The sequence below is a fragment of the Saccostrea echinata genome, unplaced genomic scaffold, assembly GCF_033153115.1.
Source record: "Saccostrea echinata isolate AGI-Se365-2 ecotype Australia unplaced genomic scaffold, CSIRO_AGI_Sech_v1 ptg000029l, whole genome shotgun sequence".
In the NCBI taxonomy this organism is placed as follows: domain Eukaryota; kingdom Metazoa; phylum Mollusca; class Bivalvia; order Ostreida; family Ostreidae; genus Saccostrea; species Saccostrea echinata.
Window position 1 is genome coordinate 13,683,878 of NW_026889778.1, and position 60,948 is coordinate 13,744,825.

At 33.5% G+C, this 60,948-nt stretch overlaps 4 protein-coding genes and 1 pseudogene across 4 annotated transcripts; 4 read left to right on the top strand and 1 right to left on the bottom strand.

Annotated features, from left to right (window-relative positions):
• Window positions 1-2,684: 2,684 nt before the first annotated feature.
• Window positions 2,685-4,458, top strand: LOC133195003 (uncharacterized). Its single transcript, XM_061330891.1, has one exon. It carries the CDS (start codon window positions 2,695-2,697, stop codon window positions 4,456-4,458), a length of 1,764 nt encoding a protein of 587 aa, XP_061186875.1. The 5' UTR covers window positions 2,685-2,694.
• A 14,988-nt stretch (window positions 4,459-19,446) lies between these two features.
• LOC133195004 (tripartite motif-containing protein 55-like) lies at window positions 19,447-20,064 on the top strand. The gene has a single exon (XM_061330892.1). The coding sequence runs from the start codon at window positions 19,447-19,449 to the stop codon at window positions 20,062-20,064; it is 618 nt and encodes a 205-aa protein (XP_061186876.1).
• A 95-nt stretch (window positions 20,065-20,159) lies between these two features.
• Window positions 20,160-21,107, top strand: LOC133195005 (uncharacterized). Its single transcript, XM_061330894.1, has one exon. The coding sequence runs from the start codon at window positions 20,160-20,162 to the stop codon at window positions 21,105-21,107; it is 948 nt and encodes a 315-aa protein (XP_061186878.1).
• A 10,456-nt stretch (window positions 21,108-31,563) lies between these two features.
• On the top strand, window positions 31,564-59,563 carry LOC133195625 (isatin hydrolase-like). Its single transcript, XM_061331516.1, has 3 exons — window positions 31,564-31,876; window positions 45,078-45,248; window positions 56,925-59,563. Exons 1-3 carry the CDS (start codon window positions 31,701-31,703, stop codon window positions 57,433-57,435), a joined length of 858 nt encoding a protein of 285 aa, XP_061187500.1. The 5' UTR covers window positions 31,564-31,700; the 3' UTR covers window positions 57,436-59,563.
• On the bottom strand, window positions 36,074-39,587 carry LOC133195626 (uncharacterized; annotated as a pseudogene).
• Window positions 59,564-60,948: the final 1,385 nt, after the last annotated feature.

Consider the following 60,948-nt stretch of genomic DNA (forward strand, 5'->3'; position numbering starts at 1 on the left):
GGAATACATGTACATGTATATACAAATTTTACCGATAAATTTATTAGAAAAACCTACTACATACATGAAATAGTCTTTCGATATATATAAATATATTCAAAACTTATAGTGTTCTCAATGATTTACCATTATTTCAATAACCATTCATACAAAAGCTTTTTTTCCCCATTTAACATCGGGCTCGATGCTATGTGATGTTCTAGAAGCTTCCGTCAATATTAAGATCGGTGAATGACGAAAATAATTTGCAAATTTCCCTCTTTAGTCGGTTATCACAACTTATTTCTTTTATATCATTTAAATCAAGTTTTGATTGAATAACTCAGTGATGACGTTTAATAAAATAAATAAATGATTGCTTGTTGTCAGTTTCATTAAAAATTGCCAGTATCTTAGATTCGCCAACCGGAAACGCCACCGTACTCACGTTTTTGCTATTTCATGGCTGTTTATAGAAAATAAAAGTAGACTTTTAATTTAATGTACGATACTGACTATGCGAGTGAAATCTAAGTATAGTTTACGGACATCATCTTGTATACAGTGTACTCTTAGAGGAGTAAGTAAGAACTCTGGTGCAGCCATTTCGGAGTTTATTTGCAAAATTTATTAATTTATAAGTATAGATACATTACATCCAAACGTCCGACATCTTTCTTTATATGTCATACTAAATTATGATCGCTAAAATGTTTAATTTCATACAAATCAGTCCTAAAATTGAGCACCGAATTGACTCGAAATTACCTAACTTCCCGCCAAAAAGTTGCGAAGACAGTAGAGAAAAGCATGTGGTTTTCGGTGTTCAGGAGTTCTTAAATAGATCTTTTTGAAAGTTGTCGAGAATCCGAACATCGGTAATTTATTGATTTTTTTCCAGAAATTTTTATTAGTCCGTTCGGACTAATTAGCCACAGATTTTGCTAGTCCGAATGAAAATGTATTAGTCTGAGACTAACGGACTAACGTTAATGTCGAAGCCTGCTGTGAATTTATTTTTACAAAATCTCTCCCTGGGTACCAACGTTTGTGACCTTTTGACGTTTACCTTAGAGTTTGACCTATGTTTGAAAAAGTTTAACCTTGGCCATATCTTTTGAATGGTTGGAGCAAGGGCTTCGTATTTCACATATGTATTCTGTGTGACAAATCCTTCCCATGGGTTTTAACATTTGTGACTTATTGACTTGGGAGTTTGATCTAAATTAGAAAAAAACTTTAACCTTGACATGATTTTTTATGCTAGAGATCTCATATGTGTACATGTATTACTTTTGACAAGACCTTCTCCTAGGTTTCAACATATATGACCTGTTGACCTTGAAAATCAATCTACTTTCCAAAACTTAACTTTAATTTCTGAATGTTTGTTGCAAGGGCTTTCATCTTTCATATAAACATTCCTTGTGACAAGACCTTTCTTTGCGTACAACATATTTTACTCTTGAACTTGACCTTGATTTTGACTTGCATTTGAGATACTTTAACTTTGGCCATGAGCCATAATACAGGGACATTAGTGTTTCACAACACATATTGTTCTCTACATCCTTAAAGGGAACGTCAGGTCTAGAATAAATTGTTGTTGCCATGTTGAGAGATGAATTAAGTTATCACGCTTGCTTTATTATTTCCCACAATCCTCACATGTATCAGGTACATTTGCACCAAGTGTAAACACTATCATGTCAGAATCATGTGGTGAAAATGTGCCAATTAAGAGTTTGTAATTTCATTGTGAATTTGGGTGTAATGAAGGAGCTATGCAAATAACTCATTTTGCTAAGATTATTTTTACATCCAAGGCACATGTGAATAGAGTTACATGAAAATGATTCTAGTGGTCCAGAATTGAGAGAAATGAAGGAATGAATAATGACATGCAGTAAAATCAATCATAACAAAAATTGCATAAAAAAAAGAAAATTATGGAATTTATCGATCTCGGGCGAAAAGTAGTTATTTACAATAACTAAAGATACACCATAATTTTCTTTTTTATGCAATTTTTGTTATGATATATCCCCCCCCCCCCCAAAAAAAAAGCACTGTTTTGAAAATCTGGAGGAATATGCACTCATTTAGTATACGTCATACGTTTCATAAATGTGGATCTTAGAGACAAACCATCAAGTTTTTTGTGCTGGATGTGGGGGGATCCAGTTTTTCAAGGGGGATATTAATTTGTATATAATTGATAAATTAAAGGAGGAATAAATCCATACACACTAAGATATTCAGGGAAAATCTCTTAAAATCTCTTAAAAGCTATTATCGAAAAACAGCACTGGTGCAGCCATTCAAACTAATATGAATCCATCCTGTTGTGGTGTAGAGATTCGAATTTTTATGACTTGTGGTTTCAAGCATAGGCGTACTAGGTTAAAGTCTTATGTTGAAAAAAATATATAACAATACAACAGTGTAAAAAATTACTAGTAATTAAAATAAAAGCAAACCTACAGTATGTAGTGTGGATCAAATTAACCTTGGATTCATGCTCCTGAGGTCAGGCCTAGGGTTAAGCCACTTTTTGGGGTCAAAGTTTTATATGCTAAAAGTGAGGAAAGACAAAAGTTATTTTTCAAAAGCAGAATGAGTAGTTAAATGATATAAATTTAGCATTTCTTTGTATCATTTTTAAATATTCCAAAAACCTTTAAAATTTGTAGAAAGTGTAGAAGTTTTGAAGTCATGGATCCCCGGTACAGTGGCCAGGATGTCATCCGATGTGATCTTTGTGAGACTGCAGTGGTACAAATGCACTGTGATTTCTGTCATGTCAACCTATGTGTAGCTTGTATAGGTAAACATGTTTCTGATGACTATGACAAACACAAAGTGGTTCCATTCAAACAACGAAAATCAACTTTGATCTATCCAAAGTGTGCAACGCACCAAACCAAAAGCTGTGATTTACATTGCAGAGAATGCAACATTCCTGTTTGTTCATTATATACGGTGTCCAATGAACACGAAAAGCATAAATTCTTAGTCCTCTCAGAAATCTATGGTGAGAAGAAAAAATCCGTAAGAAAAGATTTGACAGAATTAGAAAATAATCTTTCTCCAACATATAAAACAATAGTAATTGACATAGAAACTCAGATGGCGAGTTTAGACGGTGATTATGGAAAACTTACAGAAATAGTGACAAAACGTGGAGAAGAATGGCACAGAGAAATTGACAGAGTCACCCAGGAAAAGAAAATTGAAATTCATGAAATGAAAAACAAACACCTTGGAATTCTAATGCAACACTTGGATAAAATCAAACAGGTACAGTCTCTTATAGATAAAGCATTACTTTCTCTGAAGGTAATTGATGAATCCAATAACGTGACAATGGCTTTGGAATACACCTCCAGAACTGAAGAATTCAGCCAACTTCCTCACAAGGTTCAACTATCACTACCAACATTTAGTCCACAAAATATAAATAGAGAAGAGATTTACAAGTTATTTGGATCTATAACACCCATATTCACCAAAAAAGAAGATGGCTACAGACCGAAGAAACAAGTCGCTGTAGCTAAAATACTGCTGGAAGAACCAGAGCTCATTACTTCTATGAATACTGGGTATAAATCACTCCGCAGTGTAACCTGTTTAAGCGAAGAGGAAATTTGGAGTGAAGGGTCCGTTGATGCAATAAAATGTTTCAACATACAAGGTTCACTTAGAAAGATCTTGGGAACAAAATCAGGGAAACCTCCAAATGACATATCTGTGACAATTGATGGATATCTAGTAGACACTGACTGGAAGACAAGAGCAGTGATTAAAGTGAAGGATGGCCAGATAGAAAAAGTGCTCAAACTACAGGGCTGGGTACCTAATCAACTCTGTGTCACTTCTAATGGAGACCTCCTAGTTACTATGTACAATGAAGGGTTTGCACAGTCTAAAGTTGTTCGTTACTCAGGCTCAACAGAGAAACAAACAATCCAGTTTGATGATGAGGGTGAACCTCTGTATTCAAGGAATGGCTACATTAAATATATCAGTGAGAACAGAAACCTGGATATCTGTGTGGCTGACTATAAAGCTAGTGCTGTAGTTGTGGTTAGTCAGGCTGGTAAACTCAGGTTCAGATACATTGGTCAATGCTCTACTACTAAGAAACTACCATTCAATCCACGGGGAATCACAACCGATAGTCAGTGTCAAATACTGACTTCAGACAGGATTAACAATTGTATTCACATCCTAGACCAAAATGGGCAGTTCCTCCGTTATATAGATAATTGTGATTTTAAAGATCCATATGGTTTGTGTGTAGACAAAAATGATAATCTTTTTGTTGCTGAGTATTCTACTGGGGACGTCAAGATGATTGAGTACATTATACATATATCACATGGCTTCGAGGGTGACATACCAGAATGTTTGCCCCAAGGTGACAGGAAAGTCCAGGAGTGTTATGTCACCCGATGCCGAAGGCAGAGGGTGACATAACACTCCATGACTTTCCTGTCACCGAGGGGCAAACATTCTGGTATTGTCACCCGAGAAGTCATGTGGTATATGTTATATAACATTTTTAAATTAAAAAATAGTCTAGAATTATTTAAGTTTAGGCAAATAATCCAAAAATGCTTTCATGTCGTTAAGAATTGCGCTCCGTTGTTTACGTTTGCTTAGCAACCAACGTCATGAAATGTTGAACCCGAGCTACAAATGCGTAACATAAAGACACGTGAAAGTGATCGGGAGGGTGTTATAACTGTTTCCGGGGTGATATAACTGTTTTCGGTGTGTGACATAACTGTTTCCGGTGTGATTCGGCATTCTTCAGGGTTTATAGTGAAACATATTACATTTGTGATATAATAGGAAAACTTATTCAAAAATGTTATATAAAGCATTATTATATACCCAACTGTTTGTCACTCAGTTTTACTGTTGAATTTATGCAATTTATGACGGTGTGATCCGACGTTCCGGATCACCACACTGTGGTTTTCTGAATCCATATCACCCCTCTCTGAAAATGATGACGTAGTACACAGATAAATGACGTTTTTATTCTCGCGCTTCAAAAAGTTCCTTGAAAAAATGGTTTGTTTAATGTATAAAGGTTATGTAATTTATCCAGAAAGTTACCTTTTATTACATTTTGCTAGTTGTAAAGGGGTATCTAATAAATTTATCATTATAACAGTAACTTGATCCGAAGAGCCGTATCACGTCTCGTTGACAGGCGCGGATCATCAGATCAAACTCGACGCTTCGCGTGACACGTGATACGGCTCTTCGGATCAAGTTACTGTTATAATAATATATATCTATATAAAGAATAATACATACCCTTTTCCATATCACGCCCGAGACACCAATGTCAGCACAAGGGTCAGAAGTCTGAGGGTTGATATAGATATTTTTTTTTACTTTGTTTAGTTATAATGTACTTATTCAAGAAAAGTATATGACATTTGCAGAGTGAGTAATGTCCACAGTGCCTACAAGTACTCGCACCAATCGTATTTTTTTTGCACATGCAAGTTTCATAAATGCATGACATTGTGTATAGTTCTGTATGGTTTTCAACGTCATTCAATATATTTGAAATCAAGGCACACACATTATACATTTACTTCCATTATCTAAGCTTCATTCTTTAACATTCTTCTTCAATTGTCGATAGTAGTTAACCATTTGACTTATTATTTACCTAATGACTGCAAACATACAATGATCTTCAAAAACAGTGTACCTCATCATGGTCAATTAAGTTAATTTCTCTTACTTCTGTAGATTAGGCCATCTTGAAAATTTGTTTGCTTGCCCTCTCCCGACTCAGGATAAATATATTGGGTCGGTAGGTAGGGGAAATTTTTTTTATTCAAAAACACTTGCAAATATGATAATAAAATAGTTATTTATGAGATGAAAAAACTTAGAAATGAATAAAAAAAATGATTTCTGGAGGTTGAAAAAAAGTTTTGAGTTGTGGCATTTTTAGTCCGTCGGTCGGAAGAGGGCAAACAAATATTTTTTTAAAGATGGCTTTATTTTGTAAGTTTTTTTGTTCATTCATTTTTCATATTATACTATGTGTACAGGTAAATGATTGGTTTTAATGATATTTGTTTAATAAGCATCTACAATTTAATTGTGCTGGAAATCACTTACTAATTAGTTTAATTTACTTATGCTACTCATTTGGGAGGGGGGGGGGGGGTCGGATGCTGGATCTGACCTACATTTTCCAGACGAGTGACCAGGTTAAAGGTTTTTGAGCAGGTCCATTCCCAAGTAACTATAAGCCCTATCAGGAATAAACTTGCATGGATAATGCATCTAGGGATGGACACTACCAAACTTGCTTCGGATGCTGGAACTGACCTACATTTTCCAGATGAGTGACCAGGTTAACGATTTTGAGCAGGTCCATTCTCAAGTTACTATAAGCCCTACCTGGACCAGACTTGCATGGATGATGAATCTAGGGATGGACACTATCAGACTTGCTTCGGATTCTGGATCTGAACTACATTTTTCAGATGAGTGACAAGATTTAAGTTTTTTGAGCAAGTCCATTCCCAAGTAACTATAAGCCCTACCTGGACCAAACTTGCATGGATGTTGCATCTAGGGATGGACACTACCATACATGCTTTTGCAATGCATAAGCATTACATTTAGCGTTACTGAAAGCCTGGGATTAAAATTATATGGTGTCTAAGCATTGTAATCTTAAAATTTTAACACTGTAATGCACAATAATTATCTTATGCAGAGAGAAATTCTTTAAAGATTGTATTTTCCAAGCAGGGCAGAGATTGTTTCTCCAAAAATAATGAAGTATAATGTCACCATAAAAACTTTGCAATAATATATCATAATGCTTACGAGCTTTATAAATAAGTAAACAATCATGATAAACATGTCACGATTCTAAAAGATTAATTGGAACTTAATGAAACTTAATGATATTATATGATACTTGTGTATAATGATAAGTGTAAACGCATTACGAAATTGATATACAAATGCATACGAAAAATCAGAATTAATCTACTTTTATTTATTAATTTGTTGATTATAATATATGATTTCTTTATCATATATCGGTTTTTCTATTTACATCCTTATTGGAAAATATTGCTTTAGCTATGTATACATGAGAAATCTCTGAAAACAATTAAGGTCAGACGATACGTTCCTCAAATATGTGTTTTTGAAATATCTTTGTATTGTGTGGAAAATATTCAAAATTTTAATTACCTTCTGATTTCTAAACTGGTTTCTAATTGTCTTTAAAAAATTGAAACACTTAAAAATGTGTTATTGGCTAATTAAATTTTTTCAAAGGGATTTTATAGGAAACAACGTCCTCCTGTATCTTGCACAAATGCCTGGTAAGGTACCTCAATATTTTGCGAGTAAACATATTAAAGTAGCAATACTTCAAAGACGAAATCTTAGAAAAAATTATATATTATTGAGGAACGTATCGTCTGTCCTTAACAAGCAGCATTTACACACTGTCATCTTATTCTTCTCTTTCTAATCTTTACTCGAGAATCCACATTTCCTTCCTCGGATTGCAGTGTCTAGTATATATATATAATAAAGGGTAAGAGACTCGATTTGCATTGAATTTGTTTTTAATACTTTATCACCCAGACATTATCTCGCAAAAAAAAAAAAAAAAAAAAAAAAAAAAAAAAAAAATCGAGAATACATTTAAGAAATAAATAACAAGTTTAAAAACTTCTCTGGGAAATGAAGTGGGTCGGTCACGTGATCAAATCCTTTGAAGGCCGAAGGCCTTCTCAGAAGATTTGATCACGTATCGACCCACTTCATTTCCCAAAGAAATTTTTAAGCTTGTTATTTATTACTTATATTTGAGACGGACAATCGAATATAAATATTGCAGTAACTGTTCGTCGTAGATTTTGACAAATTACGCAAGGTGTAAATCGGCTTGAAAAGCGGTTACGCTTCAAATTCATCTGGCAAAGGATTTTGTTTTGAAGGGAATATTCTGTGAAAGGCTACTTGTGATCAATTATAGTGAGCATACTGGTGTCTGGGAACTATTGAATTCATGAGAACCCATATTCGATGTTAAAAAAACACAAGAAACACGTCCGATGTTTAAATGTTGGAGTAATTTCGGTCGGAAAGGAATGGATGGAAACGGACCAGTTAACTTGAAATCAAGTATAAAATTGGATCAGAAATATAATATCTACGATTTCAGTTAGGCATATTTATTATGATGTTGACACGGAAATACTGGCGACAGCTTGCATTGTTAAGACAACGATCTCGATGATGAAGGTGTGTCTACCGAACTTCCGAAGTGCAGTGTTTGTCAGCTGTTTGTTGCGTGATTGCATTACATTGATATTTTCCAACAGATTTTCAAATTTATTGTGAGTAAAGTTTAATGAAAAAAAATTATAGCATTCAGAGGTCTACAAGAAAAATAAGGGTAAACGTTGAGACTATGCAGCTCAGACATGAAACTTATAACACGTAGTTTTCTATTCTTTATGTAAAATCGATCAAGAACTGTGTTAAATACTCGTTTACATTGTTAATAAAATGATTATTATTTTACTTGCGTATTTTGTACATTTTATACATGAAAAACATGCAATATTGCTAAGTAGAGTATGTCTTTTTATGTGGATATTACTGCGCTGTGTGATTACGTAATGACCTATGACCTTTGAAAAACTTCATACAGGTATGAAGATATTTGCTCTCTGTATGTTTATATAAGAAAGAGATACCACAAATGTATATATTTGATTTTGACTTTTTGCATAAATCAAGAACAAACATTCTTATTTAAAATAAAGTGGAAGTTCCAATAGTTAATTTCTTGTTTTAGACTTTCTAGAAATAATGCCATTTCCACATCATATAATATCACGTTCACATTCAAATTCAATATTTCTATTCAAAGAGAGCAGAAAATAGACATATAGACAAACGGACAAGAGGATTCCCAAGGTATGTAGTGGTACTGCAAATCTTGATTTCTTTCAAGTGAATTTTTAAGCCTTATAATTGCTGCAATGAGATTATGTTACGAACTCGACACATAAATTTTCATATCAGTTTCAAAACAACCTTGCACCAATTTTGGTGAATTGTTTAGCAGTGTACGTATATAATGTTCCTTAAGGTCAAGATCTAGTAATTGAGTTTAGACTGTTTTTTTTTATGCGATCCATTATGACGTCATACTCAATTTAAACTTACTTTTTCCCGTATTTTACGGCTGTAATAGAATTTGTAGAAAATGCAGCATTTTCATGGAATTCAATTTGAAATCATGTCAAAAGTAACCCCGATACCTACATTCAATTTAATATCATTTTAAAGTAAAGGTCAAGAAGATAAGAAAAATCATTTTCTGAGAGACTGTGGGCAATACTGATACATTTCCTTTTTCCAAGATGAAAAAAAAACTCCGAAATTTATACCAGACTTTCTTCATTTTATATTGAAAATGACTGCTTAAAAAATGTTTTTTCGTTGAGTTTACCTAAAAATTATTCCCCGATACATCTTATTTTAGTAAGCTGTATTTGTAAAGGAGTAATAAAAGAACTCGTTTCTAAAATTTGAGAAATCTGTAGGCACCTTTCATTTACTAGATCTTGACCTTAAACAGGTTTGTGAGTTATTCAAAGATTTAATGATACTCGATCACGCACAGTATAAGAAGTATCAAGAAATTTAAAAAAATGTGTTTAGTCAGTTTCTGTTAAATATCTCATAAAGATTACTCGGTCTTTAAATAAATGAATAGATATGAACAGTTGTAGAATGTTATTGAAACTTGCGTTTTATCAATTTCCAGTCGATGATAAGAGTTCGGTAAACAAACTGAGTTATTTAGTAATAAGCTAGTGGATCAGAACAGCAGAAGGCATGCTACGGCAGTTTTTTTAATCACCATATGACGATCCAGTCGCTACATTAAGACTGTTTTTGTGACACAGAAAACATGTCATTATGAACTGACATTTTTTTTTAAAAAATAATTATCTGATCATTGTCAAAATTATGAGGTTTTCAAGGAGTAATCTTATAACAAATATACATGTAAATGTCCGCGTCTTTACAGACACTATAATTCATTGTTTGTTTTGTCATTGTTATTTAGTTCACTACTTCATCGTTTCCGCCTGCCCTTTTAATAATTAAATATATACTTTTTTACAGATATTTTCAATTTAAAACATTGGGTAAGGAATGATTTTTAAAATTTTTCTTATATTTCATCTTATTTAGTTTTATTTATTTATTTATGTATTTATTGTTATATATATATATATATATATATATATATATATATATATATATATATATATATATATATATATATATATATATATATATATATATATATATATATATATATATATATATATATTTGAACTCAACAAAATTTGTCTTTTGATATTAATCCTCTGCTTACAAATGCATATAGAACACTTAATTTTTTTAGAATTTACATAATTTTATTCTTCCCTTTTTTAATCACGACTCGAGAATCTACACTTCCTTCTTTAGACTGCATTGTGTAGCGAATAAATAATATAAAGGGCAGGTATCCATTTGCATTGAATTTATTTTTCAATATTGTATTACCCAGACATTATATCGCCCAAAGAAGCTGAGAATCCATTTGATTTTGACTCTTTTGAGTAAATCAAGAACAATAAAGTTTATTTTCAATAAATTGGAAGTCCCAATAGTTTATTTCCTTATGATGAAACATATGGAGATAACGAACAGTATTCAAGCTCGAAAGTCCATTAAACAATACAAAATAGGAGCAGAGCAAACACGGACCTTCAAACATCAGAGGTGGGATCAGGTGCCATGGAGGAGTTAGCATTCCCTGCCGACCGGTCACACCCGCCGTGTGCTCCTTGTTATGATCGGAAAATAACGGAAAAATCAGTCTACAATTCAGTGTGTAAATAATGGCCCAGCAATAAGTACATGTATGAAAAACGTCAGTTAGCATTTGACTCAATTTGCTGACAAGGTCATTGTATCGACCATAGAACTTACGAAATGATGACACGAGACAGCTGATATTCTTGTTTCATCAACTTATTTGTCAATAATTTACCTCGTTTTAGAAATTGTACATATGAAGAGCATGCTCTTGAGTATCAAATCAACTGAGAGATATATACCCCGTATGCAGGTGATGAAGGTATATTGCATAAGTAAGGGAAGTTGACGATTGAAAAGTTAAAGTCATCACGTTTATCATAAAGCTGGGTTGTTAGATTACCATTAACGTCTTTTTCAAGTAAAATATCCAAATATGAAACAAATGTGTCAGACTCTGTGGTATCTTTTATCTCAAGTTCACCAGGATATATCGTATCGACATAAGAATGAAACTTATCTGAAACTACCTAGAAGATACGCTATTTTCATATCATATAATAGCACATTGACATTAAAATCCCAATTCTGTTTTCAAAGAGAGCAGAAAATGGACATATAGACAAATTGACAACAGGATTCTCAAGGAATGTAGAGGTTCTGCAAATCTTGATTTCTTTCAACTGATTTTTACGCCTTATAATTGCTGCAGTATGTTAATGTTACGACCTCTACACATAAGTTTTCATACCAGTATCAAAACCATCGTGCACCAATATTGGTAAATTTGATTTGCAGTACAGAGTACGTATAAAACTTCCCTTAAGCTGGTGTGTAAGTTATTCAAAGATTTCATGAAACTATACCTCGATTATGCACAGTAATAGTAAAAGGTTTTTAAAAGAAATTGAATTTGGTCAGTTCTGTTAAATAAGCTATTAATAAAGATTACGTATTTCAAACAGTAAATAATTACCATAAATAAGTGTGATATAAAAAGTATTAGAATTTCTTATTAAACCTTGCAATTTATCTATTTCAAGTCGATAATTAGGGTTCGGTATTAATTAAATAATAATAAAAATAGAGAATACTCAATTTTCAGCATTTAAGCAATATTTTTTCTTCCCTTTTTAAATCACGACTCAACAATCCACACTTCCTTCTTTAGACTGCATTATGTAGCGAATAAATAATATAAAGGGCAGGTATCCATTTGCATGGAATGTATTTTTTAATTCTTTTTCACTAAGACATTGTCTCACACAAGGAAACTAAGAAAACAATACATTTGATTTTGATCTTTTGCTAAAAATCAGGAAGACTAACTCTAATTTACAATAAATTGGAAGTCCCAATAGTTTATTTTCTTGTCTGAAACTAAATAGACGACACGCTATTTTTGTATCACATAATAGCACGTTTGCATTCAAATCCTAATGGTCTATTCAAAGAGAGCAGGAAATAGACATATAGACAGATTGACAACAGGAATCCCAAGATATGAAGAGGTCAGCAAATCTTGATTTCTTTCAACTGAATTTTTACGCCTTATAATTGCTGCAGCGTGGTTAAGTTACGAACTCTACACATATGTTTAAGAAAGCACAAAACACCCACCACCAAAAATTTCCTGTCGTTTAATTTTCGCTATTTTTGTATATTTTATACATGACTATATATACAATACGTATGCACATTTTGGACAAAAGCGTTCGAGTCGTATTTGGACAGGAAGTTCCAAAAGTTGGTTGTTCACACGGAGAAGAAATTTCAATCGGCTAGCTATAAAATCCTTGATTTTCAAAAAAGTCCAGCTAGTCTGGCTGTCAAATTTCATTGACTCATTCATTTAACCATTAGCCACACAAATACAGTATTTTTGTAGAGGTATACATCGGTGACACATATTATGAAGAACTTAAACTGAAAAAATATGGTTCATTTAAGCCTTGAAAATGCATGTTTTTCAATTTAAATAATTTTTAATGAAAAAAACCTATCATTTAATTTTGGAAATAATGGGTTTTTTTTTCATGTAACTGGTTACAATAGTAATCTTGGTACTTTTTTGTAATTTTTTTAAACTAGCCGTTTTGAAATTATAACGACCCCCCTCCTTTTTTTTCCTTATGTCACGTTTCTCAAGCGTCTTTCAGACTGGAACGAAAACATTGTTAGATCTACAAATACACATGAAAACTTCCAAGCTAGAAAATATCTTTTGCTTTAAACAAAATTATTTACATTATATATCACAGTTCTTTAAACTTTTCAGTTCATTGAAATGCATATTTATTGACATTTTTTTATCCCTCCTTTTTTTTTTGGACGCAGTCATTAGAGCTTGATGAAATAAAGGTTGCCTTTCAGATATACATTTAATCTTTTAAATCCCTGAAGTACCAATTAGTTCATTCATTCATGCAGATTAAAATTCTGACAACTAGAATAAGAATTAAACTATCAGCCACTAGAACAAAAGTAAAACTTATCTATATTTATAAATTAATAAATTTTGCAAATAAACTCCGAAACGGCTGTACCAGAGTTCTTACTTACTCCTCTATAAATACACTAGATACAAGATGATGTCCGTAAGCTATATTCAGATTTCGCTCGCATAGTAGGTATCGTACATTAAATTAAAAGTCTACTTTAAATTTCTATAAACAGTCATGAAATACCAAAAACGTGAGTACGGTGGTGGTTCCGGTTGGCGGATCTAAGTTACTGGCAATTTTTAATGAAACTGACAACAAGCAATCGTTTATTTATTTCATAAAATGTCATCACTGAAGTATTCAATCAAAACTTGATTTAAATAACATAAAAGATATAAGTTGTGATAACCGATTATAAAGGGAAATGTGCAAATTATTTTCGTCATTCACCGATCTTAATATTGTCAGAAGCTTCTAGAACATCATATAGCATCGAGCCCGATGTTAAAATCGATTATATAACTGCATGAGCATAGTCATTGAAATAATGGCAAATCATTGATAACACTATAAGTTGTGAATATATTTATGTATCGAAAGACTATTAGTATGTTTTCCTAATAAATTTATCGGTAAAATTTCTATATATTCCTCAATGACAGCATCGTGGCAACGAACCAAAGTACAATTTGTACTTCGTAAAAACTTGCTTACATGAAAAGAGAAAATTAATGAATAAGGTATTGTTCAAATACAGTTAAAGCTGTTAAAATTTTGTGCCTTTATCAACACATTTCAGTTTTTTTCTGAATACAAATACTCAGTCTATTCATATGGCGTTAAACAGCTGTTAAAAGCTAATGTAAAAAAAAAGGACAAAGAAAATTCAATTTATCAGAAAATATATGTATATTCGCTGCTTTTATCATTGACGGAAATGAAATAAGAGCACCTGAAGTACAATATCTATAACATAGTATAACAGGTTTCACAATAAACGTCAATAAATGAAATTGTTATTTTTCAAGTTTTTACAAAAGGGGGGGGGGGTTAGAGACGTACATCTTCTTCTGCTCTAAGATTAAATGCAGCTGGATTTTGAACAAAGTATTTCTTCCTACTATTAAGCTAGCCTGTAGGCTGTCGGTAGAAACTACAATATATATTATTGAAATTTTTCTGTCGGTAGTGGTATAAATTCAATTCCCCGCGCTTGCGCGGGATTTCATCTAGTTCTCTTAGAATTTTATGTCCACTTGTCCAATATGTAGTCAATACACATGGTTGACATGCATTTAATTTTATACCTGCATTAGCATTCAACTTACATTGAATTTTAACCTTATTTTTTCATTAAAAGTGAATGCACAATGTTGAAAATTTAACTTTCTATGATGTAAACAGACTGGAAGATGAAATACATTGTTTCTTATTTATTTCAAACCAGAGAGGGGTCTTAAAGGAACCCCCTCCCACTTGTATGGATCCTTCTGTTGCTTCTATATTTAAAATGGAAATTTCGCATTCGTCTACATTAACTTCAATTTATCAAACTGTAAATTCTCCATCTATGTTTAAATTATTCATTGTAAATGTGTCTTCATAACTGTATGGCAAACAGGAGGAAATAACTCAACTAGGGGAGGGGAAAGATCTCCAACATTTTAAGAGTTGTTCCTCTGTGATTAGTGAACTTTTTTGGAAACGGGTTGTAAAACATTATTTTTCTTAAAAGGAGAATAAAACAGTATTGATATGGCTAATTCTTAATTTTAAGATAGACCCGTGATCTGGTAATTGAGAATGTTACATCGCAAACTGTAACAAAAGACAGCAGTCAATGTATCATAAAAAAGATAAAGCTTATATTGATCACGGATACGAGTTCAAAGTTGGAGAACTTTAAAACATAATCTTTCCTTTCTTCCCTTTTTATGGAGGGAGGGGCGGGTCTAAATCAAAAGCACAAATAATCAAGGATACGATTTGGTATTTCTAAAGAAACAACATCAAGCCCCTAATCCCATTTTCTTTAAATTACGTCGGGATCGATTCGCTCGTCATTTTGACGCTTTATTATAAACGTCAAATTTGACGTCAAGTTAAACGTTTAATTGAAATCGCAAGAGTTGTCTTCCCCAGTGTGTTGTACGTCTTTAAATACCAGTATCGAAACCATCGTGCACCAATATCGCTTAATTTGTTTAGCAGTGTACGTATAAAACGTCCCATAAGCAGGTGTGTAAATTATTCAGAGATTTTTTGAAACGATACCTCGATCACGCACAGTAATACTGTAGATCACCAAATTTTCGCGACACCTTATTTTCAAGTCATATGTATTTGGCGAAACAAAATTTTCACGAATACTGGGTATTGTTGTATATAATCTATACTAACAAAAATTTACGTGAAAATGAAATTCCCACGGGCAGTCCGTCTCGCGTAATAAAGCGAAAATAATGTACTCGCGAATAAAAAGTGATTTACAGTAGTAAAAGGTTTTAAGAAAGAAAATGTATATGACCAATTTTGTTTAATAAGCCATAAAATTTATGTTTATAAATCAAAACATAATGATCATAAATAAATGTAATGTGAACAGTATTAGAATTTCTTACTAAACATTGAAATTTATCTATTTCCAGTCGATAATAAGCGTTCGGTATTTATTTAATCATAATAAAAATAGAAAATACTCAACATTCAGCATTTACATAATTTTATGCTTCTCTTTTTAATCTTGACTCGAGAATCCACACTTCTTTCTTAAGACTGCATTGTGTAGCGAATAAATAATATAAAGGGCAGGTATCCATTTTTATTGAATGTTTTTTTTTTCATTCTTAATCACCAAGACATTGTCTGACAAAAGGAAACTAAGAATACATTTGATTTTGACTCTTTTTATATGAAACAAGACTACTAACGCTTATTTGTAATAAATTGGAAGTCCCAATAGTTTATTTCCTAACCTGAAACTAAATAGACGATATGCTATTTTTATATCATATATTAGCAGGTTCACATTCAAATCCAATATGTCTATTGAAAGAAAACAGAAAATAGACATACAGACGAATTGACAACAGGATTCTCAAGGAATGTAGAGGTTCTGCAAATCTTGATTTCTTTCAACTGATTTTTACGCCTTATAATTGCTGCAGTATGTTAATGTTACGAACTCTACACATAAGTTTTCATATCAGTATCAAACAATCGTTCACCAATATTGGTAAATTTGATTAGCAGTGTACGTATAAAACTTCCCTTAAGCTGGTGTGTAAGTTATTCAAAGATTTCATGAAACTATACTTCGATCACGCAAAGTAAAAGTAAAAGTTTAATGAAGGAAAATGTATTCGTTCAGTTCTGTTTAATAAGCCATAAAAATTACGTTTTTCAATCAATGGATAATGATCATAAATAAGTCTTATATGAACTGTATTAGACTTTCTTATTAAACATTGCAATTTATCTATTTCCAGTCGATAATTAGGGTTTGGTATCACTTTAATAATAATAAAAATAAAGGATACTCAATTTTCAGCATTTACATAATTTCATTCTTCTCCTTTAAGACTTGACTTGATCATATTTCCTTCTTAAGCGAATAAATAATATAAAGGGCAGGAAACAGAGAATGCATTACATTTTGAAGTATTTGCATAAATCAAGAACAATAACGCTTATTTTCAATAAATTGGAAGTCCCAATAGTTTATTTCCTTATATTAAACTACCTAAAAGATACGAGCACGTTCACAATCAAATCCAATTGTCTATTGAAAGAGGGCAGAAAATAGACATATAGACAAATTACCAAGAGGGTTCTCAAGGTATGTAGAGGTACTACAAATCTTGATTTTTATTCAAATAATTTTTAAAGCCTCATAATTGCTGCAGTGAGGTAACGTTACGAACTCTATACATACGTTTTCATAATCTTGCACCAATATTGGTAAATTTGTTTAGCAGTGTACGTATAAAACGTCCCTTAAGCAGATGTGTTAAGTATTTCGAAGATGTAATGAAACTATACCTCGATCACACACAGTTATACAAAAAGTTTCAAGAAAGAAAATGTATTTGGCTAGTTCTGTTAAATACGCCATAAATATTACAGAGTATTTCAATCAATAAATAATGATCATAAATAACGAGTTATAAACAGTTGTAGAATGTCTTAATAGAGAAATACCGACATCTTACGAACGAACGTAACTCGCCCTAACTTCCCGTATCTCGGTAGTTTTCCCGGGACCAGTTATTGAACCTGGTTAAAATTAATAAATCGGAAACATTAAGTATATGTGTATAATAGAACGGGCAGTATTTTAATCACTTTTTAAATGATACTTTCTCCTGTCTAATTTTCTGTAATCGCTTACAATGTATTTAAAAGCGGACAAATAGAAGAAAATATACCAAAATACCTATGACGGGTTAGGAAACACATTTGACATGCGTCAGTGGTTATACGTATATATACTAGTGTGCGCTGTGTTCATTTGGGGAAAGTTACGTGAAATCTAAACTCATACCCTGTATGAATCCATGCAAAGGCAACAAGTTACTAGGTGATGCGCTTATATAGTGTCTTATTTAAAAGTGTACATATGTGTTTGTGAGAGAGAGAGAGAGAGAGAGAGAGAGAGAGAGAGAGAGAGAGCACAATGGACAATAATTGTTGTAATGAATTATATAATGTAAAATTGTCTAATGTTTCAGAAATCAACTATTAAAAATTAGAAAATAGTCTGCACTTCTCCGGAAAAAGAAATATTTTTAAAGTGGTCACGCGTAGATGTTTGTGTACTTGGGGAGGGAGGGGGGGGGGTCGAAGCTCAATTAATTTTCATTTTCATTATATTTAAGTAAAAACATGGAATACTACGATCCATATACTACAATCCTTAAAAAAGTGGAATGGGGTAATGCATGCATATGCAATAATTTTTTTTTTCCATATCGTATCTAGTAAAAGAAAAAGTACCTTCATAAAGAAAGAAGGGTAGGTTTTTTCTTTATGTGAAATATCACTTCAAAGAAATAAACGAGCATTCATATGATAGACAGTATCTTCTTGGATGATGTATTATATTGCAGTCTTATCTTTTATTCTCATTTTCATTTTCATTTTACATGTGTATTTTCCTTTTCTGAACCCCTTTGCTTGTTTAAATGTCCATTGAAATGTATTGTAGCGTCATGGTAGCGACTACGACAGGAATCTTGCGGGGATTTTATCTTTTGAAATCGCAAAAAACATTGAAGAATTCAATAATGCAAATGTGAATACAATGAACGATCCTTAAGATGTCGGTATTTCTCTATTGTAACCTGTGTTTTATCAATTTCCATTCGATGATAAGGGTTTGGTAAACAGAGGTAGTCAGTAGTCAGAGGTAGTCAGTAATAGACTTGTGGATCCAGAACAGCAGAAGGCAATGTGACGATCCAGTCGATACACAAATGCTGTTTTTGTGACACAGAAAACATGTCATTATGAACTGACATTTTTTTTTGGAAAAAATAATTTTCTGATCATGTCAAAATAATGAAATTTGCAAAAAGCAGTCTTTAAACAATGTCTGCGTCTATACAGACCCCTAAAATTCATTGTCTGTTTTGTCAGTGTTATTTCATTACATGTATTTCATAGTGTCTACCAGCCCATTTAATAACATTTTTACTTAAAAATGTTTTTCAAGGTTTACCAATTTAAAAATATGAGGGGAAAAATTGATTTTTTTAAACATAAGTTTATGTGTATATTAAATAGTTGGCTTGATATATTAAAGGATTTTGGCGCTGAGAAATCATGCGCTAATTTATAAATACCGTTAATAAATCATGAATAAATACCGTATATGGTGTGGACGTGTGTTGCGCTAATTCATTACTAGGCTAACCACTGAATCCCACTAATTGCTCTAAATTTTGAATACGGCAATTTATGTTTAAGTACAGTATATATAGCTGCGCCTCGGGAAGTAGTTGTTGTCTTGGGGTACAATAAATTAACTTGCTATTGTCCTCATAAAACTATATAGGTGTATAATGTTTCATGGAATATATACTTTTAAATATTTCATTTTCAGCTCAGAACATTCAAAATAATGGATCTTCAGAGAAGTGCCCAAAAAGATATACGGTGTGAACACTGTGAGACTGCTGTGATACAGAGGCACTGTGAATTATGTCATGTTAACTTATGCATAGCTTGTATAGGAAAACATGTTTCTGATGACTACGACAAACATAAAGTCGTTCCATTCAAAGAACAGAAATCAACCTTGATCTTTCCAAAGTGTATAACGCATCGAACCAAAAAGTGTTATTTACAGTGCTGGAAATGCAACATTCCCGTTTGTTCATTATGTCCGGCTACCAAAAAACACAAAAAGCACACTTTCTTTCCCCTTTCAGAAGTTTATAATCAGAAGAAAAAATTCATTTCAAACGAAAAGAAAGAATTACAAGATCTATCCCCAACATATAAAGCAATAGTGAATGACGTAGAAAAGCAGATTTCCAATTTAGATGGTGATTATGGGAAGCTTGCAGATTTAGTGACAAATCATGGAAATGAATGGCACAGAGAAATTGACAGAGTTACAAAGAAAATGAAAAATGAATTTTATGAGATGAAAAGCAAACACCGGTGCCTTCTAAAAAATATTTGGATAAAATCAAACAGATACAGTCTCGTATTGATCGAAAGCTGTGTACTCTGAAGAAAACTGAAGAATCGAATGATGTGTCCAAGACCTTGCAATATACACCTGAAATCAAAGCATTCAGCAAACTTCCTTCCAGAATTCAAGTATCAATGCCAACATTTAGTCCAACAAATATCAACAGAGAACAGACTTACAAGTTATTTGGATCTTTAACATCCATATTCGGCACAATACAAAAGGAAGGCTACAGACGGAAGAAATCTAAGTCCGCAGCCAAAGAACTACTGGAAGAACCTAGGGTTCTTGCTACAATAAATACCGGGTATAGATTGCTCTGCAATGTTACCTTTCTCAGTAAAGGGGATTTCTGGACCAGTGCAGCATGCAGTGATCTTATTAAATGCTTCAACATTGAAGGTTCACTTAAAAAGACTTTCAGAACTAAGTCTCGGGAATGTCCAGGTGATATATCTGTGGCAAATGGTTTAGACTTAATGTACTGTGACTTGATAACAAAAACTGTTAATAAAGTGAAGGATGAAGAGATAGAGGAGGTGATCAGATTACAGGGCTGGATACCTCTCAATCTCTGTGCCACCACCTCTGGTGATCTCCTGGTTACGATGTACAGTGATGATAAAACGCAATCAAAAGTTGTCCGTTACTCAGGCTCCACAGAGAAACAAACAATCCAGTTTGATGATGAGGGTAAACCTCTGTATTCAGGAAATGGCAGATGTAAATACATCTGCGTCAACAGAAAACTGGATATCTGCATGGCTGACTTGGGAGCTGGTGCTGTAGTTGTTATCAGTCAAGCTGGTAAACTCAAGTTCAGATACACTGGTCACCACTCAACTACAAAGAAACTACCATTTGAGCCATGGGGAATCACAACAGACAGTCAATGTCAGATCCTGATTTCAGACAAGGAAAACCATTGTATTCACATCTTAGACCAGGATGGACAGTTCCTTCGTTTTATAGATAACTGTGATTTGAAAGACCCACATGGTTTATGCATAGACAAAAAAGATAACCTCTTTGTTGCTGAATATTTCTCTGGAAATGTCAAGAAAATTAAATATGCCAAGTAGTTATAGTATTGAAGACTATTTACTTTTTACTATTGAACAAGTTTTACTGTAAATATCTCCAATATTGGAAAACTTACACATGCTTTCTTAATATTATTTAAAGATAATTTCATACTTCTATTAATATTTGCCACCGTATATAAGCCTTATTTTCTCTTCTCAGACAATAAAAATGTTCTTGTCTTTTTCCCTGGGAAATATTTGCTATACATCTCAAACAAATATTTATTTCTGTAACATAAATTTACTTTTCAAATCAACTAAATAAAAGATATTTCCTATATTGATACTTGATTTCACAGATCTGAGGTAGTTGTATGTTACCATATACGAATGATTTAATGTTAGATCTGAGTGATTTGTTACTATATATGAAAATTCTGCTTGTAATTAAATGGATGGCAGAGGACATACATGTACGAGGAGTAGCCCATAAGGATCGTGGACAATGACATTTTGTCGAAGTGAATGGCCCTAGATATACTCATTGTATATCAAAATATTTGTTAAGAAAACACAAGTCAAACTAGTTTTGTTTTGGTTGTTTGAACTTATTTAATATATTTGTATAAATCAGTCTTGAAAGATCGTACATAGTGCACATGGCCCAGGGTTAAAATAGCATTTGAAATAAAGTTTTCGGATTAGAATATTTTTCTTCATATAAAACATTCATATGAAGGATTTTCATCATTTTCTCGTAACTTTATAATCGAGAGTGAAAATACTAAGAAAAAAAATGCAAGAAATATATTTTAAAAATTGACTAAAAAAGCGACGTCGGTCATCCGAATGAAACAGCGTCCAATAATAACTTTTTTTGATACAGCGAAAACATCAGAGGCAAACTATTTTTTCAAAGAACTGGATATTTTTGGAGTACAATATAGTTCATTGATTGTGAATTTTTCAACGTACAATTTAAGAGATACTACAAGGGTGAAAAACTACTGTCATTTGATGAAAATAGGATATCCCTATTCAGGACGTTGTTATAATTCTAGCGCAATTTTGAACTGGACTGTGCAGTATGTGCAGTGTTAATAATGACGACGTTCGATTATATATATATATATATATATATATATATATATATATATATATATATATATATATATATATATATATATATATATATATATATATATAAAGCACTAAAAACCAACAACACTGTATATCCTAAATGTCGGATCTACAAAGTAGATACAAGGTCACGGATGGAAATTTATATAAAGCACTAAAAATGACCAACGACATGAACAATAATAATTGTCAAATTTTCGGGACACTGTAAATATTTAGTGTAACGTGCAAGGGAAGTCACTATTTGTGAACCCCCGCGGGCTCGTACCCGTGATAGAAACGGATAGCCCTGAGATGCTGCAAATATGTACAACGCGCAGTCTTAATCACAGGATACTGCGTATATATATATATAGCTTTTACTGGTAGCGTACAAGTGACACTGGCAGGGAAGTCTACACACCAGCGCACTTCCGCAAGGAACATGCAGGGATGACCGCACACCTGCCCTTGCGCAGTGACAAGCAGGGATGACCGCACACTTGACACTAAGGAAACGGTTCTAGACTAGAGACACTGGCAGGGATGTCCACACCAATGCTCTACCACAAGTTACAGGCAGGGAAGTCCGCACACCTTATCTTGCGCAGCAACAAGCAGGGATGTCCGCACACTTGCTACTAAAAGATGCTAAGTCCAGAGCAGGGATGACCACACACTCTGGCAAGTAATAAGCAGGGATGACCGCACATTTACTATTCAATACTATACAATGTAAGCAGGAATAACCTCACACTTACACTTGTGGGATCTTGCATTTCTACATTGCATAGCTATGTCATATTCATGATTTAAGCGTTATATATGGTCCTTATATAATATATAATATAATTTTTGAGATAAGATGTAGGATATAGATTATCAAAATTATAATTTATATACAAAAGAAGTATGTGGGCAAACCTCTGACGGATATACATGTATGTTTATGTTTGATCAGTAAGGTACTGAACAGAAAAAATAAAAGAATGTTTCATTTTATCTTTTATCTCAAAAACTTGTTAGAACCGTTTTTTATCTTTCAAAGTTTGTATAAGAATTAAAATGCAACCATAAAAGTAGCTTCAAATTCACTTTGTACTTTCCCAACAATTTCAATGTTCTCAACCTAAAAACATTTTAATATATCTATATATCTTTAGAGGGAATTTGCAGAGTTATAAAAAGTTTATACTAAAGCAAATAAAAAATTACTTTGGAGCCCCCCTAGAAAAATTGGACCCCACCAACACTACCACGAAATAGGTAATTTTCACGTTTGGGAAATGGATTTAACGTTGTTTCTTTTTTTTTTGTTTTTGTTTTGTTTTTGTTTTTGGTTTTTTTTTTTTTTTTTTTTTTTTTTTTTTTTTTTTTTTTTTTGTATTATTTTTTGTTCTGTCTGGTTTTTGCTTTTCTTGGTTTAATACGATTGGAAGAGAAATTAGGTTTTATCCAAGAATTTTTTGGGTTGGAATTTTTTATTGAATGGGCTGAATACCCCCCCCCCCCCCCCCATCCCTAGAACAAAATCCTGGATCCGCGCCTGTAAAATACTCTCTGAAATGCACTGGTTATCTAAACTGCCAATATAGATAGTAAAACCAACTTTTCTTCTCCTCAAGACCATGAAAAACACTTCAATGGGACAAAGTCTAGGCATTATTAAACTAGCGAGTGTTATTTCAATAGTGGTCACTCATATAAAACGCAATTTAGAGAACGCCTAGCCTACAAATGAAATAGTCATTTTTTATATCGAGTTTGAAATGCATTCTCAACCACTATTGAAAAAAACTATTTTAATACATGTAATTGAGTTTGTTTGTTTGTTTTGTTGCCTAATGTCCCTTGCTGCATAGGGGTCTGTATAGCCCCAGCTGTCAAGCAATGGAGGGGAGGAGTCACAGATATAGCCCCAGACGCTGATTGGTTAGGCTGTATAGCCCTCCTGTCAAGCAGACTCAAGAGGGAAGTGGTCACAGATATAGCCCCAGACGATGATTGGTTGGGCAGATATAGCTCCAGACGATGATTAGTAAGGGAGAAGAGAGTAAGATATTTTATGGAAAAATAGCCCCAGACGATGATTGGTTGGGCAGATATAGCCCCAGATGATGATTAGTAAGGAGAGGAGAGTCAGATATTTTATGGGAAAAGGGAGGGTTTTTAATCATAATAGATATGGATACGTATAATCCAAGAGGAGGAGTCTATATTTACAAATATTTACTGTTAACAAAGAAAATGAAAATATTAAACCCTGAATAAGCCGAAAGATTAAATGTCAAAGTGGTCTATAAATTGGTATTTTTCGTATGACCTTTCTCCAACAACAGAAGAGAATTTACGTTATAATGAAAGTATGAAGAAAATAAGTACATAAACTACATGGTATAGTCGTATTCAAAATAAGATTTTCAAACATTCCACGTTGAAGGTTATATTCGTTTTAAATATCTATAAAACCTCTCGCATTTACGTTGAAAGTGTTCTTACGTTTTAACAGTTAACGTGACCAATAACTCCTCCCCCGTTCTCTCTTTTTTTCCTACTCTACATCACACTTTTTCCAGAGCTGTTTTGTCTGTTATATGCAAACTAACTTCCTCCTCCCACTTTTTAGCTCACCTGAGCTGAAGGCTCAAGTGAGCTTTTCTGATTGAAATTTGTCCGTTGTCTGTCGTCGTTGTCGTAGTCGTTGTCGTAAACTTTTCACATTTTCATCTTCTTCTCAAGAACCACTGGGCCAATTTCAACCAAACTTGCCACAAAGTATCCTTGGGTAAAGGGAAATCAAGTTTGTTCAAATAAAGGGCCACGCCTTCTTCCAAGGGGAGATAATTATGAATTCATGAAAAATTAATGGCATCATTTAAAAATCTTCTCAAAAACCACTGTGCTTGAAAATATGAAACTTCTATGGAAGCATCCTCAGGTAGTGTAGTTTCAAATTTGTTCAAATCATGACCCCCGGGGGTAGGGTGGGGCCACAATGGGCGATCAAAGTTTTACATAAGAAAACATAAGAAAAATCTTTAAAAATCTTCTTCTCAAGAACAGCAAAGCCATGATTGGTCATATTTATATGGAAGCATCCTCAGGTAGTTCAGATTCAAGTTTGTTCAAGTCATGACCCCCAGGGGTAGGGTGGGGCCACAATGGGTGATCAAAGTTTTACATAGGAATACATGGGGAACATCTTTAAATCATACAAAGGAATACAAAGGATATATCAATCAAAATTTTCTTCTTAAGAACAGCAAAGCCATTATTTGTCGTATTAATTCAAAAGCATTCCTATGAAGTTTAGATTCAAGTTATTTCAAATACCCCCCCCCCCCCGAACCAGTTTTATTTTTAAACTTTTCAAGACTGAACTGATTTCTGCTTTTTCCTAGCCAGAGTGCTCAGGTAAGCGATGTGGCCCCTGGGCCTCTTGTTTTTAGCAATACGAACTGTCTTCATTTTATTCTTGGTAAATTATTCGTATAGCATTATCATGTGAATGATCAAATAGAAGAAAACATCATCTTGAGTTTACATAGTTACATTTTATTAATCTCGTCTTATATACAACGGATGCCATTCATCTGACATTCTCTTCTGAAATACTCTCTGTAGTTGTAGAAACTATCTGTCTCATTAATGTTTTTAAATATAGCAATTGATTGAGATTTAAATGGATTCCTTCTACTGTTGCATTATGTCCTTTAAAACGTCGAATACCTATGGACATTTTTTTGTTTTTTATCACAAATAAGCACAAAGATGTCCTCGCTCAGTGGAAATTTATTGCTGTAGGGACACGATAATTTACTGCTGTTGAATTTCGCTCTTCCATTGATTGCAATCACGGATTTCCAGTACCTTTGGTGTATTTCTTCCCCCTCGTTTCTCCTCCAGAATAACAGTGTTAACGGATAAGAGTGTCAACTATCAATTATCATACTATAAATGATCACTGCTCTGATTGGCCTCTTTCGAGGAACACTGTCAGACTGAATTAATTCCTTCTCACATTCCGTAACCATCAAATTGCTAATCGCTGAACTAGATTCCATGTTCTTAATTCAAATCAATACAAGAATAAAACACGGTTTTTTGTATGTACTCCTTTTATAGTTAAGAGATGTTAGCCTTCCTTTCTCATTGGTTATCCCTATTTATATACATACACTTTATATATATATATATATATATATATATATATATATATATATATATATATATATATATATATATATATATATATATATATATATATATATATATATTTCTTTCATTGTCAGTTATAAATTTTTATGCCCCCGGATCGAAAGATCCCGGGGGTATATTGTTTTTGTCCTGTCTGTTTGTCTGTTTGTCTGTTTATCTGTTTGTCTGTTTGTCCGTTTGTCTGTCTGTCTGTTGTCAACTTTACAGTCCCTGAAACGTTCTACTTTCCCATTTTTCCGTTCGCTCATCGTTCGTTCACCGTTCGTTCAGCGTGCGTTCACCGTTCGTTCACCGTGCGTTCACCGTTCGCTCTCCGTTCACAGTTTTGCGTTCACCGTTCACCGTGCGCTCGCGTTCACCGTTCACAAAGCGTTCAGCGTTCGCTCTTCGTTCCGTTCACTTTGCGTTCACCTTGCGTTCAGCGTTCACCTATCGTTCAGTTTCCATTGTCATTCGGAACTCCGAAGTGAAAGGACTTATCTTTTTGTAGGGAAGGAGTTACAGGTTTTTTAATTTAATAACTAACATATCGTGTTTGAGGAATCATTATTTCATGGGGAAAAATATCTACGATATATATTTTTATTATTCTAACTTAGCTGTTAGGTTATTTATTAAATTACTGGAAAATAAATGTTGTTATAAGTACATTCTGTACCTATGTAGAACGATGCTGAAATATTAAATTTAACTAAGGGCAATGTGCAAATACCTCAAGCACTGCAACATTTTGTTTTTTTGTTAAAGACGACAAATCGTTAATGGTGATATAATTATCCAAGTCAAATAATTACGCAGCAAAATTACGAAAATATTTATTTCTAAAACGTTTTTTTTTAATTAGTACAGAAAATATGATAGAACTAGTTCTGAGAGTTATACATAGTACTGGGGATGTCCTGTTTATTATCTTTGGAGCGAATTAAATTGATAGTGTGGTTAAAAGAAATATTTATTTGAAATGTACTGCACTACAGAATTTTCTCTACTATAATATGTAAAGTCTATAGTTATAGAGAAAAAAATCCTCTCTTCACCGTAACTTTATATGTTTGCCATTCGATATGATTAATACCCCCTCACCTTTCCCCCTAAATCGGTTACTTAGTCAGTACTGCATTTCCAGAATATTTTAATTAACATTTTTTAAAGAAAGTTAAGGTCTTTTTTAGAACAAAAATTTCAGTCTCAAAACAAACATGCATCTAAAAAATCACAAAACAATAGTTACTGTAGTTCAAAATGTACACGTGTCGGCGGTGGTATTTGAAATTGGCAGAGAGTATGTAACAAATTCAAGTGTTAATGCTAAATGTATTTTATTCATTTATTATTCAAATGTTGGAATCAAATCTAGAAATGATAAAAATAAATGTTATAACTTGTTGGAAATACTTGCACTCCGTCTTCGATGTGACGAAACTTTCACACCTGCACAGTGTCGAATGATTTTGATTGACAGGACAAGCACGTGGACTTCGTGTGAAATCGAAGCAGGAACATAAAACGAGTATGACTGTCAAACAAATGGATATGATTTGTTGATTAAAAAAAGTTACTTTCACTGTCTGATATATTTAGAAAAAAAAATCAGAGTTTTTGTTTGATATAGGTACAAACATTTAGTGAAGCCTGAAAGGAGGGGGGGGGACTAAAACGGAATATTTCTCTCTCTCTCTCTCTCTCTCTCTCTCTCTCTCTCTCATTTGTCTGTTTAATAAAAACTATAACAGCATATTACTTAAATATCAAGTTCTGAAAATTGAATTTATAACAAATAATATGAATATGTATCTTTGTATTATCTTGTCCGAGTATAACCACGGCCATCTACATATACATGTAGAAGTTTGCTCAATAAATCATCATGAAAAATAGAAATGACACATAATATATTATTATATTAAAAATTTAAAATACGAGCGTATAAATGCAAAACGTCCACTGACCTTTGTAATTAATTTTTTTTTTTTGATTAATTTACAAGAAATCGCCTTGACACGGAGATATATGAATGGATGTTACAACCGCTTTAATTCATTCTATAAGTCAGAAGTTTTCTCTGATTTGTTATCAAATAAGAATAAAAATTTTTATTTTTCAACTAAAAAAATATCTTTTATACTTCAGCATTCGATAACAATTGCAATGTTTTAATGCGATAAAAATCGTGTGATTAAAAACTTTATGTGCATGCATCGTCTTTCTTAGGACAATTTTGGAGAATTTATTTTATTGACTTAAATATTCATTCATTTATTGGTTTACTTATCTATTATTTATTTATTTATTTATTTGGCACCTGAAAATATAATACAATAAAATAGTTTCAATGCAAGGAAAAGATCAGAGGTATTCCGAATATATCGTTCATCTTGCGTTCACCGTTCGTTCACCGTTCACTTTGCGTTCGCGTTTGCGCTCCGTTCGCGTTCAGCGTTCACTCACCGTTCAGCGTTCACACATCGTTCACCAAGTTGCGTTCAGCGTTCACACATCGTTCACTCACCGTTCGCTCTGCGTTCGTTCAGCGTTCGTTCACCGTTCAAGTGGGAAAGTAGAACGTTTCAGGGACTGTAACCTTGCCCATAACTTTTGATTGGTTGGAGCTATGACTTTCATATTTCACATGTGTATTCCTTGTGACAAGACCTTTCTTTGGGTATCATCATATTTGACCTTTTGACCTTGGAGTTTGACCTACTTTTGCAAAATTTTATGAGACTTTAACCTTGGCCATAACTTCTGAGCAGTTGGTGCTTGGGGTTTCAAACTTCACATGTGTATTCTTTGTGACAAGGCCTTCGTTTGGATACCAACAACTTTGACCTTTTGACCTTGACCTTGGAGTTTGACCTACTTTTGAAAAACTTTAACCTTGGCCATAACTTCTGAGCAGTTGGTGCTTGGGGTTTCAAACTTCACATGTGTATTCTTTGTGACAAGGCCTTCCTTTGGATATCAACCACTTTGACCTTTTGACCTTGACCTAGGAGTTTGACCTACTTTTGAAAAACTTTAACCTTGGCCATAACTTTTGAATGGTTGATTCTAGGGCTTTCATACTTCGCATATGTAATCCTTGTGACAAGACCTTCCTTTGGGTACCAACCACTTTGACCCTTTGACCTTGACCTAGGAGTTTGACCTACTTTTGAAAAACTTTAACCTTGGCCATAACTTTTAAATGTTGGTGCTAGGGCTTTCATACTTCACATATGTAATCCTTGTGACAAGATCTTCCTTTGGATACAAACCACTTTGACCTTGACGTTTGACTTTTATTTAAAAAACTTTAACCTTCGCCATAACTTCTGAACAGTTGTATCTAGGTCTTTCAAATTTCACAGGTGTATTTCTCGAGACAAGACCTTTCTTTGGGTATCAACTTTTCTTATCTTTTGGCCTGGATTTTGACTTGCATTTGAAGAAACTTTAACCTTCGCCATAAGCTGTCATACGGGGGCATCAGTGTTTCACAAACAGATCTTGTTTTGTACATGTTTTAAAAACTCCTAAAAAAAATTCTCGAAATCTTTCATAGCTTAGTTCATACCATCTCCATTTTTGTTTAGTCATTTACTATCACAAAGCTTTTCAAATATACTCTGTGTTCCTTTTCACTGTCGCGTTACTTAAGGCATGTTAAGGGTTCTTTTATACAAGATAACTATACTCATTCCATTTTCTATCAGTTCATTACTTTAAGATGTTTTATACAGGAACAGCCTGACACATCACCCCCCCCCCCCATCAGCTTAGAAATCCTTCTACAAGGAAATGTAATTTAAAAAAAGAAAAAAAAGTAATACACAATGGAAAAGTTTTTCATACAGTAACTATAATGAACAAGATGTGTTTGTGAAACACTGATGCCCCCGTATGGCAGCTTATGGCGAAGGTTAAAGTTTCTTCAAATGCAAGTCAAAATCCAGGCCAAAAGATAAGAAATGTTGATACCCAAAGAAAGGTCTTGTCTCGAGGAATACACCTGTGAAATTTGAAAGACCTAGATACAACTGTTCAGAAGTTATGGCGAAGGTTAAAGTTTTTTAAATAAAAGTCAAACGTCAAGGTCAAGGTCAAAGTGGTTTGTATCCAAAGGAAGATCTTGTCACAAGGATTACATATGTGAAGTATAAAAGCCCTAGAATCAACCATTCAAAAGTTATGGCCAAGGTTAAAGTTTTTCAAAAGTAGGTCAAACTCCTAGGTCAAGGTCAAAGGGTCAAAGTGGTTGATATCCAAAGGAAGGCCTTGTCACAAAAAATACACATGTGAAGTTTGAAACCCCAAGCACCAACTGCTCAGAAGTTATGGCCAAGGTTAAAGTTTTTCAAAAGTAGGTCAAACTCCAAGGTCAAGGTCAAAAAGTCAAAGTTGTTGGTATCCAAACAAAGGCCTTGTCACAAAGAATACAAATGTGAAGTTTGAAACCCCAAGCACCAACTGCTCAGAAGTTATGGCCAAGGTTAAAGTCTCATAAAATTTTGCAAAAGTAGGTCAAACTCCAAGGTCAAGGTCAAAAGGTCAAATATGATGATACCCAAAGAAAGGTCTTGTCACAAGGAATACACATGTGAAATATGAAAGTCATAGCTCCAACCAATCAAAAGTTATGGGCAAGGTTAAAGTTGACAACAGACAGACAAACAGACAAACGGACAAACAGACAAACAGATAAACAGACAAACAGACAGACAGGACAAAAACAATATACCCCCGGGATCTTTCGATCCGGGGGCATAAAAATAAAAGAACTGAAACGATTAGTGTTATGGGTTTATTTAAAGTACAGGAGTAATTAGAAACTCGTTAGAAAGTATTTTACATAAAATACATGGAGTTAATAAGGATAAAACCATTAAAACCAAAATTGAAGTTTGGAAAACCACGAACTGAATTTAAAATTGTAATCATACTATTTTAGCCTGTAAAAATGATCTATCTGAAAATTTAAATATTACACGCACACCAAAAAAACCTCGAGCATACAAATGAATCTTACCTGTATAAACGTAATAAGAGACACTGAGACACTGTTCGTTCGCCAATGTGTGACTCAAATGATCTAAAACATGTAGGCATACAAAAGAATTGTACTTGTATAAATGCAACAAGACAGACACTGTTCGTTCGCTCACCCATTCGTGTCTTCACCAGGCTAATAGTTTCTTTTGTTGCCTAGGCTGTCTTCCCCTACCATTAAGTTTCTGTTGTTGACTAGGGGAATATATAAAGTCATGTTAACTAGAGCGCAGAGGTTCTTACTTTTCATCCGTGTTAACGGCGACACAAGTATCTTTGGCCAAAATGGATGCATTTATATCTTTCTGTGTTTTCCTTTCGGTGGTTCTTCCAATACACTCGGTTCCAAGAATTGTGGACTTGTCTTATCAACAAGACGATGACGCAATCAGCTGGCCTTCCAATCCGCCGTATAATTTTACCAAACTCTATCGGGGATTTTACGCAGAATTCAATATCTGGTAAGATGCAAGCACGGCCGTAGGAACCGGGGTGGGGGTTGTTCAAGGGGCGTGGCCCCTGAATTATTCTGCTGATATAAAGTATACTATAGAAAACAAAACTACTTAATGGATGTGCCCCCTCAATACGAGGGTTGTCCCAGAAAAACGCGAACATTTTCAATATTTTTTGTTTCACTAATATTTTAAAGTTAAAAATTAATATCCACCATAATAACATTTTTTACGTAATTCACAAACATTTCAATAAAATATCTCTATAAATAACATTTTTATCTTTGATCAACGAATCATTCAAAATAACTGTCGGCGCAACACCAACGACGTCAAAACGTACCTCGTAAAATTTTTAAATTTGTTCAGGAAACGCGCATCTTTAAAAAATTGTTCGAAGCATAAATTCGATACTGCATTTGATTTTCTTTTAGATATCGAGTTATCAATTTCACACTTGCTACAGTTAAGAATAAATCAAGGAATTAATTCTTTTGATAGACAATTTCCCAGTCATAAATCGAACTGTTCGCATAGTTAACGGCGGTCTCCACGTATATGACGTCCAGCTGTAGACTTTGTGGTTTTCATTTTTGTAGGTCTACTAAACGCTTCTCCCATCGGAAAACTAGCGCATCCATCTTTGAACATCTTTTACTATGTATAAATCAGTGTTTGATACATGTATTTGTGTCGTTCCCTCGTTCCCGGATCTTCTATATGAACACGGGTCATACCCCGCTCCACAAAGTACTGAGTGATAATTTGGTGCGCCGCATTATCGCCCGACGTCACCGTTTTTGACAATGTCTAACTAATAGTGTTTGTGCAAATAACGTCATATTTTTATTATTTATAATGTCAGAGTTTTGATTTTTTACACACGAATACTCTAGATCATACATTTCTATGGATGTAATTTTGGTCACATTATATTTTCGTTTAGCCAGATAAAAAAGAAAACATCTCTGTCAATGCAATTTTTGAAAGTTAAGAAATTGCCATGCGCCGACCACCGATATTCAACACCCTTTTAATGCTGTTTCTAAATGCATATAACATTACAACCTTATATAATTATGCTAAAATGACAAAAATATCATTTCGCAACATTGTGCCAAAAATGAATAATTTTGGTCATGTAGTTTATGTAATATTTAAAAAGTTCGCGTTTTTTAGGACAACCCTCGTAATTACATGTACGTCTGATGCCTTTTTCATTTTATTTTTTCCTTTTTCTTTATTGGTTGTCAAGTGATTTTTGCTTGGTAGTGCCCACAAAGTGTTTGGTTGTGCCCACCAACTGAAATTCCTTCATACGGGCCAGGTGTCTTCAAAACTGGTTTTTTCCACCTAGGACTTTCACGGTTGAAATGCGAAATAGGGTACATACCCAATTTGAGGGTGCTTTAAAGTTCTAATGAACCGTACACAGAAAACGTTCTATCTTAAGTTTAAAATGTAACATTAAATACTTTATCATTTTTAATAGACCTAGACTAGAGCAGCCCCTTGTAAGCTGACACAAAAACAAGTTTTCCTACTAGACAAACTACTATTTTGTTGTGTTTTGCTTAAAGACGGTGAAAGCACAGTTTAGTTTTATGCCTTATTGAGCACTGTAAGATTTATAACGCTTCACTTACACTGTACATCTATACTTATGCCCTGTTCACACGGAGAGTTTAATTCGCAGTAAATTAATTCGAAGTAAACTAATGCGAATTAAACTAATGCGAATTAGATTGCGTTCACACGAGAGCGACTGCGAAGTAAACTAATGCGAATTAAAATTATATTTCTACAGTAAGGCTATTCTGTAAGCCTATTATGACGTCATTTTCAAATCACGTCACATTGTGCAGAGCAGGTACATTTTACATAATTAATGTCATAGTGTCTGTACCCATTTTATTGATTAACATAATTTTCTTTGGTTTTCCACTCAAAAATAGCACAAGTTAGTATATCTGACCACCGACAAGTGGTCTTTGACTTAATTCTGCCCTTACGCATGCGTCAAAATTTAATTCGAATTAGCTTCGCTTAGCGTTCACACGGAGCTAATGCGAAGTAATTTAATGCGCAGTAAATTAATTCGAATTAAACTAACTCGCATTAAATTCTCCGTGTGAACGCGGTTCAAATTTAATTCGCAGTAACTTACGTTTAATTCGAATTAAACTCTCTGTGTGAACAGGGCATAATATTATTAATATTTTTATTTATTTTGGAGACATAAAAAACCTCCTCTATGCAGCACAAGGACGTATCTTACACGTAATGCAAGCATTTTTACATTATTGACTGTGCATTGTTTAGCCCCATATTTTAGTATATTCGTATTAATTATCACCAGCTGTGAAAGAGAGAGACCAATTTCACATTTTTTTTACCGTTTCTGTAATTACGCAGTCTATACTGAAGGCTTCTAAGGGCAATTAAAATGTATATCTAAATATATACAGTGTGTAAGGCCTTCTTTTAAAAAAAATGTGAGGTTGCCCTCTCCCGACTGACTGGCTAAAATGGCCCGACTCAAAAAAAAAATTATATGCCGATTCATTTTTTTTTATTTGAGAGGGCAAACAAACGCTATTTCAAAGTTGGTTTGACTGGTTTTCAACATTTATCTATCTGCATTCCTTTTTTGGGTGGGTGGGTGGGGGGGGGGGGAACAATATATTTCAGGATGCATTATTTTCTATGCTTACCCAAAATAATTTTCGAAAATAATTTCCTATCGACAAAATAAAAGATTGAAATGGTGTGTATTGAAATATTATCTCATAATTTTATTTTATCTTCGATAAAATAAAACAAAGTCTTCAAAACAGTTTAAAAGTATGTCCGCGGCAGAGAATTTTTCACAACAATAATCTAGATGTGTTCGAGGGCGTTCAATACACTGATCAAGGTCTATCATATAATGTCTCTGTTTTAGGTAATCTCTATCCAGAGTTATCGTTCCACTATTACCATAATACTAATGTTGTAGCGAAGCGTAAAACGCCCTCTGGTGAGAGACTGATTTTTAGGTAGACCAAGGTAGTAAGAGTTATCTGCCTTTTAAGCTAAAGTGATTTCAAAATTGATTGTTGATTTGTATGTAATTATAAATAAACTAATTATTCTTATAATTAGATTAAAAATTATCCACAGATATCCTTCTTTCTTATAATTTTAATTCAAATTATAAAAGTTCTTAAACAAGGCATGGATAGAATTCAAATTTTAAACCTAGATTCTTTACTTTGTCTATCATACAACCCCCCCCCCCCCTTAAAGAAAAAACAAAACAAAATAAAACCTGGTTCTTGATGTTTCAAAATTTCAATTATGCTCCAGTAATGCCAAGAGTGGATTTATGATTATCATATTTTTTTTATTTTTTTAATTAGAAATGGAGGTGTGTTAACATGCCAAACAAATCAATAGAAATGACAATTTGAGGAAAATAAGAACAAAGTGTATCAATACCTCACATACATGTATGTCCCTTTTTAATACTAGTAAACACATGCTCCACCCCCTCAATTTTTGACACAGTATACTCATATTCTATGTTAATATATTAAGGGAAAATCTTGTCAAAAATTTTAGAACCTATATACAATACTCTTTTTCCTTGCTTCCCATTTCTCAAATTTTCAAAATCATGCAGTACGTGCACCTGTAAGAAAAGCCCACAATCAAATGGGTCTATGGATACACAATCAAAATTTCACTGGAGTTTATGCAAGCTTTGCTACCCTCCTTTTCACAAAAAACACATTATTTAGAAATTTGCTTCCAATATTATGGAATGTTCCGAGAACTTCATTAGTTATTTGATGTAATAATATGTACTGGGGTATATGTAAATATTTTACCAGCATTTCCAATGGATCCTTCTAAATGAGATTTATTAGCAACAGAAATATCAACACCAACCTTTTACAATCATTTAATTTCATATGATGTATATTAACTCATACATGAATTACCTCACACAGTGTGAAATATAAACAACTTTCTTTGTGCTTACATATTTCCTGATATTTTTCAAAAATTGATTTCATAACATGAAGATACTTTTTGATCAACACTCAATATCAAGTTGAACTGTCTTTAGCAATTGTAACTATTTTTTGCACCTTTCCAAAAAATTAACAAGCTCTTCATCACGTACCAAGATCATGAAGACTGTAAACAAATAAGTACAAATTTCATCATGAAATCTTATTTACATCAAAACATGAATGAAATTGTCCTTTTTCACAAATACCACTGGGTCACTAATCAAGTCAACATGTACCATCCTTTGGTAAAGGGCCTTCTTCTCAAAGATGCACACACCACCGTCTCTTTCTGCCAATGGAAATACATCAATAATGCCCCAAGTCTGTAAAGTACAATTTACATTGTGTTCAAGCAAACTATTGACTTCACCGAATTGATTGTCTAGATGGTCCACTCCATTGAACACTTTTACGATGGAACAGTTCTTCTTGGAACCAACGTCTTTGGAAATCAGCTTTCGTTCTTTAGAAATGTATGTTTTCATTTCACTCGCAGTGTCACTAAAGTACAGTATTTTTAGTTTGAATGCTGTTTGGTAGAAGTCCTTCATATGACACCGCATTCCTTCTGCGAGTGTGATTTCTTTGCCATGGACCACATCGAAGTGATAGGTGATTTCCTCACTGCATGGGTCCCATATCTGATCATCAGTTTTAACTGGCTTGAATCGTCCACTCATAACCATATATATACACCACTCGTAAACCTAAAACACAATAATATAATCCTGTTAATTTTGTACATTTTTTTAAAAATTTCTTTTTATTTAAATTTTAATATAGAAATGTCAGTGCATGCATTTTATTTTCTATCTATGAATATCATGCAAATCATTATCAACTTTGTGAAAGTAGATGCCTCCTCCCAAAAAGTGGGGATTTTCCCAAATATCATGCTTTAAACATGTTAAATATGAAAATTAGAATTTCTTTCAATAAATTACTAAGATGAAAAATTCTGAAACTTGTCTTAGTACTTACAGCATAAGTCTCCATAATAGTGGTCTCTTCTGCACCCTTCTTCAGGCACTGCCCTGTAATCCACCCATTGGCTCTTTCGTAGGGGAAGAGCCATCTTCCATACAAAGGGCCAAAGGTAGCAAATCCATCCACAATATGATGGAGCAAGTGTGTGACTAGGTTCTGTGGTAAAAAGAAATCTTTTAACTCATGTAAACAAATTTTGCATAATAAATACAATTATACTAAAACTGTGAAATGAACCATAGTTATAATATTACTACATGTAGTAGGTATTTATTTGTTACAAATTTTATCATTGATTTAATTTTTTAAAGAAAATTACATAACTGAACTTTTATTTATTTGTACATTTTGACTCATAAGCACATCACAGGTATAAAACATACATTCTATTCTGTAACTAAACCTTGGGTACAAAACAAAAATGGATATCCGTTTAACAAATTAAATATACAGAATGTTTGTAAAAAAGTTTCTGGGAAAAGTGAATTTATTACCTGCATGGAGAGAGGAAAATCACGCTCAAACATAGCCAGTCCAGTGTGAACATCTTCCTGAAGAGAAGGAATGTCATCTTCAGTCAGCTGTGGTGAGACCATTCTCTTGATGAAGTTCAACATGATGAACAGAGTTTACTCTTGCTGGTTAGGCAAAAACCCTCTTATGCACCAGGCAAGGGCCCCACTGGTAACAAACTGTAACAAAAACCCATGAATCAATTCAAACATATTCTGCTGGAAATCTCAAAATATCTTAAAAAAAATCTTAACCTGTGACAAATTTTACAATCATTCTACATGTACTCAGTCCTAAACAGAATATCATTTCTTGCTGATAGCATATCTTATTATTTTGTAAATTACAAGCACTTTGTCTAAGACTTTTGGTACATTTATATGTACTAGAATTCAATTCATTACAATTTAATGAAGGTTTTTTGTTTTGTTTTGTTTTTTTAAAAGATTAATTACTTTTATAACAGAAAACATACCTGTATTTTTGAATTCATGGTACGTAAAGTCCAAGGCTTTGAAAAGTGGGGTCCTGGTGAGATGTCATAGCGGAACTGTAAGTTACAGATGCTGCTCTGGCATCAGCAAGCTTTAGTTGCTCTTTGAACAGAGACCATGGGGTAGGAGTAAGACTGTCCTCTGGACTCTCATTTTCCTTGTTGGGTTTGCTTTTTTTCCGTCCTTTTCTAATGCACACAGGTGCTGCAACTGCATCTTCTGTCACCCAAATGTCTGGAAACCTCTGGAATTTCTTTTCGCAGTTACGAACATTAATTAAGTCCATCATGTTTTCCAGTTAGCATGTCCAGTATATGGGAGATGAAGTCGGCAATGGTGTGCATACCATCTGGCTGCATCTGCTGAAGACGGTCATGGTATGGCAGTTTCATCAGTGCATATGTTCCCTTCATCCCCGTCTCTTTCTGGTGTTTCTGTTTTTGGCTTTTATTTGGTAGGCTGTCATATTTTCTTCTCAGGTTTTTCTCCCGCTCCTGTGCTATAGTTCTTGGTATGTTATTGTCTCTCTCTTGTAAGGCAAATCCTGGAGCATCTCTTAACTTGTCACCAGATGGAAGAAAACTTCTATTAGAAATATGCACAGTTTTTTTCAAGGAATGACCTCTTCACAGTAAGGGCATGATCTTAATGCAGCCTGTCCAGAGAGATGCAATAGTTTAGCATAAGCAGGAATGTCACAAAGAAACTGTAACAATGCAACTTTAACAGTCATTGGTGCTCCTGTGTAGGCATTTAGAACGGGAAATTCCGTCAACTCCAAAAGTTCCTCAATAAGAACCTCCAAGTAGGGCTCAAGACTCTTAGGCTCAGAACCATCTGGTCCACTGGGAATAATGCCCATCAATAGCATTGGTCCAAGAACTTGTCGAATATTTCTGGGTAGGTTAATCCATGTCAGTATCAATGGCCACATTGACTTCTGGCTTGACATATGTTTATTTGGGTTTACACCATCTGTAAATAAGGAGAGTGGTACACATAATGGTTTGTCTTTGGCTTCAAATACAACTCCCTGCTGAACCATGACTTGTAGAGAGCTCCGTCTGTGAAATCACAAAGTTTACCTTGCACATTAATCCTCTCTGAATGTAGAAGTTGGCAAAGATTTGCAGTACCAAACCATCGAGCTAGTCTAGGACCTAGAGGCATATACGTGAATGTCCTGCGGGGTTTCCCATTCAACATTCGTGGTTCACCACATTTTGGACATGATTCCAGATCTGAATACTTGTTTTTGTCACTGTCCCTGTACAGAACACAGTCATTTACACATACATCATACTTCTGAAGTGGAATTAGAAGATGACGAATGAGGTCCTTGGCCTCTTTAAAGGAAGTTGGCAAAATATTTGGTTGTGGAAGACTTCCTTTCTCGCTCTTTAAAACATCTGTAAGGGCTCCTTTAGACATCCCATGATTCACAGAAAATACATACAAATGGCTTGTGATAGCATCCAACAAGGTAGTCTTTGCACCATTGAAAAGAGGAGCACAGAGCTTTGGGTCATTGTATGCATCCTCTTCAAACTGGTATTTTGGAATGAGAGGAACTGAAGTAGCTCTTCTGTTGAAGTCTTCTTCTGCATGTCTGTGAAATGTGCTCCTGGGTATCCGTTTTCCATTGCAGGCTCCACATTTGCAGTAATAACCAATGCCTAAAATCAAACAAAGAAATCTGATTATCAATAATCATGTTTATAAGTTTTTAAGTATATTAATGTCAAGTTTATAAGTTTATTAGTAATTGATGATCAGATTGATTCCAAGAAGTATTTTATTCAGACTGCGACAGCTAGACTCAGCTAGACCATCAAACATTGATTTATTATATCATATACATTTTTATTAATTACTAGCATTGGCCTGGAGCATATATCTATTCTTCAAATAGTCATCCTACATTTATTTCATTATATTTACATTTCCAATGTCTTTGTCCGAGATAAAATTACAAATTGTAAAAATACTTTATTTCTACATAAATCTACTGGTTCATCGATAGGCGCGGTTAAAAAAAAAGCACGTGCGGGGCGGGACAAATAGAGACAGAAGTGGGGATATCAGCACGGGAATTTGCAGAATCAGGAGCATGTAAATATAAGGAATAACTGTCTTATTTTTTGGATTCATGACGATGATCAATCGATTGGCTTGCTTGATAATTTTATGCATAAACGCCTTCGGCGTTTATGCAAATTATCACGCAAGCCACTCGATTGATCACATCATGAATCCAAAAAATAAGACAGTTATTCCTTAATTCTATTTATTTTATGTGTTGAAATGTTGAAAGTTATTACCATTGTTGTTTTCAAAATGCATAGTGGACAATAGAATTGCAAATATACAAAAAAAGCCATAACATCTACTTGTGAACATTTACTTAATTAAAGTATTATCTGATTATACTAGCTAAAATGTAGAATTGGATCCATTGTTTTGTAGTTCTAAATAAAATAATAAAATACCTAATATTCTCAGAATTTCAATGGTATGATATATATTCATGGTAACAGGAATCCATCGTTCATTATCAAAATATTTCTGGACATAAACTTGTGCAGCCTGACAGTATAGTTCGAATTATCTCAGTTGCATGAACAGATCTATAGGTGACACATATGCCCATATTCACACCTGTGTCTTAGATAAGCTAGATTTAAGGAGTAAGCTTAGTTCAGGTAAACTGAGTTTAAATCCCATTTGAGCTGAGTTCACATAAAACTCACCTGTGTTTCACACTTAAAATAAAACTGGGTTTACCTGAACCCCTGCTCTGTTTGCTTTCTTTATTTGGTATTACATGAACAATGGCTGGGAAGAAAGGTCCAAATTTTACTGAACTAGAAAAGTGTACCCTTATTGATTTAGTCGGGTCAAAGAAGGATATAATTGAAAACAAAGCTACTGATGCTAAAATGATTCACAAGAAAAATTTGGAATGGGAAAACCTTGCTAAGGAATTTAACAGTAGAAATGGTGTAAATACCAGGACATCCACTCAGCTAAAATCATTATGGAAAAACTTAAAATCAAGAAGCAAGTCTGCTGTGGCAAAGGAACGAAGAGAGAGATCAAAAACTGGTGGTGGTGCTTTAGAAGGGACAATTGACAAGCTCTCCTCCGCAGTTAGAGAGATCATTCTGCAACAAATTAACAGCTGCGAAAATGAATTTGATGACGACGCTGAACTTCACGGTGATATAGATAACTCCAATGTGTCAGTAAGTATTTTAAATACATACAAAAACAAATATTTGTAATAAATGTAACTATTTCTTTAATCTTTATAAAATGACATAAACAGTATTCTAACTGCATTCATTTTAATAATCAAAACAATATATAGCCAGGTTCCACATCATCAAGTGTATGTAATCTGCATCCCCCAGAAATAAATCCTGTTGTGTCTGCATCAGAGCCACAAACGTCCATGTCACCAGCGACAGTAAGCACCCAGACAATGACCACGTCCTCATGTAAATCCATATCTGCATCTAAGAGAAAATATGTGGAGCAGGATGATGTCAAGAAAAAGATGCTCGAGATGGCCGAAAAAGAACATCAACTGAAAATGGAGATACTTCATTTGAAAAAACAATATATTGAGGCTAAAATTCGCAAACTTGAAGAAATCAGTTTCAACAGAGATGGAAACAATAATACCAATCAGAATCAAAATAATGATAATGCAAAGATATGGCAGCCATTCAATTTTTGAAAATCAAATGTGAATTATATCATTGAGATTGCAAAAATAAAAGAAATATACATGCCTTTTCCCCTTTTTTATCTATTCCTGAAAATGCCTTATTAGTAGCATTCTGATGCCCTGTCCTCCCTGATTGGGCCGTTGTGGCACTGGGACTGGAACGATGGGGTCATCGATATCAGCATCATCATTGAATGGCAAACGGGCATTCCACTTTCTACGCATGTTGTATAAGATTGCACATGAGACTATTACATGTAGTACAGTTTGAAGTTTTATGCTGAGCTTTACTCTAAGGCAGGGAAACATTCTTTTCAAAATTCCAAAGGCATTTTCAATTTTAACCCGAGAATGGCAATGGGCATTGTTAAAAAGTATTTCAGGTCTAGTGTTACAATGTAATAGAGGTGTAATTATATATTGTCGAAGCGGATATCCATTGTCGCCCAATAATATTCCATCTATCTCATGTCTCTCAAACCTGGCGCAAATATTACAGTAACTGTTTTCGAAGATTCTGCTATCATGGGTGCTGCCTGGCCATCTAGCTACAATGTTTGTGAAATTACACTCATGATCACATATAGCTTGCACATTTATAGAAAAGAATCCCTTTCTATTTCTGTAAACTTCTGAATTTCTACCTCCAGGGGACTGAATTGGTATGTGGGTACAATCAATTGCACCAACTACTCCGGGAATTCTTCCAATGTCCATAAAACCCCTCTGTATCTGAAGTAGGTTGTTACCTTGAGGAAACTGAATAACATCCCTATACCTTGATGCCAAAACATATGAAACTCTTTTAACAACCCTGCTTATTGTTGCCTGTGAAATGCCAAATAAATCCCCGTTCATTTGCTGAAATGCTCCTGTAGCAAAAAATCTTAAGGTTATCAAAAGCTGAGTAAGGGGTGAAGCTGACATCAGTTTTCTCTGATTTGGTTCTAGATCATTTCCAAGCATGTCCATTATACGGAGAGTGTCACGTTTACAAAAACGGAATCTCACAAGAAAATCCTCCTCATCATAAAAAAGAAATGGATCTAATCTATCACGGATAGTTCTAGGTCGTCTTACAAACAGTTGGTCAATAAGTTCCAGCCTTTCTACTCCATCTATGTGGTCTTCCATAGTTAGAATAACACTATCTTTAACATTTAAACCTACCCTTGACCAGGTTTAGGTTTACGTTTACCCTAATTTCTGAGATGAGCTCACTCCTGAGAAGCAGGTGTGAAACAGGTTTAAAAAATGTGAGTCCTTCTTACAGGTAAACCTGGTTTAAACATAGGTGTGAATATGGGCAATAGAGTTATAATAATCAGTCAGTAATTTTGATGTGGTGAAACGCATTGTATAACGGCATAATTCTTCAATTCATAATGTGTATTCAGTGTTATGAAAAATAATTATAAACACAAACCTTTATCATGTTTATAGATAGTCGAAGTTTCGCTAGGTTAGTTGTCACAAACACCGACAAGTGCACGTGGACCATGGGGAGTTTGCCCATTGGAACGCCGACCTTTTTCTTCTTAATGTAAATAACTCCATTAAGGGCTAAAACAGTTTAAATTACATCCATCCAAATATCTTCATTCTTACAAAAAAATTACATTCCAGCCGAAGGTCACAGGTATCAAATTTATGTGATGCGTAGAACAATAATTCGCGGATATTACCATGATTACCGGAGAATCTGTTTGTCAAACACGGCAAAAACCGGGTCACATTCTCAAGATTTTTTTTTTGTTTGTTTGTTTTTTGGACACGGTTGATTAATGATCAGAGAAAAAAAACACATATTTTTATTAATAAGGAATTCAACCAAGTCACAGGACGAACTTACAACTGCAAGGGTACGTTTCCCCGACACTTTTAATTTAATTGAATTTATAGTACTATATACAGTTAAATTAAAAAAAAATGTCACATTAAAACAGGTCACGAAATTTGAGAGTAATTAATTATGAACAAAACAAAAAAAAATCACAGACAATCTGCAGACTGGTGTTTACATGCCACTATGAATGTGTGCGGGGGGGGGGGGGGGGGTGAGGGGGGGTCTCAATTCGGTCGTGGAGCAGAATCATCTCATTTCTTTTTATTAACATTACGCAGCCCTGTTATCTTGCGATACGAAATGTGAAATGAAACTACAGATTGAATTAAACATACTCTTTAACTTTAAAGGCTTGAAAGTTCTTTTTAATGGCAATCATGTAGATTAAAATGACGTGTAGTGCGACAAGATTAGACATCTTGACCAGAATCATTACTATTTTTTAAACATGCAAGAAAATTCTTCTGAAAGAAAGTTATGGGACAGCTCTCTAGCCCCATACATGTGGCTGTCATACCGAAGTTTTATTACTTCTTAACTAAAAACTCGATTGTTTTCACGCACAGCGATTCCTCAAATATTTACATGGACTTTAAGAGTTTACAATCTATGATCAGAAAAAAAAATCATGAATTTTTTTTTTCATTGACTTGTAAACAAAAAGATTGTATTGTGGTGATTTAAATATATATATATATACATGCATATATTTTTTATCAGCTATTTGAGACTAAAATCACTAAATATCTTGACCTTATAAATTGTTTAAATTAAAAAAATTATTTCATTGAAAAAATTAAAACACGTTTTACGCTCAAGAACAATGACAACAGTAATTATCAGTAATTCTCAGCAGCGACAGTACCTCAACAGTATTTATCAGTATTTATCAGACTCAACAGTAAAGACGACAGTTATTATCAGTATTTATCAGAAACAACAGAAATTATCAGTAACAGCAGCAACAATAACAGTAAATATCAGTATTTATCAGCAAGAACAGCACAGTATCAGTAATTATCAAACATTATCAGTAAAATTTGGGATTCTCAGCACTTTTTTCGTCCAGTAGTGTTAAGGAATGAATTTGATAGCTATCCAAGTTACCCTTTATGACCTGGGTTGGGGCAGTAAACGCTTTATAAACCGCGAAGAGGTTTATAAAAAGGCGTAAACTGTTCCAACCCAGGTAGCTATTAAATTTATTCATCAGAATTTAATTTTCTATCATTAAATGTAAAAAAAATAAGAGAATTATCCCTTCAAAAGGCCTGAAAAATTCTTCAAATTTTAGATGCAACGTCAAGAGATTTGATATGTTTTTGACGTACGTCATTTTGACGTAGGCAAGACATATTATACGACATAACTAATATTTTTATCGAATCAAATGGCGTGTTACATCCAGAATTAAATTATTTGTTGATAATTAAAATGTGTAGCATTTTTTTTTTAATTCAAACAACATTTATATATTGATTGTATTGATTTATACTGCGACCGTAGTTCTGATTTTCATCATATCAATGAATTCATACATAAGGAAATGTATTAAAAAATCTACATCTTTTAGGCTTGAAAACAACCACATCGCCATGCCAGAGCACATGGGCACCCACATTGACGCTCCGGTTCATATTCACCAGGGCTCTTGGAAGACGCATCAAATTCCGATTGAAAAACTGTATGGACCTGGAGTTATTATAAATGTTAAAACCAAGGTCGAGAGCAATCCAGATTACAGGTAAGTAGCTTTAACTACATAAGACATAATTATTCTATCAAGTTTATTCTTGGTATTTATGAATAGTTCCTGTATGATAACTATATATTTTGTCATGAACAAAGCTCCTTCAGGCACCTGTTGTATGGATACCCCCCCCCCCCCCCACCTTCTGAGAATTTTCGGAAGCGACGATAACTTATCTAAAAATATAATTATTTGAATTCCTAGCATATCATGCCTGATATCCTAATATGCCTAAATTAGGCAAGATATTCATGTAGAATATTACGAGGAGGGGTTTACATGCACCATTCATATACTTCAGGTGCCTGTGCATAGCCCAGCAATGCGTCTGACCAAGGAGGAACTCCACTACATAAGAATTAAGTAGTAGTTATGCGTGAACGGTTCAGTGTTATATTGTATCTTTAAAAAACATCCAGTATAATTTAATAAATATTGCATGTAGCAGAGGGCATAAAATTGAAAATTTTCGACCCTCCTCGAAAACCATTGTCAACCTCGATTGCGCCTCGGTTGACAATGGTTTTCTTTGGGTGATTTGTTTTTAATGTTATCCTCAACTACTTGCAATTTTTATACAGGAATATATATCCACACCCTATTCCGGCAACTGGGACTGCCGGTGCAACTGGGGCTACAGACGGCAAAGTTGTTTTTCGCTATGACATGAAGATGATTTTCATTGTATTTGACTAATTATAACAATTATTTACTAACGTATGGCTGTTTTCTATTTTAATTATACCACAAACTATTTTTTCTGTAGGGTTTTAAACAAAATAGGAAAAGTATAAAGTTAAATTTTAACCGTCGTTCAAGAAAATTTGGTCAAACTGAGATAATATCGTTAAAACTGCTACTTCACGGTCACATTTCTTGTTGAATATAATAATTTTAGGCTCTTTCCGACATTACTGCAAAATATGGATACTCTTTGTTGTTTAGTAAGTGTGGTGCAAGCTCTTGATTTTGATGGGTCGACATTCTTTGGCTTTCAAGTACAGCAGACTTGGCAAACAATGTCAGCAGATTCAAAATAAAATATGGCAATCCGAGACAATGCTCAAGAATTTTGATAAAATATAAATCTACTGTATGAAATATGAAGATAACGAACAGTATTCAATCTCGAAAGTCCAATGAAACGATACAAATTTGGAGCAGAGCAAAGACAGACCTCAAAATTTAGAGGTGGGATCAGGCATCCCCTGCCGACCGGTCACACCCGCCTTCAAATGAGACTGTTGATATCCTTGTTTCATTGACTTGTTTGTCAATAGCTTGCCTCGTTTTAGTAATTGTTCATACAAAGAGCATGCTCTTGCGTATCGAATCAACTGAGAGACATAAACCCCATATATACAGGTACATGTACGTGTATCTAATTAAGTTTCAAATTCCGGAAATTTTTTTTATTTTTGCTGCAAATTTTGGTAGTATGTATAGTAACTGCTAAACGACCGTTACTTATTCAAACTATAATTCATTTATTAGCAACAAGAACATGATTTAAGGAATAATTTTATGTATATGAATACTTTACGACGGTCCATTGGTGATTTAACTGTTCCATAACACAGAGCGAAAAACGGATATTTAGGACTGTAAAATATAAGACAGACCGTAGGAGAGCATTCAAATATAATAAGGTTATTCCAGTTCTAATGCTAAGGTTTTCGAATAGTTGAAATTTTACTGTGCGCTTGCTCAAACATTTGCCACAGGTACATGTAAATCTTCAGTTTTATCATTTATAATTCAAGACGTTGTCCAATCAAAATCGTTAGACAACAAATGTATTATAAAAATGTGACTTTATGTCAGTACTTATTAAACATGCTGAATAATTATTTTACTTACGAGAAAGGACGATGATGAATCGATGTATGTGCTACTATTTACATGTAATGCTGAAACTGGTCGACTAAGCTACCGAATTATCCTAATAATGGAAAGGTCTCTGCTACAGAAGATGAAAAATTCTGAATATACCGGGAAGATTGGTCAAACCACATGAAACTGAACATTTTTATAAAACGACGTCATGTTCCTAAAGAAGACGACACGGAGGATAACATATCCGATGATGGAGAAAACGATTCTGAGAACGAATTATGTACTAACATCCAAAATGAAACGGAAGACATTAATGAATTAGAGCAACTTTTACCAAGTGTTCCCGAAAACCTCCAACAACATACTTAAAATTTCGAAAAGTGGTGCGCCTTGGTCGCTCAGAGGACGTTTCCACTAACAAATGTTTGCTATCTTTTGTTCCTGGACTTGATTATCTGGTTTTCGAATTTGTCTGGTTCAAAACTTCGAACGTGACAAAACTGAAATTTCATCTCTCGTTTGAGTTATTTATGTTGAATGGTGATAATTAAACACGTGAATGTTAATTGCTTACTTACCTGGTGAAAAGAATTCTGTAAGTTTGATTCCACCTGACCGTCTCATGCCCGATTTTATACTTTCTTTTGATAAAACAGTTTTAACGGAGATCATTGATTTCTCTAAAAAGTATACAGATAAGACCATCTTTAGAAAAAAAAAATGTCTGCTTGCCCTCTCCCAACCGATTGACTAAAAATGGTACGACTCAAAACTACAATTGTACTTTTTTAAACCTCCAGAAAACGATTTTTTTCTTTTATTTATTCCGAAATTTTCATCATGTCAAACAACTCAAAGATTTTGAAAACAGCAAAAAACAGCAAAAATATTTTTCCTTCCTACCTTACCAATTTTCTACACTGAGTCAAGAGAGGGAAATTAACTTGAAGTTTTTTTTTAAAGATGGTCAAAATTAAGTAGAGACGATCGAGGATTGCTGGAAAAGACAGCTATCCACGCATCATGCAAAGCATAACCCCGGTATCGTTGCCTATGCTGATTTTATGGGGAAAATTGTCAAAATGATACAGTTGAGTTAAGTGATTCTGAAAAAAAAATATACAGTCAAACCACGAGGATTCGCGATATCAGGGTTAAAATACTTAAAGAATACGTGGTTGGGACCTCCAAATCACTTCGACATATCCATGGTATTTCAGTGTTCAGATTTCAGTGTTCCAGACAACTGTAAATGCTATATGAAAAAATAAAATTGTTGCCAAGTATTATTCACAAGAATATTAGTCTGAAAGTTTTTTAAAGATATTTATCAAAGTCAGAATGACAGGTTCTTTATGTTCAAAACTACAAATTAATGAATATGTTATGATTATCTCTCAGTGATTCCAAAAAATATATGGTTGCTAAGTGGAACTCAGCATTTTGGTGATGAGAAACTGAGTTTAAAGAAAGTGTTTACCGATTTTCATCTTCTATCGTGAAGTGGAATAGCTCAGTTTGACCGAAGGTTTTTGAACGACGGTTGAACTTTAACTTTACTCTTTTCCTATTCTGTTTTAATACATCCTCACAATGTCAAGGTTTTGTGATTTCGGAACTCCACACAAACCCTTGACATAAGTAGTTATTTAAAAGTTGGGCTTGCGGTCACACATGACGTAATGGGTAATTATAAACTAACCAATGAGAATTCATTCTTCAACTCCGTCTTTATCAATTTCTCAACTCCAAAGCACATCTTTTGTGATTGTTTGGAGGACGATCTTCAAAAAATTAATCCCCGATGTTAATCATTTAAGGAGGTTGGATCCTGCCACCAAAAGTAATGAGAATTAATTTTTTATCAAGTATATTTTAAGAATTTATACACATAGCTTAATCAAATAGCTTAATCAAAAATCAAAACAATAATGGGGGTCAATGCGCTTCTTTTGGCGCTACAGAGCATTTAGTTTGACCTTTTTGCACTGTAAATACGTCTTACACATAAATCAATTTTTAAAGTTTTTCCTCCAATATTTTTTATTCAAATAAATTATGGGAACAAACACATCCTTATTTCATCTTGAATAGACACATCAAAATTTGTGACAACGAAAAAATTTTCAAATTACTCCGCATGTTCAATTATTTTACCTTTATGCACTCAAAAAATTTCATTTTTCTGGCATTAAAAATTTAATAAGTAAAAAAATAATTTGAAAGTAATGTCATTTTACTGAATTTAAGAAGAATGGTTAAAAGTATGTTATATATTCAGAAAAGAAAAGAAAAAGTGGGGGTCTGTGATGTTAATTTTTAGATATTACTAAAATAGTGCTAATTTTAGCTTAAAATAGGGATATTTTTTTTCCTGATTTTCACAATATATTTGCTATATTTATGAAATATGATGATAGAATTCATGACAGTTTATTTGATATATGATTTAGGACCAGTATAAAACAGTTCACTGTACAAAATAATTTTGTGTGCAGGCTGCATGGAAAAATAGGAACCCAAACTTAACATACTTCAAACACTTCGAAAGAGAAAAAATGATCATTTTCTTCTAAAAAAAAACCTTCTGCCACAAAATATAGTTCCTCACTTTATGCTTTTGGTATGGAATTTAATCATGGAGTTTTAACTTAATATAGTTTAATTGGCATTGTAGAATCCAAATTTATTGTAAGAATTAAAACTTTATGCAGAATTTTTAAAATATAGGTTAAAGATATAAATCTGCTCAAAAGCTCAGGAGCGAACCTCGTTAAAGTAACTACTCACAAATCCTACAATATTGACACTTTCCATTTTAAAGACGAGTCATATTTGTTTCCAAAACTTACCGATATATAAAAGCTGTTTTGTGCTTGGTTCCAGTCCTAGACCAGGAACAAATGAAATAGTAGCTCTCTAGCCCAACTTTTAAATAGTGACTTCTGTCAAGGGTTTGTTTGCAGTTCCGAAATCACAAAACCTTGACATTGTGAGGATGGTTTTACATATTAACAGTGATTCTATGAGAAAACCAGGCAGAACTATAAAATATCAATTTTTGAGGTAATCACAAATGTCGTCATTTTATTAAATATTGAGAATATACACATCAATGATAAAAACCATGTTATAAGAAAGTTGATGGCTTGTTCTATTTATAGTAACAGGACTGTCATTTAAAACAGGTAAAAATAGTACCTGAAGGTGCAAAAAATGAGTGAATTTCATTAAACTTCAACGTAGCATTTGGACCACAAACAATTGTTTTTACATTAACTACTGGTTTACTGTGGAAATTTAGCATTGTAGAATATATATGAATATAAAAGATTTGTGATTAAATAATATACGTTTCCATAGCAACCTATCAGAAATGTCACTATTGAAAGAACTACGTTTTCTGGTCTAAAGGTGCCAAATGTAACCTTAATTCAAACAGGGTTTGGACGCTTAATTTTTTTTCAAATAAAAATTAATTAGAAAGTTCAATGTGTATAGATTTCCTCTGCAATGGGAATTTTTTGGATTTTGACAAAAACTATTGTTTTGAAATAGTTAAAAAGTGTTAAAATATCTGAGAAATTTGAAAATATTTTAGTGTAAGCATAATAAACAAAAGACAATTGCTACTTACTAACTAGCTATTATTTTTTAAAGATGATAAACTATTAATATAAACAATTGTTGAAAACAACATCAAACTGTTAATAGTTCAATTAATTGAAAAGGTCTTCCATGGGACTGAAACTTGAAAGTTTGTACATAATTATCTCCCCTTAGCGCACTCTCTAGGGAATGAGATACTTATGGTATACAAAAATATGGCAACTTCCAGAGGCATGGATGAAAGATGTGACTTTTCAAGGTCATGCAGCTCTGTTGCCTGCGGAGGACTTTCAGAAAGTATATTTTCATGTGGTAGAAACATATTACCACACTTAGTGCGGTGTCAAGCTGCCCCTAAACATCATCAGGTGACAATACCTGAAGGCCTTCTCTTGCTCTATCGGAGTGGGTTATTTACAGTTACAAAAGATGCTGTAAAGTTCAAAATATGTCTGAATCACAGAAATAGCCTTGGTACCCATTGGTATAAAACTTCTAGGCGGTGTTCACATCCGTTACATCCTCCTGACCAGAAAGAAAAACCAGACAGAGGGGTTAATTTTTCGATGTCAAAGGAAATATGGTTGCACGAGAGAATAGTTGTGCCCGTTGGTTCTGGTGAGTGATATGATTTTGAGAATGCATGCTGGCACAAACCTAAACAGTAAATGATACACACACTTAAAATGACATACACTAGTTTTTAAGAAAGTGTAAGATAAAAGTAACTTAGAATATTGATTTGATATTGAATAGAAATATTAAACATGTACATATTACATTTTTATATTAATTGACACATTTCATTTACATATATTTTGCTTATAAAGTGTGTGGAAAGTTATGGCACTTAAATATTGCAACACAGACAGGTAGGTCAAAAAGTTAAAGTATGATTTTTATTTTAATAGACATCACAAACATTGAACAGCTCTCATTCAACTGCAGGTTTATGCAGGAATTGTTCTGACAGAAATAGAAAAACTTACTCCACTAAACTGGATATTGAGGATGATGTTGGTATGTTGTATACAAGTAAATGTATAACTAATAACTAAGACTTTTACTACATGTATATCATGGCCGTAGGAACCGGTGGGGGGGGGGGGGGGCACGGGGGGACCGTGCCCCAATAATTTTGCCAATATATTAATGACTATAGAAAATTTAGCTACTTCTAGCTTGTGCCCCCTCAATAAAAACGTTTGATGACCTTTTTTTTTTCCCTTGTCAAGGAATTTTTGGTAGTTGATAGTGCCCCCAACTGAAAATGAGATGTATGGCTGTGCCCCCCCCCCCCAAAAAAAAAAAAAAAAAACTGAAATTGCTTCCTACGGGCCTGTATATGCATGGCCAGGCCAACAATAAAAAATTTGTTTGTGTACTCTGTCTGACCCGACCGTTACAACCACCAGAACCCAATCAGTTTTTTTTAGCACTTTAAATTTTATTTCATTTTTTTTGTTTTCAGGGCAATGCATATTATCTGTAATATTTTTACAATTAAAGCTAATAATTTCTCCTAGACATTATTTAGATTGAAAATTTTTAAAGCAATGAATATTAAATCTCTCTAGCTGTCCTATGTGAATGTATAATGAAAACATCAATAAATTTTTAAGTCTTTGATTTTATGACAATTGCTGAATAATCTTAAAAAAGCTATTTACCTATCCGCCTTGAAAAATTTAAGCTGGAATACATAAAACAATTTCTTTTTTATGTAATTAATGTCAGCAATGCTACACATGCAGATCCATGAATCTGTGGAAGTATAAGGGGAAGGGAGATTGGGGGGGGGGGGTGTCTTCCATCACACAATCATTTAGGCAGTTTCACAACTCATACCCACCCCTACAACACCAGGCGCATGCCTGTGTTCATATAAGGGGTGCAAAAATCCTGTCTTATATAACAAATATATAATAAATACCATTCCTGTATAAAAAGGAAAAATAAATGGAATGGATATATAATGTTAAATATATATCAAAATAGAAGCTAGGGTAAGACTACTAAAAAATAGATGAGTTTTGTCTTTTCATTACTGATCGTTACACTAGCTGGCATGAACTTATTAGCTAATTTTATGTTATTTCAGCTGAATTTATGAAGCTTGGTATGGATATTATTGAACATGCTGAAGAGAAAGTAGATAGTGACATTGAACAATGTTCAGTTGTGGTTCAAACTATTTCACGACACACTTCAGAGATTGAAGGTACATACTGTATTTTGGTTTACGTACTTTAAGGTAACATGTTGCTATCTATATTCATCCATCACTGTCCCTCATATTTTGGTTGTGTACATTTGATCATTTTAAGCTTCTTCTGTGAAATGACTGAATTAAAATTTCAATCAGGCCCAAAAAAAAAGTCTTGTTTCCTGCTACCTGACCTACCCTATTTTTTGCACCCGACCCTAAAGTTTTTTTTTAGTTTTGGAAAAAAAATCAGGAATTTCGTGTTCCAAAACTGAAAAAATGTATATTCAAGTGGTATTTCATGAAATTCTATGTTTTAAATATGGACTTTCTTAAACTACCAATTGAGTTGTGCATCGAAAGACATGAAATTTAATTTTAAAAGATAATATTGACCTGACACGTTTAATTTGGTTTTGTATTAGTTCATATTCAAAAAATACTGTTGGGAAAAAATAAAATAAAAAAATAAAATAATTTTCCTACCTACCTACCCTATTTTTTTCAGGCTGGTAGCAGGAAACAAGACTATTATTTTTTTTGGCCTCAATATAGTATCTATGGGCAAAATGGAAGGGGAACAAAAATAGTGAATTGCATGGACTCTTCCTGTCTTGAGATATTTGCAACTCATATTGAAAATACATTACACTATTTAAATCTACTTGAAGTTCTAATTTGAAACTTATAAGTGAAACTGAAATTTGGAACACAAATTGGATCTTCAATTTCAAATCAAGCAAATTTCGTGAAGTGAGCAATGCTGTCTTAAAGGAGCATTAAGTTAGAACACAGCATGAAAATGTTGGAGCCCTATAGAATACACATTGTATGTCTGTCTTTCTGTCAATCAATACTTTTGTTGTGATGCAATAAATCTGTTTTAACATTAACTATGCTTTCAAATTTTGTACAGAAGTACCTTACTTTCTGAGAAAAACACATGTTTGGCTGAATGTTTATTCATCTTGACAGAATGACTGAAACACTTTTCATCATAGAGACAGCTTAGAAAAACTGAAATGTTTCAACCCCCATCTCTCAGAGGTGTATTTAAAATCTGACAATGCAGGATGTTACCACAGCATGCCATTGATGTCTTACATTTGGAGGAATTATGATTTTCTACAGCTCAAAATAAGAGAATACAATTTCAGTGAGGTCCAAAGTGGCAAAGACCTGTGCGATTCAAGAACTGGAACATGCAGAATGCATATTTTGAAGTATGCTAATGAAGGTAACTATGTGGAAAGTGCAAATCAACTGAAAACAGCATTGGAAAGTCACGGAGGAGTTAAAAATACATTCATTACATTGATTGATATCAGCACAGACAATCAGCCTGTTTTGTCAGGAACTATCAGAAACTTCAAAATCAGTCAGATGAACAATTTTGTGTTTGAGGAAGAAGGCATCAGAGTGTTTAGAGCCTATGGTATTGGTCAAGGACACTTGATTCCAAGGAGCACACTGGAGAAAATATCTCAGAATCTTGCCTTTGACGAGACCAAAATGAAGGTAAAATTATGATCAGTTCAGACTGTGTATCATAATTTCCTTTAGACCTTTGAACTTGTGTATTATGCTCTATACAATATAATTATATATTCAACAATTTTTTTTGAAGGTCATAGAAGATTCCGCGATTATACCAGTATGTACACAAACAGGACTGTTGAAGCTTCCATTTGCATCTCAACATTCTGATGAAGAGGACGATGACAATGGAGATCTTACCTGCACTGAGCCTGGCTGTATAAGATCATTCAGAAAACCATCAACATTAGAAAAACATTTGGCCATAGGAAATCATTCTTACCATAAGGTCAATAGTTGAACAGATATAGCCATGGAATTGTGGGCAGAAAAATGTAATGAATCTTTATGTTACAACCAATCTCACTCCGTGCAGGCTTCCAGTGTAAGTTCTGAGAGTCAAACATCACAGCTGAAAACAGGATGGGCTTTAAAGTCGGACAGAAAATTTGTAAGATTCTCCAAGGCTGTAAAACAATTTGTGAAAAATGTTTTTGATGAGGGTGAAATAACTGGTAAAAAAGCAAACCCTGTGTCTGTCTCTTCACAAATTCGTAATGAACGAGATGAAAATGGCAGTCATGTATTCAGTCCAAATGATTGGAATACAGCCCAACAAGTCCGCAGTCTTTTTGCACAGTTCCAAATAAACTGCTAAAAGAAAGCTCCGACAGAGAGAAAAGACCAAAATTAGAACTTACAGTCAAATCTGAGGAGGATGAAGATTTGAATGATGTCCTAAAAGATCTGGATGCCATGGAAGCATATGACATGGTGAATTCTGTAACAGATATGTGTCAGTTGTGATTTAAATCTTTATAGTAACTCTGTCACAGTCCATTCCTATTTGTTGCAGTGAGCTTCATAATCTTTGATTACCTATGTTTATTGATACATGTAGCTTCAAACCTAAGACTGTACTTCATTTGCTCTACAGTATATATGTTATTCTAGACTTGGAAGACATTTTTATTTGCACAAATATTTTATGTATATGACATGCTTACCTCTTGATTAATATCAGGGCATAAATTTGTGTAATATTGTTTTAATGAAGACACGTATGTACAAGAAGCCTTTAAAGTAATTTCAGATAAAGTTTGAAAGAGTCTTAACTTTTTATGCATGATTTAGAACTAGCCGTGCTGATGAATTCGATAAGACTTAAAATTAACTTATATATATACATGTACATTGTAGCACAATGTAGCACATAATTTTTTTTATCTAGATATGGAAAGCCTTTTTTTTCAAAATGTTCAGTAATTGTACAAAAATTTAGTGGAATTATTTATTTATTTAGCAGTTGCATGATATATATTCGATGAAAGTATGAAACAAAGGGAGATAACTCTGTTAAAAAATTGTTATTTTTCTGAAAAAATGCTACAATTTTAAAAATTCACTGTGTCAACAATAATCAAAACCCGATTATCCTCTTGTATGAAATGATTATTAAGTTCACAATCTTTACCTTAAACCATAACATTTTAAATTTTAAGTGTCCAAACCCAATTTTAAAATATCTTGAATATCAGCCTTTTTGGAGTATTTTTCGATGGCTTTTATATCAAGAGTTATTTCCCTTGTTTTAAAATAAAATACTGATTTTTAAGAAAGAAAAAATATGTTCAAAATTAAATAAATAATACATATTTTCTTTCAGTCTAATTTTTGTTGTCTCAATTTTTTAATAAACACAAGAATATGGTAGTTGAATATAGCAGTTTTTCAAAAAAATGCAAACACAGCATTATGATGAAATTGGTGCATTATGGGATACCCCCTTGGTGGGCCCCAATGATGAAAATTTTGAGAAAACTTTTCTCTTGTGATGATATGCTATTTTGCAGGAGTCTTTTGTGAAAATTTCATTCAAGTGAGTTACACCTCATGTATGACCCCCTGCCTGGCTTTCTCATAGAACCACTGTTAATGTAATAAGAAATCAGACTTTTATATTCTACGAAAAAAATAGTTCATGGTATAACCAAAACGGGAAACAGCCATGCGTTAGTAAATGAATGTGATATATAGTCAAAATACGATAAAAATCATCTACATGTCATAGCGAAAAACAATTTCGCCGACTCTGTCGTCCCAGTTGCACCGGCAGTCCAAGTTTCCGGTAATAGGGTATGATATCGCTCGTCGTCAAGTGATGTTGACTATCGCATTGGAGGTGCGCGGTTTTATCATTCAGAGAGTATCCATGTTTTTTAACAAATGTTTTTTGACAAATAAAATTCAACTAATTTGTACGATAGTATAATGTCAAATTATAAGTCACATATCAATTCTTCTTTAAAAGAAACACCCACGGTAGCGTGCCTTTGTTAGGTCTGTCGAAGGATAAACGTGATTTTTTTTTTCATTGTATAAGTTATCAAAAAGAAAATATTAGCATTATATATAAGTATTGTATTGTGCAAGGCACCAAAAATTAAAAGGTTTTTAAAATGTATGAATTTCTTTCTTTGAAGAGTTTCCACAGACGATCTTTCGAAATACGAGGAAAAATACGGAGAAATTCCTAGGCATGCCGTTATTATAATGAACTCGGGTTGGACCAAAAAATATCCTAACGCCACTCTTGTCTTTGGGACCACAGACCTTCAAGATTCCTCTACATACCACTTTCCTAGCTGGCATGAAGAAGCTGTCACATGGCTGATAAACAAAAGACAAGTCAACGCCATTGGGGTGGACACTCCCTCTACTGATTACGGACAGTCCAGAACATTGACCTGTCACGTGATCATTGGAAAAAATAACGTGGTAGGGATTGAAAATGTTGCAAATCTGGATAACATTCCAGAAAGCGGAAGCACTATTTACGTTCCGGTTGTGAAGATTTATGACGGAAGTGGCGGACCTGCGCGTCTTTTCGGGACATACGATGACGATCCGGACAAAACAAACGCAGCATCTACAGCTTTATGCTCCATCATCTACACATACTCTCTGATCATCGCTCTTATTGTCAAATTTTAAATATGTATATATATATTTCTTTTTATATAGAAGTGAATATTTATCTAAAAAAAATTTTACCTTAAATCTACTTTTAGTTTCATATTTCAAGATAAAATGGAGGTTTTCATTTATACATTTATTTCATAAGTGTGGTGGATACTACCCATTAGATAAACCTACGGTTTATCAATAGCACTTTCGATCCGGTTTTGAGACAATCCCTAGCTTCAAGATGTAAATATTTCGAAACTTCTATTAGTGAAAATTCTACCAGAGGGAGCTTTGTACATAACAACACCCCTAGCTTCTTTATATCTACGGCCTAGCCAGGAAAGTGAGTCTTCTATGCAAACCAGGAACAAGTACTCTTCCTCTTATTTATAAAGTGAACCCCATGAGGACCTGTTGTTACCTCTACATATATGGACATTTGTACTGAAGGGTGATCGATCTTGTAATTTTTTTTTTCTTTTTAATTCGTAGTCCGTTGATTGGAATATCGGTCCTATGTCAAGGATCACAACTTTTGGGCGGATAAGGTTTGTATTTTTAAATTAAAAAAAAAAAAACTGGAGCTCACTGGAAACACCAGAAAGACTGAATATAAATTACAATAATTTATTTGAAATGACAGCCAGAAAACCGATGACCTTCCTTAATATGTACAGAAGATTGATTTTCACAATTTCGTTTATTTCCACAATGTTTTTTTTTCACAGTTACGTGTACTATACATTTTGGATCGAGCGTTATCTGTACAATATTAATGTAATTTTCTTTTTTCTTTTTATTTTGTTTCATTTCTATCTGAAAATGTGCACATTTTATCAAGGAAATTGAAGTTGAGTTAAATATTTCCTTACCATGAAACTTAACTTGAGAATCCACGAGAGATGTATATCGTTTTTTGCCTGACGCCAAGAATGTCAGGCAGTATAAGGATCAATTTTTCCATGGTCCGAAACTAAGCGATCATACTTAGTGAGCTAGATTTTGTGCAAGCTGATTTACATTGGAATTTGTTACCTGAATTTTAAAAGAAACCGTTTGCAGAAAAAAGAATCATATTATTGATTTTTTCTTTTTATATGCACCTGTTTATTGTTCGCAATTCCTATACAGACATGTCTGTGTAACATTTTTCGGCGTTTCTAAACTACTGGATTAGTCTATTTGTGTCAGTAAGACTATGCCGTTAGCTCAGTTTCAAAGAAACTATTCAAGATATTTTTATCTAGACACATGCACTGATATATATTTGTGAGAACTATTCAGTTGTCCAAAGTGTATGACCTTGACATTATTTTTTTTATTTTGCCCTTTGGTCAGTTTCAAAGAAACTAGATATTTTTATGCAAGTTAATGCACTAGGACACAATTTTGTGAGAATTTATCAACTATCCAAATTTTCTTACCTCGACATTCTTAATGACCTCTGACGTCACTTTTTATTGTTTATAAAAACTCGTTTTTAAGAAACTATTTCAGTTATTCTAATAAAACTTCATACGTTAATTCACACTTCAATGTTGCATTAATAATGAACCCTAGGTGGGACATTCATGTCATGTGGACATATTTCTACTTTTTTGCTTATCAAGTAGATTACACAATATATACGAGAGGTGTAGCTTTTTTTTGCTTTCTCACAACTATTTATATTCAAAACCATTAGTATACCTGCTGTTCAAGCATCTGAACATTTCATGTAATTTGATTCAATATATAATGTACTTAATAAATGTTCATGTGTCATGCACTAAGGTTATTCGTTAATTTACAATATTACATTTGTTATTTGGTCATAACTTTTCAGAAAGTGTACTGTAACCAGTAGTGTGACATTTGTTTTAGGTGATGGTTTATCAGAAAGATTTTGCCATACACCTCATAAATAACACTGATTAATACCTTTTCATTTCATATAACATTTTGATTTATGTCTTTTCATTTCACTTTACCATGCTTATCCATGTACATCCTTAACTCCTTATATTCAGTTTTTTCAAACATTGTTATTTTCTTCACACTTCTACATGTAAGAGTAAAATTTGTAAAACAATACCATGCCATTGAAATGTTATCCATATGCATGTACATTCAACGTATATCCTTGTTCTTTGAGATTAAATAAATATATATATATATTCAAATAATGTTTTTTTTCTCTTTCCATAATGCTGATGAATTCCAAACAAGATAAAAAAAAAATCATCGTGCTTTCTTGTGTACAAGGTCCTCAAAATGTACGGTAATGAAACAGTTTGAACCTCAGAAAAAAAAAATGACGGATTGCTTTAGTCACGCAAGTTTTCTTAAAAGCTATTACTTTTAAATCTATAAGACTCAAAGAAAAATACTATCAACAACAGCAATACCTAAGATATTCAAGGTTGCCTTAATTCAAGTGAGGCAAAATTTGCGTGGAGGGACCTGGGGTCCCAAATCTGTTTTGGAGAGGTTGATGTGGACAAAGCCTTTCAATACAAACCACTTTTCATAATTCTGAAGCCGAAAAATGAGAGGGGGTGGGGGTAGAGAGAAAAAAGATAAAATCAATCGTAATTTCTACGGCATGCCTAAACAAACAGCTCTTCCAGAAAGGCCTGAGAAGATGCGATTGGCATCAAATGATTAGTTTAATTTAGCATCAAAAACATTCCACAAAGAAGGATGCAATATATTTTTACTGCGCCAGACAACACACTATGCGATTGCCATGCAAATATCTATAATCATAAAGCGTGAATTGTCCTGCTATAGAATGTACATGTATTGTGTATTGAAGAATTAGTTACAGGGCGTAGAGTAAAACCATTTCTCTTTTCTAGGTAAAGCTGGTACCAAGAACGATAACTCTTGATAGTAATTATAATCAAGTGGAATATCCGGAAATTTTATCTATATCATACGTGATGTCAGGTGACAAGATACGCCTTTTTAATAGCATTCAAACATGCAATTTTGAAATTCTTTTCAGAAGAGTGCAGATAATGAAAACAGGCGAATTGATATGTACATTAATGCCTTAAAGGACAGACTTAGAATTAAATGTGCAATGTTTTTATTAATTTCATTCCTTGGCATAACTTTAACATTCTTTTAATTAAAGTTATTTCCTTTCGTCAGCTAACAATCATTTTTATGCCCCGTAATCGATGATTCGGAGCAGCGTTATGTGCCGCAGCCAAGGACAGGATAGGTAAGGTGAGATCATCGAAGATTCGGGGGCTTATGGTTTTTGGTCTGTCCTTTTGTTTGTCCGCAAAAGCTTTCACCTAGCCCTTTACCTTTGATTAGTCGGAGCTAGGGCTATCGTGTTTTATATATGAATTCCTTGTGGAAAGATGTTTCCTTGGGTACCAACATATTTGACCTTGAAGTTTGACCCAATTTTTTTTTTTGTTTGTTTGGTTTTTTTTTTTTTTTGGTTTTTTTTTTTTTTTTTTTTTTTGTTTTTGTTTTTTGTTTTTGTTTTTTTTGTTTTTTGTTTTTTTTTTTTTGTTTTACAAAATTTTACCAAACTTTAAC

Coding starts and splice junctions, on each gene's coding strand:
- LOC133195003 (XM_061330891.1), top strand. CDS start 2,695: ATGGATCCCCGGTACAGTGGCCAGGATGTCATCCGATGTGATCTTTGT.
- LOC133195004 (XM_061330892.1), top strand. CDS start 19,447: ATGGATCTTCAGAGAAGTGCCCAAAAAGATATACGGTGTGAACACTGT.
- LOC133195005 (XM_061330894.1), top strand. CDS start 20,160: ATGCCAACATTTAGTCCAACAAATATCAACAGAGAACAGACTTACAAG.
- LOC133195625 (XM_061331516.1), top strand. CDS start 31,701: ATGGATGCATTTATATCTTTCTGTGTTTTCCTTTCGGTGGTTCTTCCA. Junction 31,877..45,077: donor TACGCAGAATTCAATATCTG/GTAAGATGCAAG, acceptor TACATCTTTTAG/GCTTGAAAACAACCACATCG. Junction 45,249..56,924: donor GAGAGCAATCCAGATTACAG/GTAAGTAGCTTT, acceptor CTTTCTTTGAAG/AGTTTCCACAGACGATCTTT.